This window comes from Ovis canadensis, chromosome 14, assembly GCF_042477335.2.
Source record: "Ovis canadensis isolate MfBH-ARS-UI-01 breed Bighorn chromosome 14, ARS-UI_OviCan_v2, whole genome shotgun sequence".
Classification (NCBI taxonomy): domain Eukaryota; kingdom Metazoa; phylum Chordata; class Mammalia; order Artiodactyla; family Bovidae; genus Ovis; species Ovis canadensis.
In genome coordinates, this window is record NC_091258.1 from 75,999,744 (window position 1) to 76,068,652 (window position 68,909).

At 46.4% G+C, this 68,909-nt stretch overlaps 2 protein-coding genes and 1 long non-coding RNA gene across 11 annotated transcripts; 2 read left to right on the plus strand and 1 right to left on the minus strand.

Annotated features, from left to right (window-relative positions):
* The first annotated feature begins 3,970 nt into the window (after positions 1-3,970).
* LOC138418275 (cationic amino acid transporter 3-like) lies at positions 3,971-26,051 on the plus strand. 7 transcript variants are annotated; one of them, XM_069549435.1, is made up of 12 exons: positions 3,982-4,225; positions 5,016-5,414; positions 5,991-6,149; positions 7,374-7,560; positions 7,966-8,078; positions 8,250-8,472; positions 8,643-8,782; positions 8,883-8,985; positions 9,318-9,373; positions 9,573-9,739; positions 10,009-10,117; positions 10,284-10,716. In XM_069549435.1, exons 1-12 carry the CDS (start codon positions 4,051-4,053, stop codon positions 10,313-10,315), a joined length of 1,863 nt encoding a protein of 620 aa, XP_069405536.1. In that variant the 5' UTR covers positions 3,982-4,050; the 3' UTR covers positions 10,316-10,716. The 7 variants fall into 7 exon arrangements, with proteins under 7 accessions (XP_069405532.1, XP_069405530.1, XP_069405531.1 ...); XM_069549432.1 differs by having other exon boundaries at positions 3,988-4,225; positions 9,174-9,373; XM_069549433.1 differs by having other exon boundaries at positions 3,988-4,225; positions 5,019-5,414; positions 9,174-9,373.
* Positions 26,052-26,502: 451 nt separating this feature from the next.
* Positions 26,503-30,720, plus strand: LOC138418532 (cationic amino acid transporter 3-like). The gene is made up of 6 exons (XM_069549929.1): positions 26,503-26,686; positions 27,502-27,679; positions 28,538-28,677; positions 28,783-28,885; positions 30,014-30,201; positions 30,397-30,720. The coding sequence occupies exons 1-6, from the start codon at positions 26,503-26,505 to the stop codon at positions 30,675-30,677; spliced, it is 1,074 nt and encodes a 357-aa protein (XP_069406030.1). The 3' UTR covers positions 30,678-30,720.
* Positions 30,721-45,502: 14,782 nt separating this feature from the next.
* LOC138418277 (uncharacterized) lies at positions 45,503-53,101 on the minus strand. Of its 3 annotated transcripts, none has more exons than XR_011248480.1 (3): positions 53,026-53,101; positions 47,652-47,806; positions 45,503-47,068 (listed from the first exon to the last, which is right to left on the minus strand). It is a non-coding gene; the product is annotated as an uncharacterized lncRNA (long non-coding RNA). The 3 variants fall into 3 exon arrangements; XR_011248481.1 differs by lacking the exon at positions 53,026-53,101 and adding an exon at positions 52,817-52,906 and having other exon boundaries at positions 46,016-47,068; XR_011248482.1 differs by lacking the exon at positions 53,026-53,101 and adding an exon at positions 47,958-48,274 and having other exon boundaries at positions 46,016-47,068.
* Positions 53,102-68,909: the final 15,808 nt, after the last annotated feature.

Consider the following 68,909-nt stretch of genomic DNA (forward strand, 5'->3'; position numbering starts at 1 on the left):
CCCAGAAAAATAAAGTCTGACACTGTTTCCACTGTTTCCCCATCTATCTGCCATGAAGTGACAGGACCAGATGCCATGATCTTCGTTTTCTGAAAGTTGAGCTTGAAGCCAACTTTTTCACTCTCCTCTTTCACTTTCATCAAGAGGCTCTTTAGTTCCTCTTCACTTTCTGCCATAAGGGTGGTGTCATCTGCATATCTGAGGTTATTGATATTTCTCCCGGCAATCTTGATTCCAGCTTGTGCTTCTTCCAGCCCAGCATTTCTCATGATGTACTCTGCATATAAGTTAAATAAGCAGGGTAACAATATACAGCTTTGACGTACTCCTTTTCCTATTTGGAACCAGTCTGTTGTTCCATGTCCAGTTCTAACTGTTGCTTCCTGACCTGCATACAGATTTCTCAAGAGGCAGGTCAGGTGGTCTGGTATTCCCATCTCTTTCAGAATCTTCCACAGTTTATTGTGATCCACACAAAGGCTTTGGCATAGTCAGTAAAGCAGAAGCAGATGTTTTTCTGGGACTCTCTTGCTTTTTCGATGATGCAGAGGATGTTGGCAATTTGATCTCTGTAGGGGGAAAATTAGCCAAAACGGTGTGATCAGGCTCTTTTATCACGCAGACTCTCACTCTTGCCCCATTTTTTATAAATAATGATTACGTAACAGCTAAGAATGCCAAAGAATGTTCAAACTACCACACAATTGCACTCAACTCACATACTAGCAAAGTAATGCTAAAAGTTCTCCAAGCTAGGCTTCAACAGTATGTGAATCAAGAACTTTCTGATGTTCAAACTGGATTTAGAAAAGGCAGAGGACCCAAAGGTCAAATTGCCAATATCCAACGGATCATAGAAAAAGCAAGAGAGTTCCAGAAAAACAACTTCTGCTTTATTGACTACACTAAAGCCTTTGACTGTGTGGATCACAACAAACTCTGGAAAATTCTTAAAGAACTGGGAATACCAGACCACCTAACCTGCCTCGTAAGAAATCTGTATGCAGGTCATGAAACAACAGTTAGAAATGGACATAGAAAAATAGACTGGTTCCAAATTGGGAAAGGAGTATGTCAAGGCTGCATATTGTCACCCTACTTAGTTAACTTATATGCAGAGTACATCATGTGAAATGCTGGCTGGATGAAGCACAAGCTGGAATCAAGATTGCTGGGAGAAATATCAATAACCTCAAATATGCAAATGACACCACTTTTATGACAGAAAGTGAAGAGGAACTAAAGAGCCTCTTGATGAAAGTGAAAGAAGAGAATGAAAAAGTTGGCTTCAAGCTCAACATTCAAAAAACTAAGATCATGGCATCCTGTCCCATCACTTCATGGCAAATAGATGGAGAAATAATGGAAACAGTGACAGACTTTATTTTCTTGGGCTTCAAAATCTTGGCAGATGGTGACTGCAGCCAAGAAATTAAAAGACACTTGCTCCTTGGAAGCTATGACCAACCTAGACAGCATATTAAAACGCAAAGACATTACTTTGCCAACAAAGGTCCGTGTAGTCAAAGCTATGGTTTTTCCAGTAGTCATGTATAGATGTGAGAGCTGGGCCACAAAGAAAGCTGAGCAGTGAAGAAGTGGTGTTTTTGAACTGTGGTGTTGGAGAAGACTCTTGAGAGTCCCTTGGACTGCCAGGAGATCCAGCCAGTCCATCCTAAAGGAGATCAGTCCTGAAAGTTCATTGGAAGGACTGATGCTGATGCTGAAGCTGAAGCTCCAATACTTTGGCCACCTGATGCAGAGAGCTGACTCATTGGAAAAGACTGATGCTGGGAAAGATTGAGGGCAGGAGAAGAGGACGACAGAGGGTGAGATGGTTGGATGGCATCACCAACTCTATGGACATGAGTTTGAGTAAACTCCAGGAGCTAGTGATGGACAGGGAAGCCTGGCGTGCTGCAGTCCACTGGGTCGCAAAGAGTCGGACACGACTGAGGGACCTGAACAGCTGAGATCACTTATAGCACTTATATGCATCATGACATACTCAGCTGATCATGGGTTACTGTGTGCAGGACACCTGTAAGAGCTTCACCCTGAAAGCCCAGCATTAGGGCCACATGGCAGCAACACCATGGCTTGTTATATGAGGTTATGTTACGGCTCCATGTTACCTACGCTATGGTTATGGCTGCTGCACCAGCCAGGAGAGAGGCTGTGTTATGGCGGCCGTGCCAGCCAGGAGAGAAGAAATGTGTCTGCAGCTTCTACGACTCCTCACATCTCCTTCCAGCTCCTTAGCTTGCGCCTCGTCTACCGTGGGTTCAGGGGACAGTGTGAACAGTGAGACAACTGGTGTCATGAATAGGATCAGCAGTACACCCTCCTCCAGGGGATCTTGCCGACCCAGGGAACAAACCCGAGTCTCGTGCATCTCCTGCATTGCAGGCAGCTTCTTTACCACTGAGCCACCAGGGAAGACCCACACACACACATGCTGGAGTGTTCTCAGGTCATGTGCAGACTGTGGGAAGCTGAGTGGTGTCAGAGAACTGGGAGGGAGCAGGGTTTGAGTGGCATCCCCTGATTTACAGCCCTTTCTGCCTAAGGTCTACGATGACCAAAAGAATTCAAGTATACGTGAAAATAAACAATCTCTAGTGGGAATAGGAATGTTTTATTGGAACCAAAACGAGTATTAGAGTCTGCGGGACAGACTCAGAAATAGCTCTAACTGCTCCATTAAAGCAGGGTTTTCAGCACATTCTTATCCTCATCCAAAGAACATACATCAATATGACAGGGTACATTCCTTCAAAGTTTCAAGAGACAGACTTAGTACGTAGGGAGACTATAGGACCCTGGCGTCTGGGCAGGGAATCTTATCTTCCAGGGGGTGCTAACATGAATGCCATAAGGAAATTATCATCCTTATCTTCAAAACAGATACTCTTTAGCTCAGTGGTTAAAGAAGATGTGCTGTGGGGGTCCGACAGGCTGTCTTAGTTCACACACAGTTCAGACTGAACCGTGTGTAAGACAAATTGAGTTCCCCATACCTCAATATGTGGACATTTTCTCTATCACAAGCAGGTAAAAATCCTAGAACTGTAAGATCCAGCAATTCTACTTCTGAGGCTACACCCAAGAGAACTGAAGACACACTCTGGAAGAGATATTTTTACACTCCTGTTCATAGCAGCATTTTTCACAATAAATAAAGCATGAAAGCAGCCGAAGTGCTCACTGATCAAAAAAAAAAAAAAGGGTAAGCCAATGTGGTACGTGCCCACAATAGAGAATTCTTAAGCATTAAAAACGAAGGGGAAAAAATAAAAATTTTTAAAAAATTAAATTAAATTAAAAAAAATAAAAACAAAGGGGATATGGCAAAACCAATACAGTATTGTAAAGTAAAATAAAGTAAAAATAAAAATTAAAAAAAAAAATGAAGGGGTTTCTAACACATGCTACAACATGAATGAACCTGGTGAACACTCTACCAAGTAAAATCAGCCTTCCAGGAAAGGACCAATATTGATCGATTCTACTGAAATGAAGTTCCTAGCGTGGCCGGATTCATAGAGACAGAAAGCAGAAGAGTAATTACAGGAACTGGGAAAGGAGAAAGAGGGGTTGTTGCTGAATGGGTAGAATTTCAGTTTTGCCAGAAGAAGAAGTCCTGGTTTGTTTGCACAAAAAAACTTGACTGAAAAGTGGAAGTCGCTCAGTCCTGTCTGACTCTTTGCTATCCCATGGACTATGTCCATGGAATTCTCCAGGCCAGAATACTGGAGTGGGTAACTCTTCCCTTCTCCAGAGAATCTTGCCAACCCAGGGACTGAACCCAGATCTGCGTTGAAGGCAGATTCTTTACCAGCTCAGCCATCAGGGAAGCCCTACGTGACTGATCCTCACACTTAAAATGATTAAACTAGTCAATTTTATGCTATATGTCTTTTAACAGACACGCATACACACACACACACACACACACACACACACACACACAGGCACCCACAAAAACCATCTTGGAACCACCCCCTGAGGGTTACCACAGAAGAGTCAGGGCTGATAGCAACATGGCAGATGGTCCCCGCCCACACAGCCCCATCTCCACCCCAACAACCCAGGGGTGAGGACTGTCTTCTGTGCTCAGGACTCCCCGCTTCGGTTCTTGAAGATGTCTCAGCTCCAGCCCCGCACGGCTTAACCTCAGCCTCCCTGACTGACCCAGTCCTCCAGGCTCTGCTCCAAGGATCCAGTAAGTCTCCAGTCAGCCTCTTCTGTAGGAGACTGGGCGCTGAGTTCACATCCTCCTAAAGAGACCTTTGCAACCCCAGAGTGTGGGGGGTCAGCCCGGCTCCAGCCTGAGGGTGGAGAGACCCATTTTCTAGATGAAAACAGGAGCTGGGACCTGTCTGTGTTTGTGTGAGAAGGTGGGATTTGGGGGGTTAGATCAAGTCTGCAGGCTGTGACTCTTTTTTGACTGGTGCTCAAACAATAGTGAAGATTCCCCTTATACAGGGTTTGTGATGTGAATACTGATGTCAGTCTCCTGTATACTGTTGACCCTCTGTATCTGTGGGTTCCTCCTCTATGGATACAGGGACGACATAAATGACTTGAGAATCCCCAGGTTTTGGTGACTGCAGAGATGACTGTATGGTGATTTATATTAAGTTACCATCAGGTTTGCTACAACCCTCTGTGAAGCTGGCTCTATTATTTACCATGGCAGCAATTTAGGAAAACAGACGTGAACGCCACAGAGCATAAAATTTGCCATCTTAAAATATTTTAAGTGCCAGTTCAGTACTGTGGCACATTTTGATGCAACATATTTTCTTCCCCTCAATCCTCTTACACTTCCAGTAACTTTGAAACATTAAAAATCTTTCCTGAGTTTAACAATCCAAAGCTCAGACACGGAAGACTTGCTCAACATGTCTTTTGACCAACTGCTCCTAAACACTCCATTGCTCTGTGGAATTGGACTCCCAGGGCCAATGGCAGATGGACCTTCTTGATGGCTTCGTGTCTTACTTTCTCAGCAGATTGGAACATGTCAGCTACGTCTCGGATGCTCCAGCAGTATGTTCACCAATTTAGTCAGAAGCTGGCTCACAGGCGGCCGCTGGAGGCCAGAGCGGAGTCTGAGAGTCCCGAAGCCCATCTCAGCACCCTCGATCTGGTGGCCTTGGGTGTGGGCAGAACCCTGGGAGCTGGCGTGTACATCCTGGTTGGTGCAGTGGCCAGAGTGAGAGCTGGACCAGCGACTGTCATCTGCTTCCTGGTGGTCGGCCTGTCCTGTGTGTTGTCTGGGCTCTGCTATGCAGAGTTTGGGGCCCGGGTCCCAGGCTCCAGTTCTGCGTATCTCTACAGCTACATTACCATGGGACAACTCTGCGCCTTCATCACTGGCTGGAACCTCATCCTGTCCTTGGTCATCGGTGAGAGGATGGATTGGAGGAGAGTATGGGGCTTAACATCAGGCTCTAGGAGATGGGGTTTAGGTCTTCACTCTTTCATGAGAATTTGATTATGCACCTTGTGGGGGAAGTGGGTAATAGTGGCAGGTAAACTCCACAACTTCACTGTTCTCAGCTCTCCCCTGCTTTCCTTAAATGATGGACCAAGAGCCCACAAGGAAAGGGGACTCTAGGCAGTGGCTAAGAGGGAGGCATGACCCACAGGCTCATCCCCTCACCATACTGAAGTCTCTGCTCAACTCTTTCTTTCATGGAATTTTCCTTTACATCCCGCTTTAAAATTTCAATGCATACCTTCCAGCCCTCCTGGTCCCAACTTCCTGTTATGTTTTCTTACATAACATTAATCTCCTCCTAGCATATTAAATAGTTGATCTATTTTGTGAATTGTCTGCGTATTCCCATGCCAACCCATGAAAAGAAACTCTTTGAGGTCAGGTATTTTGTTTGGGTTCCTCCAAAACAAAATATAGCCCATGGCCCGTACTAGGCATCAGTTTATGTTTGCCAGTGATGTTCCTTCTTCTGCCACTGCAGGCACCGCCTGTATAGCCCGGGGCTGGAGCTCTGCCTTGGACAGCCTGACTGGGAACTACATCTCTCAGGGGTTACAGGAAACTCTCTCTCTGCATGTGCCCTACTTCCTGCCCACCTATGCAGACTTTGTCGCCCTGGCCCTGGTGCTGCTGCTCACAGGTGAGAGGGGGTGATAGGATGGGAAGAGTGGGGTGCAGAGCAGAAGCTGGGGTGAGAAAGGCTTGGGGTGGGAAAATGATGGAGGACTGGAAAATATGGTCTGTGATATGAAAGACAAGAAGGCAAGACATTCCATTCTTGGTACCTCTGACTGTTGGGGCTTGATCATTCATAGGTGTGGGGGTGTGCAATTTGGGTTTTTTAGAAAAGCTCATCATTCATTGGATGTTGAGTAGCAACTCTGAACTTTACTCACGAGATACCAGTCACACACACCTCCTAAACTGTGAAAATCATGATGTCCCCAGACATTGTCAAATGTCACTTGGCGTACAAAGTCAACGCCAGCTGAAAATCATTTACTGAGATCTTATTGAGAGTTGAACTATAAAGAAGGCTGAGTGCCGAAGAATTGATGCTTTTGAACTGTGGTGTTGGAGAAGACTCTTGAGAGTCCCTTGGACTGCAAGGAGATCCAACCAGTCCATTCTGAAGGAGATCAGTCCTGGGTGTTCATTGAAAGACTAACGTTGAAGCCAAAACTCCAATACTTTGGCCACCTAATGCAAAGAGCTGACTCATTTGAAAAGACCCTGATGCTGAGAAAGATTGAATGTGGGAGGAGAAGGGGACAACAGAGGATGAGATGGTTGGATGGCATCCCCAACTCAATAGACATGAGTTTGGGTAAACTCTGGGAGTGGGTGGTGGACAGGGAGGCCTGGCATGCTGCAGTTCATGGGGTCGCAAAGAGTCGGACACGACTGAGTGACTGAACTGAACTGAACTGATTGAGACCTTACAAAGATGTATTATTAACTGAGAAGAAAATAACATAGCATAAACTTAAACATACTATTTTCCCCAGCTTTACTGAGCTATAAATGCAACACTGTACAAATTCAAGCTGATGTTTGGTAGATTTGGATTTAACATGACAGTTCGGTAGAGGTATATGTTGTGAGATGACTGTCACAGTAAGAAATTAATGACCTTAGAGTATACAGGTCAGTGGGACTTAGTACATTCACAATGTTAGGTAACAGTCACCCTCACCTGGTTCCAAATATATTTATCACCCCGAAAGGAAACGCCATATCCACTGAGCAGTCACTGTCCATTGTCCACCACCACTAACTCCATAACCCCTGACAACCACTAGTCTGCTTTCTGTGAGTGTGGGTTTAGCTGTTTTGGATGTCTCGTATTCCATCTTTCCCACAGGAGTGCTGGTCCTGGGAGCTCGCGAGTCGACCCTGGTTTACAAAGTGTTCACGGTCATCAACCTTTTGGTTCTCAGCTTTGTCATCCTCTCTGGCTTCGTTAAAGGAGACCTGCGCAATTGGGAGCTCACAGAACAGGACTACAAACTGCACACATCTGGATCCACTGACACCTATAGTTTGGAACGGTACTCTTGGCCGTAGCAACAGTTGGGGGAGGTGGTGCAGAGCCGGAAATATGAAGACGAAAAGACCGGGGCTTCCCTGGTGGCGCAGTGGTAAAGAATCTGCCTGCCAATGCCAGAGACCTGAGTTCGATCCCTGGGTTGGGAAGATCCCCTGGAGAAGGAAATGGCAACCCACTCTGGTATTCTTGCCTGGGATATCCTATGGACAGAGGAGCTTAGAGGGCTACAGTCCAGGGGGGTGCAAAAGAGTCGGACACGACTTAATGACAAAACAACAACAAAGAGACCCGGGCAGATGGATCCAAGTGATGAGGGTCCAGGATTCGTGATATTAAGGGCGGAGTCCAGTAGAGATGGCTCAACACATCTCACCCATGTCCTTCCTCATTCCTTCTCTCACCACAGCTTGGACCCTCTGGGTTCCGGAAGGTTCATGCCCTTTGGCGTTGAAGGGATTCTCCACGGGGCAGCTACATGTTTCTACGCATTTCTTGGTTTTGATTCCATTGCCGTGAGAGGTAACGTGATCACGGTGTGTCCCATCAGAGGGCTGGGCACAGTTTGGGCTTCTCTTGGGTGCAGGGGTTGGTAGTAGCTTAGCCTGTTTCTTGAAGATTCAAGAGGGAATTTGATTTTGTGCTTTCATCCCAGTATGTTTTCCTGACTCAGCATTTCCGCCCTTCTTGCAGGGGGAGAAGCCCTAAATCCTCAGCATTCCATCCCCTTCAGCATCATGACTTCTCTCTTCATCTGCTTTTTGGCATATTTTGGAGTCTCAGCGGCACTCACCCTTATGGTACCCTACTACCAGATTCAGCCCAAGAGGCCTTTGCTGCAGGCTTTTCTCCACGTAGGGTGGGGCCCTGCCAGATACTTTGTGGCTGTTGGCACCCTCTGTGCTCTTACATCCAGGTCAGTGTTGTGGTTTTCAACCCATCTACTGTCAGATGCTAGGGTATCCCAGCCCTTGGGATTGAGAGACAAGAGAGAAAGACATCTTACCCCATATAGACCAGGGAGAGGATGCCCTGGCCTCTCCTGCTTCTCCACATCCTCTCACATGTCCCCGTTTTCTCTCCCAGCGTCCTGGGTACCATGTTCACCATGCCTCGGCTGATCTGCGAAATGGCAAAGGATGGGCTCCTTTTCCGGGGACTTGCCTGGATTCATGATCGCACAGGCACCCCCGTCACGGCCATCGTGGCTTCTGGAAACATTGCAGGTGAATAAAAAGAACCTACTCCTTCTCTGAATCAGCTTCCCAAACGTGCAGTGGTTACTCACTCTCTCCCCTGCCCACCTTGTCTATGTCGTCACTCCAGCGGTCATGGCATTACTGTTCGAATTCACGGATCTTGTGGATCTCGTATCTGTTGGGACCCTGCTTGCCTATTCCCTGGTGGTTTTTTCTGTGCTTGTCCTCAGGTGAGACCCCACTACACCTTGACTGGGGGCTTTGGGCTCTTGGAGATTGATGGGGAGGTAATCATCCGCTGCTTTCTTGCTGCTTTCTAAACGTCCTGGTCCACTTAGCTGGGAATAGATAGATTAGATTGTCCAATGTTGGATGAGTAGGAGCTGCTCTTATTATTGCTGTAATACCTCTAATTCAGATACCAGCCAGATCAGATTTTAAGCAAAAAGGAGAAAACAGAAGACAAAATTGAGATGAAGTCTGAGGTTGAAGGAAGTTCTTTGAACTCTGAGCCTGAAGCAGGAACCACAAACATTCTAAAGACTCTGTGGTTCCCTCCCAGCACCATCCCCACCCGGAAATCTGGCCAGATTGTCCATGGATGTGCTTCCCTGCTTGGTGAGCAGCGGGATTTCTTTTTGATGGTATTCTCATATTGGCAGGGTAGGGTGGAAATGTACCTTTTTCATTGATAAGGACACTTGGAGATACGATGGCCCTTCCTGATGTGGGCAGCCTGGGGAGGGGTGTGACCCGAGGTTCTGACATCTTTGTCTTCTGGAGTCCAGCCTGTTCTCCTCCTCCTTGACCCTTGCAGTTCTCCTGCTGACCAACCTGAGCCTGGTCCTGACCCAGTGGCCCAGCCAGTTGTTCTCTGGAGACCCCGTGCTCACAACAGTGGCTGTGCTGCTGCTGCTGCTCATCACTGGGGTCACGGTCATCATCTGGAGGCAGCCCCAGGACCCCACTTATCTTTATTTTAAAGTAGGTGACCTTATGTGCCCAAAATGTCCACCTTTAGTTTATGAAGTCTGCATGCTTTGAGGTCTAAACATCCTTCGCTGGACCAGGGAAGAAGGGGAGTTACTGAAACCACTGAACTCTTCCCTGATCCACACTCAATGCTTTACAAATCCAGTCTAAGAGGCACTGAACACATCCCCAGTAATAATGGAATCCTCCATCCACATGGGGTCGGGTCTCCCTTTCAGACGTCTGGGGTGTGCTCAGGGAGGAGCTGACTCTGCCCACAGGTCCCTGCTCTGCCTGTCCTCCCGCTGGTCAGCATCTTCGTGAACGTTTCCCTGATGATGCAGATGACCTCTGGGACCTGGGCCCTGTTTGGCATCTGGGCAGCGATTGGTAAGAGGCTTCCTTGGAAAATAGGACCTCTTGAGTGACTGAACCTAATCCTTTTCCTACCACCACTCCCTAAACTGTGTCAGATGCTATGATAGGAGGCCTATTGGGCATTTATAAGGGGGGAGAGCACCTACTTTCCCTTCTCATTATCTCATTTGCCTACTAGGATCTGTCATATACTTTGGATATGGGATCTGACGCAGCCTGGAGGAGAACAATGAGCAACAGCCACCAGGCTCCACCTCCCAGACTTGACAAAAACATCCCTGGAGCTGGGTCATCTTAACCACAGGAAGTAGAGGCTGTATGGAATCCCTCCATGCACTGGAGGATCTGCTCTGAGCCTCTATGGAGTATGAATGTGGGATGCATTTACAGCCATGAATTTTTCGCCAACAGACAAAGCAACTTTAAATACTGCACATTTTTTTGGCTGCAAAGCATAGCTTATGGGAGCTTAGTTCCCCGACCAGAGAATGAACCCCAGGGCCACAGGACTGAAATCACCAAGTCCTAACCACTAGGCCTCTAGGGAATTCCTAAAGTCTTGCAATTTTTATGTAAGCTTTTTAAAATATCATGTGAAGTGAAGAAGTGAAGTCGCTCAGTCGTGTCCGACTCTTTGCAACCCCATGGCTGTAGCCTACCAGGCTCCTCTGTCCATGGGATTTTCCAGGCAATAGTCCTGGAGTGGATTGCCATTTCCTTCTCCAGGGGATCTTCCCAACCCAGGGATCGAAGCCAGGTCTCCTGCATTGTAGACAGACACTTTACCGTCTGAGCCACTAGGAATATCCTAAAATATCATATGTATACAGAAAAGTGCCAGCTTTGTAAGTGTGCAGCAAGATACATTTTCACCAGAAAATTATCACAATGTAATCAGCAACCAGAGGAAGAAATAAAAATACTAACCTGCACGTAGGAAACAACTACTCAGCCATTAAAAAAGACCTAAACTCTCCACCACAGCATAAGCCACTCCATTACATCTTGTGTGGCTGGCTTTTAAAAAAAAAAAATTTTTAAGTATTTTACATCAACTATTTCAATTTTTTATATAGGTTAATCTAACAGCCCACCACTACATCTAAGTTGCATCATGAAGGTGTATGCCCAGTGTTTTAGCATGTGGGTCACTCGATGCACGTCAGAATCTAGCCAGCCCTTCACCAGTACCCCCATCCCTGCTTCACCCCTCCACTTCCTGTTCAGGTTTTCTTTCATGAGGAGCAGAGCTCCTGACCTCCTAGATCAAGTGTCATTTCTCTGCCTCTGTGCTCAGCTCTCCCAGCAAACAGAGCTCCTTGAAGAAGGGGACCAAGTCACATCCCCTTTATCCCCTTCCATCCCTTCGTGCAAGGCTGGACGCAGGCACAATGCTCGTTAAATGCTTTTGTTGCTTGATTTCACATCAGAGATGGTAAGCTCCCCTTCTCCTGGTTGGGGTCTAGCTGGGGTTGGGGTCCCCCCACACTGGAGTGTCTCAGATCATGTGAAGACTGTGGGGAGTCAAGTAGTAAAAGAGAGACTGGGTGGGAGAAGGGTTTGAGTGGGTTCCCAAAGATTTATAGCCCTATCTTCCCAGGGTCCTTGATGATCATATGAATTCAAGTGTCTCTGAAAATAATCAATATAATGGGAATAAGCAAGAGTTTTATTTGAGCCAAAATGAGGACTATAGTCTGGGAGACAGACTCTCAGATAGCTCTGGGGAATTGCTCCACTGAAGCACAGTTTCCAGCATCATCTTATACTTCATCCAAACAAAGAACACACATCAACCTGACAGGGTGTATTCCATCAAGATTTCCAAAGAGACAGACTGAGTACATAGACAGTGAGGCAACGAACTGTATGCTGATGGCGGGAAAAGGAACCTTATCTTCCAGGAAGTGTTAACAAGGACGCCATGAGAAGGGAGTTGCTCATTCTTATCTTCAAAACAGATGTTCTTTACATCAGTGGTTAAAGAAGATGAGCTGTGAGGGTCTGACAGGCTGCTTGAATTCACACAAAGTTCCAGCTGAGCCAGGCATACGTCAAATTGACTTCCTCATATTTCAATATGTCAACATTTTCTCCACCACAAGCAGGTAAAAATCTTAGATCCACATGATCCAGCAATTCTACCTTTGAGGATGAACTCAGAAAAATTGGAACCACACTCTGGAAGAGGCATTTGTTCATAGCAGCATTTCTCACAATAAAACACAAAAGCTAACCAAGTGCCCATTGACCAAAGCATGGCTAAGTCCATGTGGTACGTGCCCACAGTAGAGTGTTATTCAGTGTTAAAAAGGAAGGGGATTCTAACACATGCTACAACATGGATCCTAGGGAACATTCTTCTACGTAAAAGAAGCCTGTCCAGAAAGGACATATACTGTCTCATTCCACTGAACTGAAGAACCTGGAGTTGTCAGAGTCATAGAGACAGAGAGTAGAAGGGTGACAGCCAGAAACTGGGAATGGAATTCCCAAGAGGGAATTCTGTTGAATTGGTACAGAGAGTTTCAGTTTTGCCAAATGGAAAAAGTCCTGGAGTTCGGTTGCACAAAAAGTGAATGTATTTAATGTGACTGAACTGCACACTTAAAATGATTAAACTAGTCAGTTTTATGTTATGTGTATTTTACCACACAAAAAAATTTTGGAACCTCCCCTGAGGGAAACCACAGAGGAGTCAAGCTGCAGATGCTCCCCGCCCACCCAGCCCCATCACCACCCCAGGGGTTCAGCACTGTCTTCTGTGCTCAGGACTCCCCACTTCGGTTCTTGGAGATGTCTCAGCTCCTGCCCTGCATGACTAAACTCAGCCTTCCTGATTGACCCAGTGCTCCAGGCTCTGCTCCAAGGATCCAGTAAGTCTTGGGTCATGCTCTCCTGTAGGAGACTGGGCGCTGAGTTCACATCCCCCCAAAAGAGACCTCTGCAATCCCAGAGTGCAGGGGGGGTCAGCCCAGCCCCTGACTGAGGGTGGAGAGGCCTGTTTTCCAGATGAAAGCAGGAGCTGGGAGCTGTGTAAGTTTGTGTTGAGGGGAAACAGGTTAGGTGTGGGAGACAGGGTCAGGTCTGGATGCTCTTTTTTTGTCTGGAGTTCAAACAATATCAAAGATTGCCCACATAGAGGATTTATTATATGTGGGCCACTTCATTTCAGTCTCCTGTATGCTGTCGCCATCCCATAATTAGGGGCTCCTCCTCCTTGAATATGGAGGAGACCATCAGGGACTTGAGAACCTGCGGGTTTTGGTACCCTTGGAGGAGGCCGTCATGGTGATTTATATTAAACCACCTTGCAATACACTATACCCAGCAACTCTGTGAAGCTCTCTCTATTATTTATCACTGGCAGCAATTTTGTTAAACGGCTGTTAAAATACACATGACATAAAATTTACTACCTTAACCGTTTCAGAGTGTTTAGTAAAGCGTATTTACATTGTTGAGCAACCAACCTCTAGAAACCTTTTCATCTTATAAAACTGAAACTGTGTCCCCATTTAGCAATTACTTCCCATTCTCCTCTTCACCAAAGCCCCAGACCAACTACCACCCTCCTTTCTGTCTCTATGAATCTGAAGTGATATCACATAATATTTGTGTGTGTGTGTGTGACTGTCTTATGTCACTTAGCTGACGTCCTCAAGACCCCTCAGTGTTGCAGCTTGAGTCAGAATTCCCTATCATTTCTTTTCAGGCTGCACAATATGCCCCTGTACACACAGACCACACTCCTTCGTGGATGAACACTTGGTTTGCTTCTGTCTTTCAGCTACGGGGAATAATGCTGCTATGAACATACGTGTACAAATATTGCACACTGTTTTGAGATACTATTTCCGTTTGTTTTGGGTATATATCCATAGAGGGAATGCTCGATCATTGCTATGTCCAGCACAGCGCGTGAGAAAGACCAAAATTATGAAAACACAGACACATGTAATTTGGCAAGCGGGGAGTCAGGGGCCCTGCTGCTCTCCATGGCAGGAAGACAAAATGACTCCTTTCAGCCCGCACTTTTATTGGCAGAAGTCACATGAGAGCACTTGGAAACAGGTATAACAGGGAGTTTGATCAGCGCACCATAAAGGTGGAGGCAAGTTAAGGCCCCGCTGTTGATCAGGAACATCTTGGTTTGTTTCCATGGAGACAGAGGCAGGGGCAGGCAGTGACGCGGAGCAGAGAGCATGTCCCTTCGGCTTGCTTACTAGGACAATCACAGGGTGCGTTACGCTGTACCCTCCAGTCATGGGGCAGGTTCTGGTCTCTGCTCCACCAGGCTGCAACATCGTCCCTTTTTGGTCTTGACTGCAGGGCCATCGTGATCAATAACAGATGAGTCTCAGGGGACTCTCTCATTGATCTGAGGCTGAATCTGCAGACTGTGAGAAGGAGTGAAACCCAAAGAGCATTAGTGCTCGGGTTCCCCATAGACTTCCTCCTCCGAAGCCTTTGATTATACTGAGAGGATTAAGTTTTTGGAAAGAATCTTCAATTTTAGTCAGAACTTCTGAGGCTGGGGTGGCCTGAAGGTGGGCTTGACTGGTAATAGTAACCTGTTCCTGGAGATGGGCGATGTCTAGTGACACGTTGCTCCAAACTCCTTGGAGGTGATTTCTTTTTCTTTTTCTTTTTTTTTTTTTTTTTTTTGCCAAATCTCAAGTATGTGTGGTCATTATATTTAAGAGGAGTAACACAGTAATGAGTAACATTCCAGTGGCAAACAAGTTGTTGCTGGGAAGTGTAGGCTCTGTATCTGTTCTCCCATCCCATCTCCCATAGCAGTGTGTTCTCAGCAGCAGCTAACTCAGATTCAAGTCAGGTGTCAATCCTTAACTGAGTATTCCACACATGGGGAGCATTTTGTTGTCATTGACAACGTGCTGTGTCTGCACGGTCTCTACCAGGGCAGTGGTTGCAACAGCAGTAGCAGTCACTAGAACGACAAGGATATAACTCCTGCAATCAGCATCCGCAAAAAGCATTTAAGTGCAACGCACCAGGGAATCAAGTGTCTGGATAATCAAATGCATGCCGGGTGTTGCCTCCCCAGGTTCAGTTAAGTTAACTGGAAGCCAGGCAGCGGGCATGCATGGAAGGACAAGCACAGAACTGCGCTGTATTACAGCATGATTTATGCAGTGATACAGTCTGCAGGATGTACATGTTACATTCCATATATTATTTTCATTTTTAATATAAGGACTCCCTACTAAGAACACTTGTGTGAAAGGCACACACAGTGACTCCTAAGGTCTGACTCTCGGTCACTGTAAGAGTGTAGCTATCCTTGTTTTTAGAGTAATTGCCAGCAGAAATATGGACTGGGTAGAAGGGGAGAGCTATCTTTCAAATATGCACATATAAAGGACCCGATTTTTTTTAGTATAGTATCAATATATTATATCTTAGGAGCAGCCTTCATGCCGAACAATGGGACCGGAACTTTGAACAAATGCTTGTGTCTTACCTTGCACAGGCAGACTGCCATTTCAGGGTTATACAGTTGCGTCCGAGGGCTCGACCGTGAGGTCCCCAATCATAAAATGTAACACGAATCTGATGAGGACAGACCACACTGTCCTCCCAATACAGCCCCTGTTCAGATGCATCCCATACTTTGTCTGCTAACGGGTGGATCCCGGGACAGAGGCGACAGGTCGTGTGGTCCTGCCTTTTATAACACTTCCATCCAATATCGTGTATATTGGAGCTGTTTGATTATCACATGTGGGCACAAGATTTATCCAAGTTTGAGTATGGACATGAAGGCAATTGGAGCCACTGCCTACACAAAGTGCCAAGGAGGAAGTCAATCCAGAATAATTATGCAAGGCTCCTTCTTGTACTAAATCTGGAGGTGCCATTAGGATCAGGGAACCAGTGGGAATCATTGGCCCAAACTGTGGGGGAAGGGTAAATCCAGGCTGAGGGTCAGGCTGATGGAGGGTTTGGAACACAAGTCCAAAACAAATCAGCATCTGTCCTAGTCACCACCCGAGAGACTGATGCCACCATAGCCAGCAGCACGGTCTCGGGGGTCTTCAGTGTCTGTGTAGGAGCATCTGCTCGCTCTTCTGACTGAGTCTCTTCAGTTGTCCCCAGGACACAGGAGGTGCCTGGTGAGCGCGTAGCCTCTGGACTTTCTGGGTCACCCATCGCCATGCTCACTGTGGGATCCCTCATCTCCAGTGGTGCAAATGGGGGCTTCATGGTGTGGCTTGATGCACGTGCTTGGCATCCAACAAGAGCCTTGATATGGTTGAGACACAACCATGTCCTCACCCCAGGTTGGTAGAGGGGGTTGGCCCTTCCCATGGAACACCTTCTGGCGCCTTCCACCAATCTGCGGGTGTTGCACTGAAGGGTATGTGAATGGTGTTTCTCACACGGGGTGGATTTTTGGTCATCTGTTGTGAAAAATTTTAAGGTTAGGAGAGCCAGATGCAGACGTTCAGGTGGAGATGTCCCTGCTAGTCCCCCTTTTTGTTTTAAAAGTTGATTTTTAAGAGCATAATGTGCTCGTTCAACAGTAGCCTGGCCAGTCGGGTTATATGGGATGTCTGTAGAGTGACTAATAGACTCGAGAGAGCAAAAGGTTTTAAAAGCTTTATTTATGTAAGCGGGCCTGTTGTCAGTTTTAAGTTTCTTTGGAATGCCCATATGAGCAAAAGCAGCTAATAAATGGCATTGGGCATGAATGGTGGTTTCACCAGGATGAGCAGAAGCCCAAAGCATGTGAGAATAAGTATCGCTAGAAATATGGAGGTAGCTAAGGCATCCAAACTCAGGAAAATGGGTTACACCCATCTGCCAAATTTTATTTGGAGTAAGCCCTCCGGGGTGAACTCCAGGCGGTGAAGGTTGATAAGCACTGACTTGCTGACAGGAAGGATAGACTTGACTAATTTGTGTTGCTTGGGATTTAGCAATGTTAAACTGATGTCTAAGGGACTGGGCAGACTGCTGAAGAAGTTGATGAGACTGGTAAACCTGCTTAAAAATGGGCATCGTTCAAAGATCAGCCTGAGAATTGCCAAGGGAGGGGAGAGTGAGCTCGACTACATGTAATAAAGAAAGAAAGGAAAGGAACGGGAACTAATGGCTTTTTGAAGTTGGAGAAATAGGAATAATTCCTCCGAGTTAACTTGTTTAATTTTTGTAGTCTCAAAAGATTTGGTCATTCCAACAACATTGCAGAGTCACTAACAATATTAAATAGGGGTCTTATCTTTAGATACTGCTGCTGCTGCTGCTGCTAAGTCGCTTCAGTCGTGTCCAACTCTGTGCGACCCCACAGACGGCAGCCCATGAGGTTCCACCGTCCCTGAGATTCTCCAGGCAAGAACACTGGAGAGGATTGCCATTTCCTTCTCCAATGCATGAAAGTGAAAAGTGAAAGTGAAGTTGCTCAGTCGTGTCTGACTCTTCGAGTCCCCATGGGCTGCAGCCTACCAGGCTCCTCCGTCCATGGGATTTTCCAGGCAAGAGTACTGGAGTAGGGTGCCATTGCCTTCTCCTCTTTAGATACAAGTATTGTAATTGCTGCTACTAGCTCCACCCACTGAGCCAAGGTATGCGAAGTAACTAGAGTTTCTCGTTCGTCAGGACCAGTAATGTCTCCTTTGCCATTGTTAGAGCCATCTGTAAAGTAAGTAGGAGCACCTGGGATAGGCGTGGCCTTGGTGACTCTGGGCCACACGAAGGAAGTTAGGGAAATAAATTGTAATTATTTATGTGCAGGAAGCTGATTGTCTAAAATGCCCACAGAATCAGCAAGGGCAACCTGCCATGATAAGCAAGTTTGCCAAAGTTGCTGCTGTTGGGTTTTGTCAAATGGAACATGGAGAGTTTGAGGATTAAAGCCAGTCAACTGGCAAGCACGTTTCCTTCCTTGCATAATTAAATTAGACCCGAGGGTAATGTATGTCAACAGGGTTCTGCCCTCCTGAGAATGTGGGAACAGCCATTCTATGATGTCAAATGTGGGCTGTTCTTGGAATAGAACTCCCATAGGGGCTTCTGGAGAAGCTACAGAAATGAAGAGAATGGGATAATCATAGTGAATACGATTAAGCTGAGCATTTTGAATGGCAATCTTTACTATATCAAGTTCTTTTTTAGTTTGTGGAGTCAGAGTTTTAGGGGAAGAAAGGGCTGAGTCTCCTTTAAGAGTCTCAGAGAAGTATTTAAGTGAGCTGGTAGGAATGTCCAAGGCAGGGAGCAACCAATTAATATCTCCTAAAAGCTTTTGAAAATCATTTAATGTTTTGTACTTTCTGGGGTATAATGGTGGCGTTCTGAAATCCGGTAACCTAAATAGCAAAAGGGAGCTTTTTTTTAATTTTTTCGGGGGCTACATGTAGTCCCCATCATATAAGGTCATGTTGAACTTGGTGAAAAAGTGGGTTTAGGAGAGACTCCTCTGGGGCAGCTAAGAGTATGTCATCCATATAGTGAATGATGTAGGCATGAGGATAGAGGGCTTGAGCTCACTCCAGAGCGCTAACCACGTATGGTTGGCAGAGCATAGGACTATTCATCATCCCAAGGCAACATTTTCCACTGGGAGCTTGTTGGTTAATATAGGGTACTGAAAATGCAAATTTCTCTCTGTATTGTGGAGCTAAGGGGATTGTATAAAAACAATCTTTAAGATCCAGAATTACAGTGGGAACCTCAGATATACAGATGACACCACCCTTATGGCAGAAAGTGAAAAAGAACTAAAGAGCTTCTTGATGAAAGTGAAAGAGGAAAGTGAAACAGATGGCTTCAAGCTCAACATTCAGAAAAATAAGATCATGGCATCTAGTCCCACCACTTCATGGCAAATAGGTGGGGAAACAGTGGAAACAGTGGCAGACTTTATTTTGGGGGGCTCCAAAATCACTGGAGATGGTGCCTGCAGGCATTAAATTAAAAGACGCTTACTCCTTGGAAGAAAAGTTATGACCAACCTAGATAGCTTATTAAAAAGCAGAGACATTACTTTGCCAACAAAGGTCTGTCAAGGCTATAGTTTTTCCAGTGGTCATATATGGAAGTGAGAGTTGGACTACAAAGAAAGCTGAGTGCCAAAGAACTGATGCTTTTGAACTGTGGTGTTGGAGAAGACTCCTGAGAGTGCCCTGGACTGTGAGGAGCTCCAACCAGTCCATCCTACAGAATATCAGTCCTGAAATTTCATTGGAAGGACTGATGCTGAAGCTGAAACTCCAATACTTTGGCTACCTGATGCGAAGAGCTGACTCATTTGAAAAGACCCTGATGCTGGGAAAGATTGAAGGTGGGAGGAGAAGGGGATGACAGACGATGAGATGGTTAGATGGCATCACCGACTCAATGGACATGAATTTGAGTAGACTCCAGGAGTTGGTGATGGACAGGGAAGGCTGGTGTGCTGCAGTCCATGGGGTCTCAAAGAGTCGGATACGACTGAGCAACTGAACTGAACTGAACTGATCCCGAGGTATGGCCGAAGGGGATGGGAATCCAAGCGGCAAGGCCCCCGTGGGTTGCATTTCTGCATTAATAGCTCGAAGGTCATGAAGCAGTCTCCATTTGCCTGATTTTTTAGGGACTGTGAATACTGGCGTATTCCAAGGACTCTCCTCTGTACGTCCTGACTGAAACTCTTCTTCTCCTAAGGCTTGTAAATGCATCAGTTCCTCCTTTGTTAGAGGCCATTAACCCACCCAAACAGGTTTAGATGTAAGCCACGTTAGAGGTATGGTGTGTGGTGGCAGAGAAACTTCAATGGCCCTCATTAAAAATTTTTCTATCCTAGCCCTTTCCTGTCCAATTTGGGCTGAATAGGTAAAGCAGAAGGGTCTCCCTGTAAATTCTTTCCCAGCCCTTTTCCTGCTTGGTACCCCATTCTCACTGTCATATGATTTGTCTTTCCCTTGTTGGAGAGAACTAGGTTCCATCGGGCAAGCAGATCTCTGCCCCATAAATTACAGGGAATGTCTGCAATAAAAGGTTGGAAATGGGCGAGCTGTTTATCCAGCCTAGGCAAGGAAGAACTGCTGCACTTTGAGCAAGTTGTTGAGGTTCTCCCAAGCCTGAGATTTTTCTCTGGGGTTCAGTCAAGGGCCAGTCATCTGGCCATTGATGAGAAGTAATGATGCAAATGTCAGCCCCCGGTATCTGCGAGGTTTCTCCTTGAATTTTAACCTTACCGGTGGGGCCCATCTGAGAGTATTTGTTGAGTAAAGCACACTACTTGATCGTCTGTGATCCCCAATCCTTGTTCTCCTCCGGTGACAGGATTAGAATTGTTACGAGCATGGCAAGGCAAGAGAAGGAAGTGATCAATTCCCTGAATTTCTCCTCAATAGTCTGGGTCAATATGACCAGGAAGGATCTGGAGGCCCTTAAGAGTAAGCCCACTTCTGCCCAGAATGAGTCCTGCAGTCCCCGGTGGAAGGGGGCCTCTGATCCCAGTAGGGACTGCTACAGGGGCCATCCGATTCATTAATCTGAAATTACTCGGACTGAGAGGTGCAACCCAGCACTTCCGCTGGCAGTGGCTGAGAGGCTGGAGACGGGCTGAAGGGTGCGCTGGAGGTCCTCACCGGGTACTGGGGTGGCCCGGCTGGCCGGTTCCGGCGGTAAAGGGGAACCGTTTCTACGGAATTTTGATCTCCATTGACTGGCCCAATGATTGCCTTTCTGGCACCGAGGACACAGTCTTGGGGTTCTATCGTCACCGGTAGGCGGAGGTATTGTAACACCTGTTTGGGGCCGGGAACTGCAATCGTTTTTCATATGTTCGGGCTTCCCACCTTGAAAGCATTTGGCAGGGGAAGAGCTAAAATTATTTTTAAAGGCAGCACAGATTGTGTGAGCTAGCATGGTTTGTTTGTGAGCCTGTGTACCCATATTTAACACGCTAGGACAAAATCAGCAAGGCTGCCATTTTGACGAACAGGGTGAAGGGCGGCCTTGCAGTCTTCACTGGCATTTTCGTAGGCTAATTGTTTTAACAATTCGCCCTCCGCTGTAAGACTAGGAATTTGACGGCGGAGAGCAGATGAGAGCCGGTCTACAAATTCAGGGACGTCTTCTCCGGGTCTCTGTAATATTTTAACAAATGAGCCGGCAGGCTCGCCGGGATCTGATCCTGTCCGCCACGCCCTTCGGCAGCATTTAGCAATCTGCTCATAAGCTCCCACCAGTGTACCATCATAAGTCAACTGGGCTAGTGGACTGCTATATTGCCCTGTGCCTGTGAGCATTTCAAAAGGAAGATTATGTCCACTGGCCAAATTAATACCGGCTTGCTCTTAGCACAACTCAGTATTAAGAGGCAAAAAACTATAAATATCGGGGACCGCTGAAAGCAGCTTTGGCTAACATTTTAACATCCTAAGGAGAGCATCTCCACGCAAACAAATTTCCAATAGTTCCTGTGTATGCGGGGAATTAGCCCCATTCAACCTAACACTAGATTTTAGTTCCTTTAAAACTTTAATGTCAAAAGTGTCATCGGTTGCAATAACCTGAGTGGGATTACTCGGGTCCGGCCTGTAACTGATAGGGAAGCCAAGATGGTCCTCAATGACCAAAGCACCCATAGGCAGGGCAGAGGCCGTGGCCTGCTGAAACCGAGTCAGCGGCTAATCCTCCTGAGACATTTTCTGGACCCAGTGGAGGCGGCGGTGGGGGAAAATCGCCCTCAAGCTTGGATGGTGAAGGGTGGGAAGGGTTAACGCAGCCGCCTGCGAGCACAGCGCCTTCTCACGTGGTTTCTCACTCTGGAAAGGGTATAGGGCCATTCGCACTAGCCCCAGGTCGCAAATACCGTCATGGGTATGCGGTCCCCTCTCCTGTGTGCTGGTTTTAAATTTTCTCCCACTCGATCCCAACTTTCAATGTCTAGAGTGCCTTTTTCCGGAAACCAAAAGTTATATTTAACCACCTCTCTTAGCAACTGTGTCAACGGCTCCTCTTTCACCTGCGCTCCAGCAGTCCGGAGGAGGTGCCTGAAAAGCTGGAGATAAGGGTTCTCAGCTTTCTCAAATCCTTCCCCATTGTCACCCTGACTTTGTAAGACAGCAAGGGACTTCCCACCCTTAGGAGGCTGAGGGCCTGGTCGCAATCCAGACGTCTCACTTACCGCTCGCTGTCTTCACGTTCAGCGTTTCCCTCGGGAGGAATCCTTCCCGACTTCAAGGCCCTGTTCCAGCGCCACCTGCCGCGTCCAGCACAGCGGGTGCGAAAGACCGGCCTAATTAAAGGACAGACACGTATAATTTGGCAAGCGGGGAGTCAGGGGGCCCTCCTGCTCTCCATGCAGGAAGACAAAATGACTCCTTTCAGCCCGCACTTAATAAAGCCAGTGATGGCAGAAGTCCCGTGAGAGCGTGAGGGAATCGCTGTACTGGGGAGTTGGATCCGCAGCACCATAAAGAGGGAGGCAAGTGAAGGCTCTGCTGTTGATCAGGAACATCTTGTTTTGTTTCCATGGAGACGGAGGCAGAGGCAGGCAGAGAAGCGGAAGCAGAGAGGTATCCTGCCCCCAAGAATGTCCCTTCAGCTTTCTTACTAGGACAATCAGGAGGGCGCAATTTGCCGCAACCTCCAGTCATGGGGGCAGGTTCACAATATGATGGCTCTCATTATCTTAGACCTAGTTTAATACAAACCTAACTGTTCTCTCTGCTTTTTCATCTTGTCATTTCTATTTTTTTAACTTATTTTATATTGGGGTATAGCCTGTCAACGATGTGGTGATAGTTTCAGGAGAGTGGCAAAGGGACTCAGCCACACATATACACACATATCTCTTCTCCCCCAAACTCCCCTTCACTGCCTGCCCCCACCTCCATCTCCATGGAAACAAACCAAGATGTTCCTGATCAACAGCAGGGCCTTAACTTGCCTCCCTCTTTATGGTGCGCTGATCAAGCTCCCCAGTATAGCTGCTTCCAGGTGCTCTCATGTGACTTCTGCCAAAAAATGTGCGGGCTGAAAGGAGTCCATCTATCCTCCTGCCATGGAGAGCAGCAGGGGCCCCTGACTCCCTCCCATCCAGGCTCCCACATAACATCAAGCACAGTTCCCTGTGCTATACAGTAGGACCTCGCTGGATATCCATTTTAAAATACAGCAGTGTGTACATGTCCAGCCCAAACTCCCCAGGCATCCCTTCTCCCCCTAAGTTCATTCTCTAAGTCTGGGAGTTTCTTTGTTTTGTAAGTTCATGAGCATCATTTCTTTTTAGATTTCACGTATGTGGGATATTATCAGAGAAGGCAATGGCACCCCACTCCAGTACTCTTGCTTGGAAAATCCCATGGATGGAGGAGCCTGGTGGGCTGCAGTCCATGGGGTCGCTAAGAGTCGGACACGACTGAGCGACTTCACTTTCACTTTTCACTTTCATGCACTGGAGAAGGAAATGACAACCCACTCCTGTGTTCTTGCCTGGAGAATCCCAGGGACGAGGGAGCCTGGTGGGCTGCCGTCTATGGAGTCGCACAGAGTCAGACACAACTGAAGTGACTTAGCAGCAGCAGAATATGGGATATTACACGGTATTTCTCCTTCTCTGTCTGACTTACTTCACTCAGTATGATCACCTCTAGGCCCATTTATGTTGCTGCAAATGACATTATTCCATTCTCGCTAATGGCTGAGTAGTCTTCCATCGTATACATGTACCACAGACTCTTTATCCGTTCCTCTGTCAATGGACATGTAGGTTGCTTCCAGGCATTGGCTATTGCAAACAGTGCTGAAACGAACACTGAGGTGTATGTATCCTTTCAGACCATTGTTTTCTCTGGATGTACTCCCAGGAGTGGGATTGCTGGGTCATATGGTAGCTCTGATTTCAGTTGTTTAAGGAATTTCCATGCTGTTCTCCATAGAGGCTGAACCTATTTACATTCCCAGCAGCAGTGTAGGAGGGTTCCCTTCCCTCCACACCCTCTCCAGCATTTATTATTTCTGGGGTAAATCTATTTTTAATTTTTGGAGGAACACACAATACTTTATCTGCAGCAGCTGTAACAGTTTACATTCCTGCTCACAATGCACAAAGCTTCCTCAGCAGTATTTGAGCAAGAAGGAAGCACAGATGCAGAGAAGTACATGACTTGTTCAAAGACACGGGGGTGTTTGAGGAGCCAAGATCCTAATCAGAGTTTCTTGGCCGTTTGCATGCTTGCTCTGAACCAAAATGCTAAACTTGGACTTTGGAGTATCAGGGGTGGAAGCCCCCTGATGGTGTCTTGTGGTCCCTGGGTCAGCCCAGCCCTGCAGAGCAGCGTAGTGAGGGGACACCTCAGGCCCCACAGCAGCAGGAAACAGCGTCCGGTCGTTTCTGAGTCAGAATGAAGGTGAGTCCCCCCTCCCCCCAGGCAGTTGGGAGGCCACTCTGGTTTGATGCTTCGACTGAGCTGGGCTTGAGTCTGTCCCTCCCTACAAATTCCATCTCCTTCTGCCCCAAAGCAGAGTCCCTATTCCATTTTCCTCTGCAAGCAATGAAACAGAAAGCTGGGAGATTTCAGGATCCTTGGTGAAGAAATACGTGTAGTCTGAGCTCTCTGATCAGCAAGCGCCTGAAAGAGTCACTTCACACATACCAAGGAAGGAAGGAAATCATGATGATAATAATTTCCCTCATTTTATACAGGAAAGAGGGACAGAGACTGCATGTAGTTTGTGCAAAACCAGACAAGCAGAACTGGATATGAACCAGCAGAGCTGGTCAATTTCTATTAAAAAATCAGCATTCTTCTCCACTCAAATCACCCTGTAATAAGCGTGTAATTACCAGCGTGCCAGGCACCATTAGAAGCTTTTCATTTGCTGGGGGCACAGAGCTTTTCCCTCTAGGCTCTTTGCCCAGTCTAACAAGTTGACATAAGTCAAATGAACGAGTTTAATTTGCTACGTATTCGAGTCTGATAAAAACTCTAAGGCCCAGAGACATTCAAGCAATTGAAGCTTATATCTAAGGAGAAGGGGGTCAGGGCCTGGGGGTTCAAAGGGGAGGAAGACAAGTCACAGGACAATGGGAAGAGCAAGTGCTTGGTGAACAAATATTTGCTGCTCCAGGTCTTTTTGAGATAAAAATTCTCTCTGGGAATAGCTCTCTTCCTGGCATAGGTCCCCTAATCTATACTTTCAGCAGCTGAGAGAGAGGCAAGGAGCTTCTCCTGAGTCTGCTGGGTCTAAATTGCCTTCAGCTCAAAGCAATCCCCATGTCAAAGTGGGACATTTTGGGGAGTCATGTTCCCCTTGCCCTCACTTCTCCTGAAACATATTAAAGGTCTTCTTTATGTTTGACGAAACCAGAGCCCAGAGGCAGAGAACTTGTCTGCTATGTCCGTTTACCACCAGCTCCCCATCACTCCATTGCTTCATAGAACTGAACTCCCAGGGCCAAGAGTGGACGGACATTCCTGATGGCCTCGTGTCTTGCTTCCTCAGCAGACCGGAGCCTCCTCAGCTGTGTCTAGGATGCTGCGTCGGTATTTTCACCAGTTCGGTCGGAAGCTGGGGCCACTGGAGCCCCAGGAGAAGTCTGAGAGCCGCAGAGCTCCTCTGAACACCCTCAACCTGGTGATCTTGGGTGTGGGCAAGATCCTGAGAGCTGCCATCTACATCCTGATCGGTAAAACGGTCAAGTACATAACTGGACCAGCGATCGTCATCTGCTTCTTGGTGGCCGCCTTGTTTTCTCTCCTGTCAGGGTTCTGCTATGCCGAGTTATGGGCCCGGGTACCACGCTCCGGTTCCGTGTATCTCTACAGCTATGTCACCATGGGTCAGCTGTATGCTTTTATCACTGGCTGGAACCTCATCCTGTCCTTAGTCCTTGGTGAGATCACTGGATAAGGATGGTGTGCGGCTTGAGATTAGGTAACTAGAAGTGAGGATTGGGGTGTTTGCTCATTCGTGAGCACTTTGTTATTGACCTTGCAGGGGGAGGTAACAGTGGCAAGAAAACCCCACAGGTTCATTCTACTCAGCTCTCTCCTTCTTTTCTTAAACAATTGGACCAAGAATCCAGAAAGAAAGGGACCTGTATGGAGTGGGGGAGGGGAGGCATGGCCCGCGGGCTCATCCCTTCGCCATATTGAAGTCTTTGCTCCTTTGTTGCCTTCACGGGATGTTCTCTTACACCTCAACTTAAAAACTCAGCCCTCATCTTCCAGCCCTCCATTTCCTATTGCCCTGTTTTCTTTTCTTACATAACATTGATTTCCTCTTCACATAGTAAATAGTTGACCTAAACTGTGAATCATCTGGGTCCTCTCTCCCCATCCCATGGGCAGGGGGGAGTGGAAAACATTTTCAGATTAGGTGTTTTGTCTGTTTCCCAAAAATTCATCTCATGGTGCATATTAGGAGTTCAGTTAATGCCTGTTCCTTCTGCCACTGCGGGCACCGCCATTTTGGCCAGGGCTTGGAGCTACATCTTTGACAGCCTCATTGGGAACCACATCTCTCAGGCATTGCAAGGAACTTTCTCTCTGCACATGCCCCACTTCCTGGCCAAGTACCCAGACTTTCTGGCCTTGGCCCTGGTGCTGCTGCTCATGGGTAAGACCGGGCCCAGTGACCAGAGGGGAAGATCGTGGGGTGGAGGGGTGGGAAAGGCAGGGAATTGGGGAGCAGAATGGAAGGGGATTAGAACTGAAAAGCAGTGTCTAGGATGCGAGTGACCGTAAGGCAAGTCATCGGCCAATGTTTCCCACCCTTGGCGACACTGACATTTTGGGCTGGATCATTCTTGGTGTGGGGAGGTGTCCTGTACATTTTAGGTTTTTTAAATATCATTGTCGGGTGTTGAGTAGCACCCCTGGCCTTTATTCACTAAATACAGGTGATTCCCACCCTCCAGACTGTCTCCAGACATTGCCAACAGTCCCCTGGGGAATTATTTCTTAGTGTGAATTATTATAAAGTCATCCCCTTGTGAGAATTATTTACTTAGACTGACATGTTTCTTCCCCTTTACTGAGACCAAAGACGTGTTTTTAATTGAAAGGAAGTTCATATAACATAAAGTTATCCATCTATGATTCTTTACCAACTTTACTGAAACACAGTTGACGTGCAACGTTGATTAAGATGTGTACAGCGTCAGGATTTGGTAGACCTGCGTATCGTGAGATAATGGCCACAGTTAGAGATGAACCACCTTAAAGTGTACAAGTCAGGGGCGATTCAGTTCAGTACATTTCCAGTGCTGTATAACAACCACCTCCATCTAGTTTCAAATATGTTCATCACAACAGAAAAGTCACTGTCCATCTCCCCCATCTCAGTCCCCAGCTAGCCTAGGAACCCCTGGTCTACGTTCCGTGTCTGTGGACTTAGTTACCTAGGATGTCTCATCTTTATCGTTTCCTCAGGACTACAGGTGCTGGGAGTTCGTGACTCAGCCCTGTTTAACAAAGTGTTCACAGGCATCAACACTTTGGTTCAGAGCTTCATCATCCTCTCGGGCTTCATTAAGGGTGACCTGCACAACTGGCAGCTCACGGAACAGGACTACGCATCGAACATGTCTGAATCCAGTGGCACCTCTAGGTTAGGAGGGTATCTTGGACCATTCTGATGCTCGGCGTGGGGGATGATTTATGCGGAGCTGGGACTCTGGTGGGGACTACCAGATCTGAATTGACAGACTCAATTAATGGCGTGTTGGAGCCCAGGACTCATGATATTAACCAAGGAGCTCAGAGCTGGCTGAACAACCTCCCCCATGTTCTTCCTCATTCCTTCTCTCACCATAGGTTGGGCCCTCTGGGTTCTGGAGGGTTTATTCCTTTTGGCTTTGATGGGGTTCTCCACGGAGCAATTCTATGTTTCTACGCATTTGTTGGCTTTGACACTGTTATCTCTAGAGGTAACCTGGGCCCTGTGTGACCCCATCTGGGGTTTGGCCACAGCCTGGGCTGCCCTTGGGCACAGGTACCACTTGGAGGTTACAGAGGAAAGGGGACTTTGTGCCTTCACCCCAGTGCGTATCCCTGACCCAATGCTTCCTCCCAACCTGCAGGTGAAGAAGCCCTAAACCCTCAGTAGTCCATCCCCTTGGGCATCACGTTCTCCATCTTCATCTGCTTTTTGGCCTATTTCAGTGTCTCAGCATGCCTCACCCTCATCCTGCCCTGCTCCCAGATTCAGCCTGACAGCCCCTTATCTCAGACATTTCTGCACAGGGGGTGGATTTCCGCCAGATATGTCCTGAGTGTCGGCATCATTTGGCTATTACATACAGGTCAGTATCTTGGCTTTCTGCCCGTCTCCTGTCAGATGCCAATCCCATCCCTTGGGATTGAGAAACCAAATAAAGGCACCTTACCCCATGCAGAGCAGGGAGCAGACACCCCGGTCTCTCCTGCTTCTGCACCATCTCACACACGCTCCCACTTTCTCTTCCAGACTCCACAGTGCCATGTTCCCCATGTCTCAGGTGATCTACGCGATGGCAGAGGACGGGCTTCTTTTCCGGGCACTTGCCCAGGTCCGTGCCCGCACAGACGCCCCCATCGTGACCATCATGTCTTCCGGAAACCTCGCAGGTGAATAAACAAAACCCACTCCTTCCTTGATCGACTTTTTTAACTTGGATATTTCCGGTGGCTTCTCGCTCCCTCCTTCCATCTTGATTGTGCCCTCCATTCCAGGGGTCATGGCTTTGCTCTTCAAGCTCAGTGATCTTGTGGACTTCTTGTCAGTTGTGACCCTGCTTGCTTACACTCTCGTGGCATTTTCCGTCCTTGTCCTCAGGTAAGACTCCACTACACCTTGACCGGGGGCCTTGGACTCATGGAAATGAATCACCTTCTGCCTTCATGCTGCTTCCTAAAGGCCTTCTAGATTTAAGCTAAGAAAGTGGTGGCATAGGCTATGTAATGTTGGCTGAGTCGGGGCTGCTGTTAATATTACCTTGTTGTTGTTCAGTCACTAAGTCTTCGCCAACTCTTTGCCACCCCATGGACTGCATCACGCCAGGCTTCTCTGTCCTTCACTATCTCCTGGAGCTTGCTCAGATTCATGTCCATCAAGTCAGTGATGCCATCCAATCGTCTCATCCTCTGTCACCCACTTCTCCTCCTGCCCTCAATCTTTCCCAGCATCATGGTCTTTTCCATTGAGTCAGCTCTTCACATCGGGTGGCCAAAGTATTAGAGCTTCAGCTTCAGCATCAGTCCTTCCAGTGAATATTCAGGGTTAATTTCCTTTAGGATTGACTGGTTGGATCTCCTTGCAGTCCAAGGGACTCTCAACAGTCTTCTCCAGCACCACAGTTCAGAAGCATCAGTTCTTCAGCGCTCAGCCTTCTTTATGGTCCACCTATCACATCCATATGCGACTACTGAAAAAACCGTAGCTTTGACTATAGGTACCCTTGTCGGCAAAGTGATGTCTCTGCTTTTTAATATACTGTCTAGGTTTGTCATAGCTATTTTTCCAAGGAGCAAATGTCTTTTAATTTCGTGGCTGCAGTCACTGGCCACATTGATTTTGGAGCCCAAGAAAATGAAATCTGACACTATTTCCACTGTTTCCCCATCTATTTGCCATGAAGTGATGGGACCAGATGCCAGAATCTTGGTTTTTTGAATGTTAAGCTCGAAGCCAACTTTTTCACTCTCCTCTTTCACTTTCATCAGGAAGCTCTTTATCTCCTCTTCACTTTCTGCCATTAAAATAGTACCGTCTGCATATCTGAGGTTGTCGATATTTCTCTGGGCAATCTTGATTCCAGCTTGTGATTCAGCGAGCCTGTCATTTCTCATGATGTACTCTGCATAGAAGTTAAATAAGCAGGGTGACAATATACAGCCTTGATGTACTCCTTTCCCAATTTTGAACCAGTCCCTTGTTAATATTGCCTTAATATCTCATATTCAGGTACAAGTCACACTTGAAGGAGAAAACAGGGAAGGAAATTGAGATGGAGCCTGAAGCTGAAGGCAGTCCTTTGGACTCTGTACCTGAAGTAGGAACCTCAAACATCCTGAAAAGTCTGTGGTTCCCTACCAGCAGCACCCCCACAGAGAAATCTGGCCGGATTGTCTATGGATGTGCCTTCCTGCTTGGTGAGCAGTGGCATTTCTCTTTGGTCACATTCTGATATTGACAGGATGAGTGGGAGTGTGTATTTCATCAGTTGAGGAGTCTTAGAGATATGATGGCCCTTCATGAGTTGGGCAGGCCTGGGAAGGGATGTGGCCCGAGGTCCTGACGTCTGTCTTCTGGGTCCAGCCTGTTCTCCTCCACCTTGACCCTTGCAGTTCTCCTGCTGGCCATCCTGAGCCCGGTCCTGGCCCAGTGGCCCAGCCAGGTGTTCTCTGGAGACCCCGTGCTCACAACCGTGGCTGTGCTGCTGCTGCTGCTCATCACTGGGGTCACGGCCATCATCTGGAGGCAGCCCCAGGACCCCTCTCCTCTGTATTTTAAGGTAGGTGATCTTGGGAGTTCCTTGGTGGTCCAGTGGTTAGGACTCTGTGCTTTCACTGCCCTGGGCCCAGGCTCAATCCCTGGTCAGGGAACTAAGGTCCCACAAGCCACATGACATGCCCCCCAAAAAAAAGTAGGTCATTATATGTCCCCAAACTGTCCACCTTGAGTGAATGAAGTCTGCAGGCTTTGAGGTCTGAACACTCTGTGCTGGACCAGGAAAGGGGGAGGGCTTGCTAAGGCAGTGGACTCTTCCCTGATCCATGCTCAGTGCTTTACAAACCCCCTCGCAGTAGACACTGAGCGCACAGCCTGGCTAGGACTGTCTTCCTCCCCACTGGGGTAGGGTGTCCCTTTCAGATGTCTGGGCTGTGCTCAGGGATGACCTGCCTCTGCCCACATGTCCCTGCTCTGCCTGTCCTCCCACTGGTCAGCATCTTTGTGAATATTTACTCTCTGATGAGGATGACCACTGGGACCTGGGCGCTATTTGGCATCTGGATGGTGGTTGGTAAGTGATTTTCTGAGCTAAAGAGGCTCCTTGAGGGGTTAAACCCAGTCCTCTCCCTACTGCCTCTGCCCTAAACTGTCAGACACCATAACAGGAGGCTTACTGGGCATTTTTAAGTGGGGTGAGCACTTTCTTTCCCTTCTCATCGTCTCATTTCCCTGCTAGGGTTTGTCATATACTTTAGGTATGGGACCCAACACAGCTTGGAGAACAACAAGCCACAGCCACCAGCCTCCACTTTTCAGACTTGAGAAAAACATCCCTGGTGCTGAGTCATCTTAGCCACAGGAAACAGATGCTGTTGGAATCCCTCCGTGCACTGGAGGGTCTGCTGGTTCAAGGGGCACCGTGAGCCTCAGTGGAGCATGAGGGTGAAATGCATTTGGAGCCACGTATTCACTGCCAGCGGACAAAATGACTTTTTTGTTGTTTAAGTTTTAAGTAGACCTTTAAAACCATAACATACAACAGAAAAGTGCATGCTTCATAAGTGTGCTGCAAGATGGATTTTCACAAAGTACAACAGTGTAACCAGCAACCAGAGGAAGAAATAAAATATTAACCTGGCACATGAGAAACAACTCCTCGTACCCATTTCCAGCAAGAACACAGAGGTGGGCACAAGAGAAGGAAACACAGGTAACTGTGTGTTGTGTCAAGAGTTGCCCTTTAAATATTAGGTCACCAATAAGTTGGAAAGGGCTGCTCTGGTGGCTCAGATGGTAAAGAATCTGCCTGCAATGCAGGAGATCCAGCTTCGATCCCTGGTTCAGGAACATCCCCTGAAGAAGGGCATGGCAACCCACTCCAGTGTTCTTGGCTGGAGAATTCCATGGACAGAGGAGCCTGGCAGGCTATGGTCCATGGGCTTGCAAAGAGTCAGACACTAATGAGCTATTAACACTAATTAACTAACTAATAAGTTGAAAGTAAAAGGAAGGGAACAGATGCATTGTACAGAGTAAAGCAAGAAAGCTACGGTAGCTATATTAATATCAAAGTAGATTTTGAGAAAAAGAATAACGAGATAAAGTGGAACATTTAATCAGGATTAAAGAAAATGATCATTTTATCTTTTCCCCAGGTTTACTGAGATTTAGTTTAACATGGTTTAAATGATCATTTTTCTTTACTTTTCTGTGATCACAGACCCTTACGGTCACACAATAGAGTTGATGACAAAAAGTCCTTAATTGGAAAAAAAGAAAAAGAAAACTCCTGCATTGCCAGAGGTGGGGGAAGGGAGGAGGAAGTAATGGTTTATAGATAAATGGTTACAGTTTGGTAGAACTAAAAGATATAAAGGGACTTTATATATAGATATATAGGACTTCCCTGTGGTGTTGGAGAAGACTCTTGAGACTCCCTTGGACTGCATGGAGATCCAACCAGTCCATACAGGAGATCAGTCCCGGGTGTTCATTGGAAGGACTGATGCTGAAGCTGAAACTCCAATACTTTGGCCACCTCATGCAAAGAGCTGACTCATTGGAAAAGACCCTGATGCTGGGAGGGATTGGGGGCAGGAGGAGAAGGGGACAACAGAGGATGAGATGGCTGGATGGCATTACCAACTCGATGGACATGAGTTTGGGTGAACTCTGGGAGTTGGTGATGGACAGGGAGGCCTGGCGTGCTGCGATTCACGGGGTCGCAAAGAGTCGCGCACAACTGAGCGACTGAACTGACTGAGGGCTTCCCTGGTGGCTCAGACGGTAAAGCATCTGCCTGTAATGCAGGAGACCTGGGTTCAATCCCTGTGTCGGGAAGATCCCCTGGAGAAGGAAAGGGCAACCCACTCCAGTATTCTTGCCTGGAAAATCCCATGGACAGAGGAGCCTGCTAGGCTACAGTTGTAGCCTGTTTGGCTCACAAAGAGTTGGACACGACTGGGCGACTTTACTTAGGGGCTTCCCTGGAGATCCAGGGGTTAAAACTCTGTGTTTCCACTGCTGGGGGCACAGGTTTGATCCCTGGTTGGGGAACTAAGATCCCACATGCTACACAATGTGGCCAAAATAAAGTTAAACCAGAAAGATAAAAAGTTGTTGCTGCGGAACAGAATGCGCGAAATCAGCCTTATAGACACTGAAGATGTTGGTAATAACGAAATATTGTTTCTGAGAATGCACAGCAGCACTAGAGTGAAGGGGGTATGGCAGGCAAGAAACAAGACAGCAAAGCTATCAGATGAATTAAAAAGTAGATAGAGGAGGATTAGCAGAATTCGTTGCAAGTTCTACTGAAATTACAGGGTTCAGTTCAGTTGCTCAGTCATGTCCAACTCTGCAACCATGGACCCCAAGGCTTCCCTGTCCATCAACAACTCCTGGAACTTGCTCAAACTCAAGTCCATCGAGTCAGTGATGCCATCCAGCCGTCTCCTCCTCTGTCGTCCCCTTCTTCTCCTGCCTTCAATCTTTCCCAGCATCAGAGTCTTTTCCAATGAGTCAGTTCTTCACATCAGGTGGCCAAAGTATTGGAGCTTCAGCTTCAGCATCCCCAGTGGCTCAGATAGGAAAGAATCTGCCAGGAATGTAGCAGACCCAGGCTCCCTGAGTTGGGAAGATCCCCCGGAGGAGGAAATGGCAACCCACTCCAGTATTCTTACCTGGAGAATTCTGTGGACAGTCCAGAGGAGCCTGGTGGGCTACAGTTCATAGACTTGCAAAGAGTTGGACGAAATTATAGGGTTAGGACATGATGAATGGAGACTGGAACTGTTAGGTGAAACTTAGGAGGAACAGGTTGACATCACCTGATTATCATTCCTCCCTTACTGATGTGAGACAACCAGATATGCTGGGCCGTTAAAACCCAGTGTGCTGTGATAGGCAAGGCAGAACACTGCCCATGAAAGAGACTTGATAAAGGCTGAACCAGAATGTACTCAAGTTTCTAGATCAACGATAGCTCATGGCAGACGTGAGGGATAGATTCAGATTTCAACTGAGAACGCAGTCAGCCAAAACCAGAGTGTGGGGAAAACGGTGCACTCTTGATAACAATTAAATAATATGACCCAAAGTGAAGAGTTAATACAGGCGTACCCTGGAGATATCACTGGTTTGATTCCAGACCACTGCAATAAATAGAATATGGCAATAAAGGGAGTCACATACAAATTTTTTTGGTTTCACAGTGCACATAAAATTACAAAGTACATAAAAGGCACTGCAGTCTATTCAGTGTACTGGGACATTGTTTTAAAAAACAATATACATCCCTTCATTTAAAAGGACTTGATTGCTGGGAAGTCCCTGGCAGTCCACTGGTTAGGATTCAGTGCTGTCACAGCCAGGGCCAGGTTCGATCCCCAGTCAGGGAACTAAGATCCCACAAGCTGAACAGCCAAAAACATACTTTATTGCTAAAAATGTTAACCATCATCTGACAACCCAGTGTTGCTGCGAAACTTCAAGTTGCAAAAAACTGCTGCGTGTGCAAAGCAGAAATAAATGGCATACGCCCGTAAGAGTGTATTGTGTATACATATTAAAATATATGTGTAATTAATACACATAAAATCTGTACACCTATAAAATATTATGTATAAAAATATATTTTTAAAGTTCATCGTTAATCTGCAATTTGCTATATGTAGGTGTCTTTTCTTTTTCTTGGACAACGGCTTGAATTTTATTCTTGTCCCTATTTCAGCCCCAGCCAGCCAGATAGCTTTCCTGAAAACAACAGAAATTTCAGGGGCTTCCCTGGTGGTCCAGTGGTTAAGACTCCACACTCCCAGTGCAGGGGGCCCATGTTTGATCCCTGGTCAGAGAACCAGATCCCACCCGCTGCAAGGAAGATTGCAACTACAGAGCCCATGTGCTGCAACTCAGACCCAGTGCAGCCTATTAAGTTTAAAAATTTAAATTTAAAAAAAATTACAGAAAATTTAGGTTTTTATATATAACCTGGATAAACAACAATGTCCTATTCTATAGCGCAGAGGACTGTATTCAATATCCTATGACAGGACTTCCCTGGTGGCGCAGTGATAAAGAATCTGCTTGCAATGCAGGAGACATGCGTTCAATCCCTGGTGCAGGAAGATCCCACATGCTGCAGGGCAGCTATGCCCCTTGGCCACAACTACTGAGCCTGTGCTCTAGAGCCCGGGAGCTGCAACTACACAGCCCACGCGCTGCAACTGCTGAAGCCATGTGCCCTAGGGCCGTGCTCCACAACAAGAGAAGCCACCGCAGGGAAAAGCCCAGGCGCCGCCACGAAGAGTAGCCCCCGCTCGCTGCAACTAGAGAGAGCTTGGGCAGCAACAAAGACTCAGCGCTATCAAAAATAAATACGTACATTTTTAAAATATATATCCTATGACAAACCGTACAGGGAAAGAACATTAAGAGAATGTTTTGCTATAGCAGAAATTAACACATTGTAAATCAATTGTACTTTCATTTAAAAAAAAAAGAAAAGAAAAATTACAAAATATAATAAAGTTATTCTTTCATGGCTCTGAAGGCCAGAAGTCCAAAGCCAGTGTCGCCAGGCTGAAACCAAGGTGTTGGCAGGACCACACATCCCCCTGGAGCTTCTGGGAGAAAAACTGGTCCTTGGTTTTTCCAGATGCTGGAAGCTGCTGGCTAGAGGCCGCTTCCTCCATCCTCGAGGCCAGCAGCGCAGCATCTTCCGGTCTGTCTTGGTCCCATTTTCTCAGGTGCCTTGTATTTGCATTTCCTCCCTCTCGCACCCCTTGGTGTCTGTATGTACTGTCTGCATTCCAGCCTCCTCTTCTTATGAGGACCTATTCATCATGGGTTAGTACCACCGTGAAAATCACAAAATCTTGTAGGTGGGTGTCTCAAGGTAAGTTACGAAGGATTTTTCAAAATGATTATTATTGGTTTGGATTGACTAGGGGGATAAAAGAGTTGCAAAAGCAGGAGACGGAGCAAATCATGAACCTGTTATTCCACCGGAATTCCTAAAATGGGTGGTTGCCACAGGTAGCCAGGGGTCAGTGGATGTCGGTGAGCAGGGCGACAAGGTGAAGTAGGCGTCTGGGGAGGTGATTAAGCATCTGCTGTCTTCCCAGGGACAATGATGCAAATGGAAAGGAATTGATTTCTTACCTCTGTTTTCTTCCCCAGTACCTCCAGAGGGTTCCCCGTGGCTCACGCCTCAGGGACCCAGAAAACTTTGAAAACTTCTAATTATCCCTAAGGGACTGATTAACTCAATTTCCTTCAAACTCTACTCAAGGGAATGCATGTAGGGGTTAAAGTTGTGGGGAGAGTTGCCTTTTTCCCACCCTTGTCGCTTTTCCCCCCAAGAATGGAATATGGGGACTTCCCTGGTGGTCGAGAGGGTAAGACTCTGTGCATCCCAGTGCAGGAGGCCCGGGTTCAACCCCTGATCAGGGAACTAGATCCTACATGCCACAGCGAAAGTTCTCCCATGCCGTACCTAGGACCTGGCAAAAAGAATGGAATATGACCAGTCTCCATAATTTAATTTTCTATTCTCCCACTTGTTTTTCAGTAGAATGATGAGTCCAAAATAAACAAATAAACAAACAAAATCACTGGACTTAGGGAATTGGTGTTTGTTTATTCCTCTTGCATGTCCGAATTTTAGCTCTGTAATAATCACCAGAGTGATAGTCTGTGGATAGCATTAAAATCCCCTAGAGTGGGTGTGCGTAAATTTTCAGCCACCAAGCTACATCTCTTTTTTTCTAAAAATATCTCAATCAAGGGAATGCGTATAGCGGCTAAAGGACTTACTTGGTGAAAACAAAAATTTAAGTGATTAGTCAGTGGTAGAACTGCCCTGGCATCCAGTGGTTAGGGCTTCACACTTAATGCAGAGGGCTCGGGTTCAACACTTGGTCAGGGAACTAAGATCCCACATGCCGTAAGGCATGGCCAAACAACTGAAAACGTCTTTTAAAAAGGACTTCCTTGGTGATCCAGTAGTTAAGACCCTGGTCAGGGAAATTCCACTTGCCATGCCATACACCGAAATATGTATACATGTGTGAAAGTATGTAAGTCATTCAGTCGTGTCCGACTCTGTGCGACCCCATGAACTGCAGCCCACCAGGCTCCTCTATCCATGGAATTCTCCAGGTGAGAATACTGGAGTGGGTTGCCATTCTCTTCTCCAGATCTTTCCCACCGAGGGATCGAACCTGGGTCTCCTGCACTGCAGGCAAATTCTTTACTGTCTGAGTCACCAGGGAAGCCCTATACATATACATATAAAATCTCAATCAATCATCATTTGGGGGAGTTGATTCTTACCAATATATTACAGAGACTGAGGGCGGTCCTCTATCTACTTGCTTCCTGAAAATGTTCTATCTTAGGTGGGTACGTGGCTATTTAGAATAAAGACTACATTTCCCAGCACCCTTTGCAGGTGGGTAGGGCCACTGGAACAGGTTCTAGCCAATCAGGTATGGGCTGCAGTGTCTTGCCTACTTCAAGTTCATCCCTTAAAAAGAAAGCTTCTTCCCTTATTCCTATGTCTTCCACTTTCCTGATTGGAATATGGTCGTATTTGGTGAGCCATCCTGAATCACACTGCCCACATTCTCTTCTTCACCTCCCGTTTAGAACTCACTCTACGGTGTCTGGTAAGAAATCAAAAGTGTAAGCCTAAGGGAAAATATTCAGGAGTTTGAAATGGACTGAAAATATGACTTGAGTGTCTTCAGTGAAAACAAGCACATCCATTTGGCTTATTTGATCCTTTGGGGTGTCTGGGACTTTCTAAATCTTTGAGCTATTTCCACCCTTTCTTTGTATTTATTTATTTACTGTTGATTGTGTTGTTGGGTCAGGTCTTACTTGCCCAGTGGCCCGTGGGATCTTAGTTCCCTGACCAGGGATCAGACCTGCTCCCCCTGCGTTGGAAGGCTTGTTCTTCACCACTGGACTACCAGGGAAGCCCCACACTTTATCTATCCATCTACAAAGGACATTTCAGTTGCTTCCATGTCTTTATGGCCACTCATACTTGAACCCCATATTTACATGCGTTGAGTAACAACATGCATCCCAATTTTAGAAATGCTGAAGTTGAAAAAAATTATGCCTGCAGAAAAATTTTCCATCCAGTTAGTGTTAGGAAAAATTTAGCGATTCAAAGTGAGTACTTAAGACTCAGGATCAGTGCTAGCCCTCCTGATAACTCTGTAATGTCTCACACTTGAAGGTACACAAGAGATTTGATGAAACACGAAGGAAGTTAGGAGTCAGCTTTTATATAAGAGCAGATAGAGGCTTTAGTTACCTAGCGAATATTACCTGCAAATCAGAAAGAATTTTACCTAATTGCCTAACAGTCGATTAGGGAAAGAGAAATTTATTTAATTTTTAGATTTCTAGGATGGGGGTAATCAAATTTTGAATTATTTTCCACGGGGACTATGAAGACTGCCCGTTTTAATTTTATACAGGGACCTCTGACCTCTGTCAGGGCACCGAGCCAGGACAGGCCCGAGACTGCAGAGGAGTTCTGTCACCACGAGAGGGCGCTCCGACACAACAGGTGTGGACACAGCCAGGCTTGCATCATGAGGAAGGGAAATTAACCAGGTGTTTCCTGTAATTTTTTTTAACTGAAATATAGTTGATTTATAAGGCGTCCCTGGTGGCCTTTTTTTTTTGAGTTTTATAGAGGGACCTGTGGCCGCTGTCTCAGGACGCCGAGCCAGGCGACTGCAGAGAACTCCTGTCGCCACCAGAGGGCGCGCCAACACGAGAGATGTCAGCAAAGCCAGCTTTAGGCCAAGAGGAGGGGAAATTAACGCCTGTTGCCAATATACTTCCTTTTTAAACTGAAATATAGTTGAGGCCCCAATACTGAGGCCTGGCGTGCTGCGATTCATGGGGTCGCAGAGTCGGACACGACTGAGCGACTGAACTGAACTGAACTGGATACTGTGGTATTTCAGGTGACAGCGGGTTAATTCACATTTACGTGTTTACATATATGTGTTCTTTCATATTTTCTTTTTAATTAGAGGATTATTAAAAGACATTAAATACAGGCCACTGTGCTATACAGGAAACTCTTCACCTCTATGTTATGTACAGTAGTGTGATTCTGCTAATCCCAGATTCCTAATTTGTCCCTCCCTCCGTTTCCACCTTGGGTAACCATATGTTGTTTTCTGTTTGTGACTCTGTTTTGTACAGAGATTATCTGCATTATTTTCTAGATCACACATATACGTGATACCAATATAACATTTGTCTTTCCATTTCTGCCTTACTTCACTTACTATGAAAATTTCTAGGTCCATCCACGTTGCTGCAAATGGCAATGTTTTGTTCTTTTTAGTGGCTGAGGACTATCCCACTGGACATATATACCACGCTTATCTGTTCATCCGTGAAGGACATCTCAGTTGCTTCCATGTCTTTATGGCCACGTCTTGAACCCCAGTAGTAAGATGCCTTCTGTGACAACATGCAAGCCAATTTTGGAAACGCTAAAGTTGAGAAAGAACGCTCATGTAGAGAAACTGCCCATCCAGCTAGTTTTAGGAGAAATTCTACTGTTCAAAGTGAGTACTTAAGAGCCTTGGGACCCGTGCTAGCCCTCCTGATACTTCTCTAACGCCCCACACCTGAAAGTACTCAAAAGAGTTGATGAAACACGAGGGAATCTAAGCTTCAGCTTTTGCATATGAGCAGTGGAGGGTTAAGTTACCTAGTTAAAAGTACCTGCAAGTCCGAAAGAATTGTATCATCATTGCCCAGCAGCTGATTGAGACAAGAGAAATTTTTTTCAATTTGGATCTTCCATGGATGGTGGTAATCGTATTTTGCATGATCTTCCAAGGGGACTATGAAGAGAGCCTCTGTAAAATTGTAATTTTATAGGGGGACCTCAGTCTCCGGGCGCCAAGCCAGGACTCATGGCAAACGGCAGAGGATTGTTAGACCACCAGAGGGCGCTCCGGCACCGCAGGAGCGGGGAAAGCCAGTCTTGCCGCCGAAGTGAAACCGATCAAGTGTTGCCTGTAATCAGACCGGTAAAGCGTCTGCCTGCAACGCGGGAGACCCGGGTTCAGTCCTGGGTTGGGAAGCTCTCCTGGAGAAGGAAATGGCAACCCATTCCAGTACTCTTGCCTGGAAAATCCCATGGACGAAGGAACCTGGGAGGCTACAGTCCACGGGGTCGCAAAGAGTCGGACACGACTGAGCGACTTCACTTTTCACTTTTTGAGTCAAGCTGAGTGAAAGCAAATAGAAACAATCTGAACGGACAGTGGCTTTTCCCCGCCAGGCAGCAGAGTAGAAAAGTTCGGATATCTTAGTAACACATTGAGAAATACAAGTGTAACGATTGCATTATTCTCTTCGCAGAAGGGAGGAAAAAAAAAAAAACCCTCTGAATTGCGAAAACCCAGCCATAACCAGTTAGAGGGTAAAGCAAGTTCACAGGGTCGGGTGTCAGTTTGGAAATTAAGATGGTCACGTGTCTAAGATCCTCCGCGGGAATTCTATACATATTAGCCAGGTTTTTCTGTAGCGTTTTCAATGCTGATGAATACAATGTGTAAATTAAAGGCAAGGCAAGCAAATAGCGTCTTAGTTTGGAAGGAGGGAGGGGGAAACAGACACACCAGCTAAAAAGAGTCCATTCTTCTTTTACGAAACCATACTCACAGAAAACTAGTCAATCTAATCACACTAGGACCACTGCCTTGTCTAACTCAATGAAACTGAACCATGCCCGCGGGGCAACCCAAGACGGGCGGGTCATGGTGGAGAGGTCTGACAGAATGTGGTCCACTGGAGAAGGGAATGGCAAACCGCTTCAGTATTCTTGCCTTGAGAACCCCATGAACAGCAGGAAAAGGCAAAATGATAGGATACTGAAAGAGGGACTCCCAGGTCAGTAGGTGCCCAATATGCTACTGGAGATCAGTGGAGAAATAACTCCAGAAAGAATGAAGGGATGGAGCCGAAGCAAAAACAATACCCAGCTGTGGATGTGACTGGTGATAGAAGCAAGGTCCGATGCTGTAAAGAGCAATATTGCATAGGAACCTGGAACGTTAGGTGCATGAATCAAGGCAAATCGGAAGTGGTCAAACAGGAGATGGCAAGGGTGAACGTCCACATTCTAGGAATCAGCGAACTAGAATGGACTGGAATGGGTGAATTTAACTCAGATGACCATTGTATCTACTACTGTGTGCAGGAATCCCTCAGAAGAAATGGAGTAATCATCATGGTCACCAAAAGAGTCTGAAATGCAGTACTTGGATGCAATCTCAAAAACGACAGAATGATCTCTGTTCGTCTCCAAGGCAAACCATTCAATATCACAGTGATCCAAGTCTATGCCCCAACCAGCAACACTGAAGAAGCTGAAGTTGAACGGTTCTATGAAGACCTACAAGACCTTTTAGAACTAACACCCAAAAAAGATGTCCTTTTCATTATAGGGGACTGGAATGCAAAAGTAGGAAGTCAAGAAACACCTGGAGTAACAGGCAAATTTGGCCTTGGAATGCAGAAAGAAGCAGGGCAAAGACTAATAGAGTTTTGCCAAGAAAATGCACTGGTCATAGCAAACATCCTCTTCCAACAACACAAGAGAAGACTCTACACATGGACATCACCAGATGGTCAACACCGAAATCAGACTGATTACATTCTTTCCAGCCAAAGATGGAGAAGCTCTATACAGTCAACAAAAACAAGACCAGGAGGTGACTGTGGCTCAGATCATGAACTTATTGCCAAATTCAGACTCAAATTGAAGAAAGCAGGGAAAACTGCTAGACCATTCAGGTATGACCTAAATCAAATCCCTTATGATTATACAGTGGAAGTGAGAAATAGATTTAAGGGCCTAGATCTGATAGATAGAGTGCCTGATGAACTATGGAATGAGGTTCGTGACATTGTACAGGAGACAGGGATCAAGACCATCCCCATGGAAAAGAAATGCAAAAAAGCAAAATGGCTGTCTGGGGAGGCCTTACAAATAGCTGTGAAAAGAAGAGAAGTGAAAAGCAAAGGAGAAAAGGAAAGATAAAAGCATCTGAATGCAGAGTTCCAAAGAATAGCAAGAAGAGATAAGAAAGCCTTCTTCAGTGATGCAAAGAAATAGAGGAAAACAACAGAATGGGAAAGACTAGAGATCTCTCCAAGAAAATTAGAGATACCAAGGGAACATTTCATGCAAAGATGGGTTCAATAAAGAACAGAAATGGTATGGACCTAACAGAAGCAGAAGATATTATGAAGAGATGGCAAGAATACACAGAAGAACTGTACAAAAATAGATCTTCATGACCCAAATAATCACGATGGTGTGGTCACTCATCTAGAGCCAGACATCCTGAAATGTGAAGTCAAGTGGGCCTTAGAAAGCATCACTACAAACAAAGCTAGTGGAGGTGATGGAATTCCAGTTGAGCTGTTTCAAATCCTGAAAGATGATGCTGTGAAAGTGCTGCACTCAATATGCCAGCAAATTTGGAAAACTCAGCAGTGGACACAGGACTGGAAAAGGTCAGTTTTCATTCCAATTCCAAAAAAAGGCAATGCCAAAGAATGCTCAAACTACCGCACAATTGCACCCATCTCACATGCTAGTAAAGTAATGCTCAAAATTCTCCAAGCCAGGCTTCAGCAATTACGTGAACCGTGAACTTCCTGATGTTCAAGCTGGTTTTAGAAAAGGCAGAGGAACCAGAGATCAAATTGCCAACATCCGCTGGATCATGGAAAAAGCAAGAGAATTCCAGAAAAACATCTATTTCTGCTTTATTGACTATGCCAAAGCCTTTGACTGTGTGGATCACAATAAACTGTGGAAAATTCTGAGAGAGATGGGACTACCAGACCACCTGACCTGCCTCTTGAGAAATCTATATGCAGGCCAGGAAGCAACAGTTAGAACCAAACATGGAACAACAGACTGGTTCCAAATAGGAAAAGGAGGACGTCAAGGTTGTATATTGTCACCCTGCTTATTTAACTTATATGCAGAGTACATCATGAGAAATGCTGGACTGGAAGAAACACAAGCTGGAATCAAGATTGCCAGGAAAAATATCAATAACCTCAGATATGCAGATGACACAACCCTTATGGCAGAAAGTGAAGAGGAACTAAGAAGCCTCTTGATGAAAGTGAAAGAGGAGAGTGAAAAAGTTGGCTTAAAGCTCAACATTCAGAAAACAAAGATCATGGCATCCGGTCCCATCACTTCATGGGAAATAGATGGGGAAACAGTGTCAGACTTTATTTTTTGGGGCTCCAAAATCACTGCAGATGGTGACTGCAGCCGTGAAATTAAAAGACGCTTACTCTTTGAAAGAAAAGTTATGACCAACCTAGATAGCATATTCCAAAGCAGAGACATTACTTTGCTGACTAAGGTCCGTGGTGGTCATGTATGGATGTGAGAGTTGGACTGTGAAGAAGGCTGAGCACTGAAGAATTGATGCTTTTGAAGTGTGGTGTTGGAGAAGACTCTTGAGAGTCCCTTGGACTGCAAGGAGATCCAACCAGTCCATTCTGAAGGAGATCAGCCCTAGGATTTCTTTGGAAGGAATGATGCTAAAGCTGAAACTCCAGTACTTTGGCCACCTCATGAGAAGAGTTGACTCATTGGAAAAGACTCTGATGCTGGGAGGGATTGGGGGCAGGAGGAGAAGGGGACGACCGAGGATGAGATGGCTGGATGGCATCACGGGCTTGATGGATGTGGGTCTGAGTGAACTCCAGGAGTTGGTGATGGACAGGGAGGCCTGGCGTACTGCGATTCATGGGGTCGCAAAGAGTCGGACACGACTGAGCGACTGAACTGAACTGAACTGCACTTCTTTTCCGAGCTCACGGCCGGATCAAACAGCTCACTGTGCTACCTGGAGATCACCACCCCGGTGTGTGAGCCGGGGGCGCGGTTTCCTCAGACAATCCCGATGGGAGTCAGTTAGGAAGAAGAGTCAGAGCTTTGCATCCCGCTAGGAGACAAAACGGATTGTGGCAGTGTTGCCACCAACCTGACCACAGCATCCTCTTCTATTCCAGCTCACCGTGTTAGCGCCTGTGCCTGCAAGAATGCCTTAAAAACCGTGGCTAGGCTTAGGACCTTTGCAAATGCGGGTGCTGAGTCACTTAAAACTGAATTTTTTTCACCTGTCGGCTCTACGGTGTGTTGTTGTCCAGTCGCTCAGTCTTGTCCGACTCTCTGCGACCACACGGACTGCAGCACGTCAGGCCTCCCTGTCCATCACCAGCTCCCAGAGCTTGCTCAAACTCATTTCCATCGAGTTGGTGATGCCATCCAACCATCTCATCCTCTGTCGTCCCCTTCTCCTCCCACCTTCAATCTTTCCCAGCATCAGAGTCTTTTCCAATGACTCACCTCTTCGCATCAGGGGGCCAAAGTATTAGAACTCCATGGTACTTGGAACAATCTCAAGGCAGGTGAGCGAGATCTCATTAGATTTTCACAAAATGGAAAATGTGTTTTTGTGCGGTATATAGCAATGAAGATAGCAGGCATTCTTGTCTCGTCCTTGATTTAAATTTAGACTCTAGTGTTGTTTGTATTACAGCCTCTGATATTTGCTCGTTGGGATCCTGTATTGGGGGTTATCTATCAGTATTTTAAAGAACTATCACTTCCTATTTGGTTATGTGTTAAAATGAATAAATACTAAATTGTGTCAAGCGTATCCGGGAATGATCATGTGATTTTTTTTTTTTCTTAGCTCTGTTCAGATGATAAGTTTCATTCATGATTTCCTCATTTTGGCCATCTTTGCATTCCTAGGATAAACCCCAATTGGTCAAGATCTTTTCTTTTTTTAACTTTTGGCTGCTCCACATGACATGTGAGATCTTAGTTCCTCAGCCAAGGATCAAACCCACAGATTTTTGGCCACTCCATGAGGCGTATGAAGATTTTTTAATACACTGATAAATATCATACAATTTTTAAGCACTCCCTCCTGAAACACAGTACTTTGGTAAAAAAAAAAAATGCGATGCTAATCTGATTTCCTTTCCCTTCTAAATTAACTCAATCTGTTGCTCGGATGTGCAAATAATTATTTTCCCCTACAAACACAAATGAGTAGTTTTCCTAGACTGTGTATTACTGATGAGTCTTCTTGGCCAATTTCCTCCTTACGTACTTGGCTCTTCAATTTCAAATTCTTTCTTTCAGGAAAGCTGGTTAGATTACGCTTTGTATTCCTTGCTCTGTTCCATTGTCTGGGTTTTCCTCTTCAGCTATTTCTATTGTGGTATTTGGGGTCTTCTCTGTGTCTCACTCATCCCTATAACTTTCCATCTCCATTCAAACCAGATTTTTTTCTTCTTTCCATCATCAGTTTCACTTGCTCTGTTTTCTGTGAGTCTGTTCATTCTTACAGCTTAGCTGGCATTTTGTAAATGCCTTTTTTTTTAAGTTTCTAATCCTTTCTTGACCCTTGTCAGCTCTTTACATGTCATCTTTTCCCTCATTCATCTCTTTTCTGAGATTTCCTAACTTTAGATGTTGGTTTGTTTGTTTGTCTGTCTTTTTATTTTTGGCTGTATGCAGCCTATGGGATCTTAGTTCCCCAACCAGGGATCAAACCTGCGCTCGTCCCCGCCCCCTCCCCCCCCTTCCCCCCCCCCCCCCCCCCCCCCCCCGCATCGCAATAGCAGAGTCCTAGCGCCTGGACCACCAGAGAAGTCCCTGTTTGTTGTTTGTTCATAACAGCGTTTGTTTTATTACTGATTTCAAATAAGAAATATGTGTTCGGTTGAGCCCATCTGGTTGTATTCTAGGGTTCCCTGGGATTCACGTAGTTTTACCAAGAGTATTGTCTGTAGGTATTTTTCATTGCTGTATTTGCTGGGTGGACTCTCTTGTGGGGAGAGTGAGGGTGTTTCGTTTGTGTTTGGTTTTAAATAAAGGAATTAAGGAAATTCTAAAAGAAGTCATCCTTACTTTTAAATTTTTTTAATTCTTTTAAATTATCGAAATATGGTTCATTTATAATATTGTATTAACTTTTGCTATACAGCAAAGTGATTGAGTTATACATTCTTTTTCATATTATTGTCCATTATAGTTTATCACAGGATATTGAATGTGGTCCCCTGTGCTGTACAGTAAGACCTTATTGTTCATCCATTCTGTACATAATAGCGGACATTTCCTCATCCCAAACTCCCAATCCGTCCCACCCCTTGGCAACCACCAAGTCTGTCCTCTGTGTCTGTGAGTGTGTTTACCTTTCATAGATAAGTTCATTCGTGTCTTATTTTAGATTCCACGTATACGTGATATCATATTTGTCTTTTGTGTGACTTACTTCATTGACTCTTATCTCTAAGGGGACTTCCCTGGTAAGAGACTCTCGCTCTCAATGCAGGGGGGACCAGGTTCAAATCCCTGGTCAGGGAACTAGATCTGACACGCCACAGCTAAGACCCGGAGCAGCCATGACAATATTTAAAAAAATGAATATTTTTAAAATTATAAAAAATAAAAAAGAACCTCTAGGTCCATCCATGTTGCTGCAAGTGTCATTTAAAGTCACTCCTAGCTCTGTCTAAATGTATTCATTATTCCTCAGAAATGTATTCATGATTTCCATTCATCCGTTCAGCTGTTTATCAAATGTCCATGCACCTACCACACGCACAGACATTCGTATAGACACATACGATTCGATCGACAGGCATTCGTGTAGACACGTGTGATCTGATCGACAAGTCTGTATCAGATGCTCACAAGACCGAGCAAGGAGCTTGGAACATACAGCAAACGCTGCCTATACATTGCCGAGCAAAACAGTTCCTCATGTTTTCTCATCAAATCAAAGGCCCGGGAAGAGGAGTATAAACAGTTGGCACGTGGTTCCGCTCTTTCTAGAGCTTTTCTCACAGTGCATTTTGAACATCTGGGTGTTGAGTCAGCCAGTTATATCAGATTATATGGCTCCCTCCGAAGTCCATCGCATTTTTATCCACCCCCGTCTTCCGTTGCAAGGTCTGGAACAAGAAAAACTACTGAACCAGGAAGCTGTTTAATTAATCCACTGTTAACTGGGGGAAATAAGGCTTTGCATTTTGCTCTGAACCAGGGTTTCTCGGCTTCCCAGGTGGCTCAGTGGTGAAGAATCCGCCTGCCAATGCAGGAGACGTGGGTTCGATCCCTGGATCGGAAAGATCCCCTGGAGGAGGAAATGGCAACCCACTCCAGTATTCGGCCCTGGAGAGTCCCATGGACGGAGAACCCTGGTGGGCTACAGTCCATGGGGTCCAAAGAGTCGGACACAACTTAGAGCCTAAACAACAAAATCCCCTCAGGCTGCCTCCCCTGCTCCCTCCCACGGAAACCACAGTGAGGACTCTCCCCCTCATCTTGTCCTCACTCCTCCCTGCCTCCTGGCTGAGCTGGTGCTGCCCTGGGGCGTGGTGGGCTCCCTCCTCTTGGGATCTGAGAAAGTAACCCTGCTGTTTTTCCTGCTGGCATTTCTGACACCAAACATGTGTTGTTTTTTTCCCACACCAACAGCCAGTTCTCCGATCCTCCAGACCCCTAATGAGTGCCCCCAGCCACCCATCATCTTACCATCATTAACATACAGAAAGGCATTCTCAGGACTCTGGAGATGCCAGGCCTTTCTGAACTGTCTTGGATGAAGGCCAAATACTGAAACAAATGATGCTCTTCTCACTTCCGTCACTCAGGAGATGACAAGGGTTTCAGAAACTCTGTGTCAGGAACTGGGGACAAAGATCAAATACATATTTCTTACTGTATAATAAACGTACTATAATAATAAACTATGTTTTCAATGGCGGCGGTCCCCTGGTGGCTTCACCATACCTGGATAATAGCAAAGCCTGTATTTTAAAACAAGGAGCAAGGACTTGCCTGGTGGAGCAGTGGATAGGAAGCCATCTGCCAATGCAGGGGACACAGGTTCGATTCCTGGTCCGGGAAGATCCCACATGCCGCAGAGGAGCTAAACCCGAGCAGCACAGCGACTTAGCCCACACATCTAGAGCCCGTGCTCCGCAGCAAGGGAAGCGCCAGTGAGAAGCCCACTAATTGCAAGGAAGATGCTCCGCAGCAAGAGAAGCACCAGTGAGAAGCCTGCAAATCGCAAGGAAGAGTAGCCCCACTTGCTGCAACTAGAGAAAGCCCAGGCAAAGCAGCAAAGACGCAGCACAGCCAGAAATAAATTAACTGAAGGAAGTTGCTAAGAGAGCAGGTATTTAAAAGAAAGGGGGGGGGGGGGACAAAATTATCCTCGGTTGAAAAACCATTGTTCTAAATGTGCCTGTCAAAGTCATTTACTTATTTTAAACACAGAATAACTTTGCAAGGAAGAACAACATTATATATGTTCCAAATTCTAAAATAATCTATGCAATCTTCCATCCTGATACCTGTTAGAGTCATTTATTTATTTTATGCACAAGGTAACTTATCAGGGAGGTGTGACTTTATATTTGTTCCAAATTCTAAGATAATCTATGCAGTCTTCTATACCAGTTAAGATACTTATAACTACATCAGCAGGGTTACATAACAATCAGTGGTTCATCATCACAAGCTTGTTTAGCAAACTTTTCTCCGTTTCAAAAACGTGGTTCGCAGCTTTCCATCAGCAGAATTTTTCACCACAAACATACTCACATAGTTGCCTGTTACTAACAGTCATCATTTCAAGTTTATAAACCTCAAAACTATTTAAAATAATTTAAAGATGTTGTAAAAGTGTTATCGTTTTGATGGCGGTTTATGGAGGAAATGTGTTTGGACTCTAATTTTAAGACACTGAGTGTGTAAATATTTGCTGACTTTTTTCCTTTGCTATCTATGCAAATGACTATCCCAGTGCTCATGTGGGTCAGCCATTTCTGTACTTGGAAATTGTCTGCCAAATGGGGAAAGAATCTGGAAAACAATGGATGTATTACTCTGGGTATGGCCATGAAGGTGTTTCTGGGGGAGATGAACATTTGAACCCGTAGCCTGAGAAAAGCAGATTGCCCTCTGTAGGGTGGGCCTCGTCCAATCAAGTGAGGGCCTGACTAGACCAAGGCTAAGTAAGGAAGAATTCCTTCTGCCTGACTGCCTTTGAGCCAGGACATTGGTGTTTTTTCCCTGCCTCTGGACTCCGATTAAAACATTGGCTGTTCCTTGGTCTTGAGCCTGCCAGCCTCTGAACAGCCTCTGGGGGCTTCCCTGTGGCTCAGATGATAAAGAATCTGCCTGCAGCGCCAGAGACCCAGGTTCAATCCCTGGGTTGGGAAGATCCCCTGGAGAAGGGAGCAGCTACTCACTCCAGTATTCTTGCCTGGGAAGTCCCATGGACAGAGGAGCCTGGCGGGATACTGTCCATGGGGTCGCAGAAGAGTCTGACGCGACTGAGTGACTAACTCTTTGACATCAGAGCATCAGCCCTCGAAGGTCTCCAGCTTGCTGAAGGCAGATCTGGGGACTCACCAGTCTCCATAACTGCGTGAGTCAATTCCTTACAATGAACTCACTCTCGACTCAGATATAGATATACACACAAACAACCATGCTTACGGGGCTTCCCTGGTGGCTCAGTGGTAAAGAACCTGCCTGCAGTGCAGGAGAGGTGGGTTTGATCCCTGGTTTGGGAAGATCCACCAGAGAAGAAAATGGCGACCCACTCCGATATTCTCGCCTGGGAAATCCCAAGGACAGAGGAGCCTGGAGGGCTACAGACTATGGGATCACAACAGACTGGACACAACTGAGCCACTGGCTAAACAACAACAACAAGCCATGTTATCGTCATCCTAAGAGCTGTGCCCGCTGGATGAGCAGCCTTTCAAGCACAACAGCACAAACTCCCAAATGGGTTCGTATGCTTCCCAGAACACCTCTAGCCCAGATACCCTGGCTGTGTGCACTGGCTCTCCAGAAGATCCACAGATGAGCCCGTGCCGGGAGCCACCACGGGAGACCCCACCCATGACAAGGTCGTGTGGAAGAGACCTGTCAAGCAAGGCTTCAGAACTCAACGGGCTCCCTAGGCTTTCTCGAGCATCTACCCCCAAACCAAAATCTGTCTGTTTTACTATTTCATGACTTTCACCAACTCCTCTGACATTAACAGGGGGCTAACCCTGACCACCTTTCTCTAGAGAAAACCAACTTAGGGCTGTAGCTAATAAGTCTCCTGGACATGAGAGGAATATTTCAAATCAAACCCCCTCTGCTAGCATTCTAGCTTGCTTGGCAGGTCTATCCAGACTCTTGCAGCTACGCATGTGATTATTCGCCACCTCCCAACTGTGAGAGGCATGGGAAGTCTAAAACATAGAGCCTTTTAAAGAGTTAATAGTTATTAGAGTAGGATTTCATCATTTGGCCAATGCTTGTTGGTAAGTTCCCGTATCTCTTATCCACTGTGCACCTGGGAATGCATTAGTTAACATAGTTGGAAAGTAAGAAAAACAAGTGTAGCCTTGAAATTAACCACATCAGACTTTTGAGCTAATTGGTTCTTTCTTGTAACTCACTGCACCTCTGCTCCTTGAGAAATGTAACTTGTTTAATACTTTCTGAGGCTGACATAGATTAGAAATATAAAGAAAATACATTTCAAGAAAAAAATAAGTTTTCTGGTTGAACAGCCTTTATCAAAAGAGGGTCATAAAATGTTCACAGGCTTCCAAGGCAAGAAGATAATGTACACAATATTGTTTATGGGAAAGGTTTGCAGAAAAAATCCTGGTTTCGATAAAGACAAAACAGATGTAATGTTTGGGCTGACTCTGTATGACTTTGCATCTTTCATTTCCCTCTATGTATAAGACAAGGTATAAAAGTACCTTTTAAAAATAAAGCTATTGGGCCTCGCTCGAATAAGCTTGGTCACCCCGTGTTTTTCTTTTTTTCTCTTTTTTTCTCTCTTACTTTCTTTTTCAGGCTGATCCCTTGGAACACAGAGGCTCTCTGCGTTCACTTTCCTGCCTGGGCTTCTAAGACTTTACTAGCTTTCTATGTAAACCAGGGAATATCAGCCTCTTTCTATTTTCTTATCTACAACATTCTTTCCTTATCTCTCTCTAAATCATCCACTGACGCTGTTTTTCCTTTAGGTTCCCCTGGATCCTGCGGGGGCTGGACCCCGGCAAGCCCGTCTTCCTTTAAAGTATATATCTGCATGCCTCCATAACAACAGTTTAATAACCCTGAGAAGAACAGTGCCTTTCTTCTAACCTTTTTCTTATGTTCCAGGCATTCTTCCAAACCTTTCAGAGGCTGAGTTCTGACCTCTGAACGGGAACTATGACCCTATCACTCCCAGTCTGGAATGTAGAGTGTCTGAGTCCACGCCCACCGGGAAAACCTCTCTGAGATTGTATCGATCCATTTCTCAAGGGCATATTGACCCGGCCCAGGATTTTACAATAGTATAAATGAGTAAGTCAACCTGTTCCTGTTTCAAGGATGCTGATGAGAGATAAGAGACTCCGGGGTCAGAGACAAACAGACCTATCGCTCACACCACAGCAGGCAGCAGGCATACTGTGTTCACGTCCATTCTTCTTGTCCCCAAATCCCACCTGGGCGACACAGAGGGGCCCACCGGGATTCCACACACGCAGCCGTTTGTGTCACAGCTGAAGGACACTGAGCTCAGGGAACTCCACCTCTGTTCAAGCACCCTGCTCTTTGACTGAGCTCAGGGAACTCCACCTCTGTTCAAGCACCCTGCTCTTTGAGCTCAGGGAACTCCACCTCTGTTCAAGCACCCTGCTCTTTGTTTGAGAAGGAGAAGTTCCCTCATCCTCTGAGGTTGCTTGAGGCAAATTCCAGCCGAAGAAACGGCCAGGTAATGGGAGGCAAGTCCTTGGATTCCTGACATACCCAAAGGCAAAGTGTGGGGATGCTCAGGTTCACAACGGATTGCTCTTGGGAGAGCAGTGGGAAAACACTGTCTTCCGTGTCTGTGTGTGTGTGTGTGTGTCTGTGTCTGTGTGTGTGTGTATCTGTGTGTGTGTCTGTGTGTGTGTCTGTGTGCCTGTGTCTGTGTGTCTGTGTGTGTCTGTGTGTGTGTCTGTGTGTGTGTGTCTGTGTGCCTGTGTGTGTGTGTGTGTCTGTGTGCCTGTGTGTGTGTGTGTCTGTGTCTGTGTGTCTGTGTGTGTGTGTGTAGAGTTGGAGAACTCAGGTTTCTTACACGTCAGGCCCGGAGGAATTAACACTCCAAGCTCTGAGCCCCGAACAAAGGGATTACAGAGTTTTTATAGACAAGACTGTAGTGGGCAACACTAGCTGTTAATAGGCTGGTTTAAACTAAGGGGTTTCATGCGAGGAAACAGCAGTCAAGATAGGGAGGGGGATGTCTGACCTGGACAGGCCTGATTAGGCAGGTTTTCAGGGGCTGGGTGATTGCAAAGAGCAGGACAAGGGTGAGTAAGATAAACTCCAGTTCCTACACTTTTTGAGACTACGTAACCTACATGACCTAGACTTTGCAAAGGGCAAGCCGAGTCACACAGGCAGAAGGAGAAGGAGGTCACGTAAAATTTTACCTTTTCGATGCCTGACTCTCTGCATTCCCATGGACTCTGGCCCACCCGGCTCCTCTGTCCATGGGATTCTCCAGGCAAGAATACTGGAGTGGGCTGTCACTTCCCTCCCGGGGGATCTCCCCAACCCAGGGGTTGAGCCCTTGTCTCCTGTGTCTCCTGCATTGGCAGGCGGGTTCTCCATGAGTGTGCCACCTGAGAAGATTGTTTTACCTTTCCTCATCACCATGTCTTTGCTGATTGTCCCAGGCTCTCGTTTCCTTTGTGGTTTTATGTGCAGAGCCCATCACAGGACACAACAGACTAAAAATATGGGGGGAGTAAAAGAATCTCCTGTCAGCTCTCCGTCCCCTGCAACCATCCAACAATATCTTTCCCCAAGACCCCAAAGCCTTTCCCCCATGTCTGCTCTGACTCCTTACCTGGCTTCCAAGCTTCAGAATCACTGTCTTTTCTCCACCCAGAAAGACTCTCAGAGCACAGAAATCCGATGATTTCATTTCCAGTTTTGAAAGCATCTAATCACTTCCCCTTCCTCTTAGAACAAAAGCCAGAGTCTTCCTCACGTTCTGAAAAGGGCTCGGGTCATCTGGCTCCTGCCAGCCCGGGATGCTTCATTTCCTGCATCCTGGTCCATTGTCCCTCCAAATCCTTGACCCTAGCCTTGGGGCTGTTTTCCATATACTTAGGTCCCCTGCCTTTTAATTTCGGTTGTGGTTGTGTTTAGTCACTCAGTCAGGTCCGGCTCTTTGCAACCCCATGGACCATAGCCCACCAGGCTCCTCTGTCCATGGGATTCCCCAGGCAAGAGTACTGGAGTGGGCTGCCATGTCCTCCCCCGGGATCTTCCCAACCCAGGGCCTGAACCCGCATCTCCTCCGTCTCCTGCGTCTCCTGCATTGGCGGGCGGGTTCTTTACCACTGAACCACCCTCTTATGTAGGGTCCTCATGCTGATTCTCCCCTGGGTTTTGAATGTCCAGACGCGCTTAGGATCCATAGCGGGGCTGGCTCCTCCTCTTCCTTCGGTTCTCAGCTCAGATTCACTGTCTCAGACGGGGTTGGTGCCTAACCTGGTCAGTCTAAAGAGGGGCTTCCCCCAGCTCCCCAGACCCCCATTTATTGAACTTCTCATACTTGAAAGCATTTTATTCATGTCTTTGCTTATGTATTGTCTGTCTGTCTCCTTGGAATGCAGCCCTTGATGGACTGTGTCTTTTTTTTTTTTTTTTTTGTCCTTCTAGTTCTATTGAGATATAATTAACACACAGCACTGTGTAAGTTCAAGGCGAACAGTATGATGGTTTGACTTCCATACGCCGTGAAGTGATTATCGCAATAAGCTTAGTGAACATTCCACCATCTCTCATAAATGCAAAATTAAAGAAATAGAAAATAATTTTCCCCTTTTAGTGAGAATCCTTAAGATTTACTCTCTTAACAACTTTCTTTTTTATTTATTTATTTACTTTTGGGGGGCTGTGATGGGTCTTAGACATTGCCATTTATAGAAGGAAATGGCAACCCACACCAGTATTCTTGCCTGGACAGTCCCATGGACGGAGGAGCTTGGTGGGCTACAGTCCACGGGTCACAAAGAGTCGGACACGACTGAGCGACTTCACTTCACTTCTTCACTTCTTTATTTGAAAATGAAAGTCGCTCAGTTGTGTTCCGCGGACTATACAGTCAGTCCATGGAATTCTCCAGGCCAGAATACTGGAATCGGTAGTGATTCCCTTCTCCAGGGGATCTTCCCAACCCAGGGATGGAACCCAGGTCTCCCACGTTGCAGGCAGATTCTTTACCAGCTGAGCCACCAGGGAAGCTCAAGTTAATATCCACCATCTCCTATAAATATAAAATGAAAGAAACAGAAAATATTATCTTTTCCCTTTAGTGAGGACCCTAGGGGTTGACTCTTGACAATTTTTCTTTTATTTATTTACTTTTCTTTGGCTGTGATGGGTCTTAATTTTGGCACTCGACGTCTCCATTGTGTCAGGTGGGATCTCTCCTTGCGACACACAGACTCTCTAGTTGGGGCTCACGGGCCCAGTAATTGCAGTGCCGGGGCCCAGCTGCTCCATGGCATGTGGGGTCTTAGTCCTCCGACCAGGGATCGAACCCGAGTCCCTTGCATTGGACTGTACAGTCGTAACCACTGGACCACCAGGGAAATGCCTCCTAACAACTGACACACATAATATAGAGCAGGGTTGATCATACCCACCATGTTGTACGTGACATCCTACTACTTGCTTAGGAATGGAAATTTGTGCCTTTTGAGGCTCCTCGCCCCACCCCCACCCCTGGTGACCACACGCCTGATCGCTTATCCTCTGAGTTTGTGTTTTGAAGTATAACTGACCTACAACACTATGTGAGTTCCTGTTACTCAACATAGTGATTCAATATTTCTATATACTTCAGAATGATCACAGTCTAGTCACAATATGTTACCGTACAAAGATATCACATAGTTACAAACTGTATTCCCCACACCATACATTCCATAGTCATGATTCATTTCTTTCTGGCCAAGCCAGGCAGCATATGAGATCTCAGTTCCCCAAGCACGGATCAAACCCTTGCCCCCTGGAGTGGAAGCTCAGAGTCTTAGCCACTGGACCACCGTGTAATTCAAAGAAGATTGCTGTTGTTCAGTTGCTAAGTCGTGTCCAACTTTTGTGACTCCGTGGACTACAGAACACCAGAATTCCCTGTCCTTCAGGATCTCCCTGAGTTTGCTCAAACTCATGTCCATTGACTTGCTGATGCCATTCAACCTTCTCATCCTCTGTCGCCCCCTTCTCCTGCCTTCAGTCTTTCCCAGCATCAGGGTCTTTTCCAGTGAGTCAGTTCTTTGCATCAGGTGGCCAAAGCATTAGAGTTTCAGCTTCAGCATCAGTCCTTCCAGTGAACATTCAGGGTTGATTTCCTTTAGGATGGACTGGTTGGATCTCCTTGCAGTCCAAGGGCCTCTCAAGAGTCTTCTCCAGCACCACAGTTTGAAAGCATCAGTTATTCAGTGCTCAGGCTTTTTATGGTCCAACTCTCACATCCACACATGACTACTGGAAAAACCATAGCTTTGACTAGATGAACCTTCCATCAGCAAAGTGATATCTCTGCTCTTTAATGTGCTGTCTAGGTTGGTCATAGCTTTTCTTCCAAGGGGCAAACGTCTTTTAATTTCATAGTTGCCGTCACTGCCTGCAGTGATTTTGGAGCCCAAGGAAATAACATCTGCAGGTTTCCACTTTCCCGCATCTATTTCCACTTTTTCTGCATCTCTTCACGCCTCTTCATCGCCCCCATCTGCTTCTTTCCACCGTAGCCCTTTTCCTCTGGCGACCCCTTGGTGGTTCTCCGTATCTATAACTCCGTTTCTGTGTTTGTATTTGTTCATTTGTTCTGTCTTTCTTTTCAGATTCCACGCATATGTGAAATTATACAGCATTTATCTTTCTCTGTCTGACTTATTTCACTTAGTGCAATACTCCTGAGGTCCACCCATGTTGTCACAAATGGCAGTATTTCATTCTTTTTTATGGCCGAGTGATATTCCGTGATGTATGGGACCGTGTCTGTCCGATCCCCTGCCGTCTCCCCCGTACCTATGACCCTTATGCACAGTCAATAAATCGCTGCTGGAGGAAAGAATTGTTATCATCTTTATCAGCGCTTGGTTACCTCAGTCATGTCTGACTCTCTGCGACCCCACGGACTGTAGCCCGCCAGGCTCCTCTGTCCATGGGATTCTTCAGGCAAGAAGACTGGAGTGGGTTGCCATTTCTGCCTCCAGGGGATCTTCACGACCCGGGGATCGAACCCACATGCTCTTAGACCTCCTGCAGGGCAGGTGGGTTCTTTACTACTAAATGCATTTTTCCATCACTAGAGGGCGATCTCGGCATGCGAGAGCCCGCACAGGTCTCGGATTTGCATAGAAAACTTGGCAAGACCCTGTAAGTTTCTGTCCTGAAACTGCCTGCCCCAGACTCCCACCCAGGAATAGACTGAGAGCGACCCCAGGGTGAGAGCCCCCGCGGCCAGCACAGACTCTCACTCTCCAGTTCATCTGGGAAATGACACTTCATTCTGGAAACCGCCAAGGATCCTCATTCCAGGAGAGGAACTGGGCCTGGCGGCAGCCGTGCAACAGCTCCTGACCCGCCAGCGCGGACGCAGCCTGATTTAGACGCCAGACCCCAGCGAGAGATGCCAGAGGACCCAAGTCTGGAAATAAGGACCCTTGGCGTCAAGCTCTGGCCTTCCTTCCTGCTGCCTGTTTGACAGGTCAGCAATCACCGACTGATTGTTATCGCTAACTCTATCTTTGCAGCGAGGCTCCTGTTTCCTCCCCAGGGACAAGCTCGCTAAGTCTCCTTGCAGACTCCAGGTTGCGGTGCATCTGCCTTCATTTCCAGTCGTGAGGCTCGCTGCTGCGTGGTGTGCTCGGGCGCTCAGTTGTGTCCGATTCTCCATGACCCCATGGACCCCAGGCTCCTCTGTCCATGGGATGCTCCAGGCAAGAATACTGGAGTGGGTTGTCATTTCCTCCTCCAGGACATCTTCCCCACCCAGGGATTGAGCCTGCATCTCCTTCATCTCCTGCATTGCAGGTGGATTCTTTACCACTGAGCCACCGGGCAAGCCCAAGGCTCCCTGCTAGCCAGATGAAATTATATACCCAGCTTCTGACTCGGTAATAATTTACATGGTAGCCTGCAAAGGAAAAAGGACAAAATGGTGGCCATATCAGGAAAAAAGGTTGTAAACTGGTACCAGCTTCTAGTTATAAAATAAGTCAGTCCTATAAAATATTGCATCTGTGTAAGGAGGTATGGGGCTTCCCTGGTGGCTCAGTGGCAAAGAACCCGCCTGCCAGTGCAGGAGATTGCTGGTTTGAGCCCTGGGTGGAAAAAGATCCCTGGAAAAGGAAACGGCATCCCACTCCAGTACTCTTGCCCAGGAAATCCCATGACAGAGGAGCCTGGTGGGCTATACTCCATGGGGTAGCAAAGAGTCGGACACGACTGAGCGACTTACCTAACTAACAGAGTAAATCTTAAAAGTTCTCATCACAAGAAAGAAAGAACAAACCTGTAACGAGTTCACTGATAGTCCGACGATTAGGACTTGGCGCTTTCACAGCTGTGGCCTGGGTTCAGTCCTAGCTGCGGAGCTAAGATTCCCCCAAGGCACCCAGTGCCGCCAAAAATAAATAATTTTTTTAATAAGTTTTTAAAAAATTGTAATGATATGGTGATGAATGTCGACTAGACTTATTATAGTGACCATTTTGCAAAATATACAACTATGAAATCATTACATCACACACCTGAAACTAACATAATGTAATATGTCAATTATACCTGAATGTAAAAAAAAAAAAAAAAAAACCGAGAGAGGGAATTCCCCGGTGGTCCAGTGGTTAGGCTTCCATGTTTTCACTCCCAAGGACCCAGGTTCCATCCCTGTTCGGGGAACTAAGATCCCGCAAGTCCCTCAGGGTGCCCCACCGCCTCGCCAGGAAAAGAAAAGAAAAAAGATTTCAACAACAGGGGTAGCCCCTGAGGGCATTATGCTAAGTGCGGTGAATCAGATGCAGAACTACTGTCAACCATCACTCCTGTGTGGAATCTCAGAAGCTGGAAGTCATGAAAACCAAGCAGAGGAGGGTGGCTCCCAGGGCAGAGGGCTGGGGAACACCACCACCACCACCACAAGAAACACCCCAAGAATATGAGAAGGAACACCTTTTCAAAGGTCTCGTCTCTGCCGCTACACCTAAATACTTGGTCTCTCTTTCCTCCTTAGACGCCACCACTGGATGGCTTCTTAGGCACGCTTCCAGTGTTTATGCAAAAACCCAGACAACAGGAACGTCCATTCCCCTGTGCCAACCTTTCCTCAGACGAAGGATGGCGCAGCTCCTGAGCCACTCTGCATCTCGTGGTTTCATTGAACGATAGATCCGGGATGTTTTCCTAGGCTCTGGTCACACCTCTGTAAACAGACTCTCCTCCAGTTACCCACTGGAGCTGGCTGTCTCCTGACTAGAAGGGAGACTAGTGGGCCCCCCTGGTGGCTCAGTGGGAAGGGATCTGCCCATCAGCACAGGAGACTCGGGTGCAATCCCCGGTCCAGGAAGGTCCCACACGCCTCGAGGCAATAAGCCCGTGCGCCACCACTACTGAGCCTGTGCTTTAGAGCCCAGGAGCCAAAACCACTGAGTCCACGGGCTGCGGTTACAGAAACCCTGGCTGCCCTAGGGCCTGTGCTCCGCAACGAGAGCAGCCGTCGCAGTGAGAAGTCCAGGCATCATAGCTAGAGAGTGGCCCCCGCTAACTGCATCAGGAGAGAGCCAGGGCGCAGCAACAAAGACCCAGCCCAGCCAAAAATAAGTACATTTTAAAGGAATTATTTTAATGGCTGATTGGTACGTTGGGACATCTGGAAGCCACACAACCTGGGTGGCCTACACACACCCTGGAAGCCAGGGGCTTGGTGTTTTCTCGGGGATGATAAGGCCAAGAGGCTGTGCAGAGGGTCTGGACGTGAGAGGTCATTTTTAACTCACAGTTGCCACACCCACATTCCTGTCAGCACTAGTCTCAATCCCTACACTCCCCTGAGGTTCTCCAGACGTGCCCAGGGTCCCCCTAACAGAGGCTCCACATTTTCTTTAGGGAGAGACTCAATTTCCAGCACCCACTTCACTGTCATGGAAACCTGGGGGTAAATTGCAATTCATGATCTGGTTCCAGAGAGAAAGTGGGTTCTACTTGTATCATTTCCCACTCTCCTTCAGAGACCCCTTTGTGCCACAGTTCAGTTCAGTCACTCAGGCATGTCTGATTCTTTGTGACCCCATGGATTGCAGCACACCAGGCTTCCCTGTCCAGCACCAACTCCCGGAGTTTATGCAAACTCATGTCCATTGAGTGGGTGATGCCATCCAACCATCTCAACCTCTGTCATCCCCTTCTCCTCCTGCCTTCAGTTTTTCCCGGTGAAAGGCTGTTGCTCAGCTGTGAAAGATACCAGGATTCTTGGCCTCTGGAGGAGAGGAATTCAACCCGGGGCCAGTGACAAGGCTCGATCACTCAGAGCTTTGGGGTGATAAAGATTGATTAAAGTATAAAAGAGACAGAGAAAGCTTCTGACAGAGACATCGGAAGGGGGCAGAAAGAGTGCCCCCCTGCTAGTCTTTAGCCAGGTGATCCCTGTCTGTTAGAAAGCTATTAATCAGATAAAAGAGACACCTCAAGGCTGAGGGAGTTTCACCAGCCCCCACCCCCCCCACACACAATATGCATTTTTGAGATAGGATGGAACGAGGTGTGTCATCCCCCAGCCATACAACAAGTGATCCGAATACTGGTTTGCTGAGCTGTTATCAGCCCAAGGTTTGAGAAAAGGAAAAAAAGTTAGTCTTCGGTGGAACCATTTTGAAGAAAGGCAAATTCCAAAGCAAATACATAGTTTCATTAACATAGCTTAAGAAAAGCATTTCCATAAGAGAAGCGCATTGGTGAGCTCAAGGCTTAAGAAAAGTGAAATTCAGGTGGAACCAGGTGTCATCATGACCACACAGAATCTTAAGAGGAACCTCCTTTTAACTTTGTATAGAGAAGGAAAAAAAATCTGACACTTGTAATTTGTTTCCTCCTGCCACTTAGGGGAGAGATAAAAATGTCTGACCCTTGTAGCCTATTTCCTCTGTTTGGAGATCCCTGGCCTTCCTGCCTGTTATCCTCTCAGCAGGATCAGGGTCTTTTCAAATGAGCCAGTTCTTTGTATCAGGTGCCAAAGTATTGGAGCTTCAGCTTCAGCGTCAGTCCTTCCAGTGAATATTCAGGACTGATTTCCTTTCAGATGGACTGGTTGGATCTCCTTGCAGTCCAAGGGACTCTCAAGAGTCTTCTCCCAACACCACGGTTCAAAAGCATTTGAACTGTGACTTTGCGCCACAGTGATCATCAAACGTGACATCACTCAGCCAGAAGAAGGAATGAAATCGGGTCATTTGTAGACATGTAGATGGGCCTAGAGACTGTGAAACAGAGCGAAGTAAATCAGAAAAAGGAAAAGAAATATTGCGTATTAACACATATATGTGGAATCTAGAAAAAATGGTAAAGAGGATCTTATTTGTAAAACAGAAATAGACACACAGACGTAGAGAGCAAATATATGGACACCAAGGGAGGAAGGAGGTAGCGGGGGATGAACTGGGAGCTTGGGACTGATACAGATGTCGGGGAGTTTGTAACGGCCTCGGTTCTATCTCGTCACAACGAAACTTTGAAGCGACGGATGGACCAGCACTACAGCCCTGGGACAGACCAGCGTTACAGCTCCGTGTTACAGCTGTTTTATTTAGAAAGTGAAGGAAAATAACATCCTTGAGGCATGAAGCAATGCCGTGAAGAGAAGAGGCCCCCAGCCCAATTTTGGTTCCTCTTTTCATATGCTTTTTCTCCTCCCCCTGGGCCTGCCCTATGTAAATAGGGCTAGCCAGGAGCGCTGTTTGTTTTACCTGAGGTCACCACTACGGATCTCAGGCCTTCATTTGTTCTATTTTCGAGGGCTTTTCACTTCCTTGTCTTTTATTTTATTTATTTTTTTAAACTTAAGAACTATTGAGGAGATTTTTTAATTTTTTTTAATTTTTTTTTTAGTTTTTTATTTTTTTAATTTTAAAATCTTTAATTCTTACATGCGTTCCCAAACATGAACCCCCCTCCCACCTACTTCCTTGTCTTTTAGCCACTGACATTCTGGATTCCTTTCCCCTATTCTAACTACCTAACATATATATATATACATATATATACACTATTGATATTGATATTATGTGTGAAATGGATGACTGGTGAGAGCCTACTGTATAGTTCAGGAAACTCTCTCTACTTAGAGCTCTGTTGTGACCTAACTGGGAAGGAAATCCAAAAAAAGAGAGGGACTGGCTATATGTATATAGAGAGCTGGTTCACTTTGCTGTACAGCAGAAAGTAACACAATATTGTAAAGCAATTATATGCCAACAAAAATCAACTAAAAAAAAAAAAAACAACAAGAAAGTGACTTGGGGTGAACAGATGTCTTATTTCATTTGCGCTACTGCAATCGAATACCACCGAGCGGGTAACTTACAAACAAGACATTTATTTCTCATGGTTCTAGAGGAGGGAAGACCAAGATCGAGGCAGCAGCAGTTTGGTGACTGGCGAGGGTTTGCTCACTGGCTCACAGATGACTCCTTTCCCGCTGTGCTCTCACATGGCATAGGGTCTGGAGGATGCGCTGATGAGTCTCTCTTTTTTTTTTTAATTGGAGTATAGTTGATACACAATGTTGTGTTCGTTTCAGGTGTACAGCCCAGTGAATTAGTTATACATAAACATACAGCAGTAGTGTAGTGAAAGTCACTCAGTCGTGTCCAACTCTTCTCAACCCCATGGACTGTAGCCTGCCAGACTCCTCTATCCAGGAAATTCTCCAGGCAAGAATACAGGAGTGTGTTGCCATTCCCTTCTCCAGAGGATCTTCCTGACCCAGGGATCAAATCTAGGTCTCCTGCATTATGAAGGGATCCTTCATTATGACATCCACCCCATTTACAAGGGCTCCACTTTTATGACCTAGTGACCTCCCAAAAGCCCCCACTTCCAAATACTTAGGTTAGGAGTCAGGATTTCAAAACATGAATTTCAAAGGCCATAGACATTCAACCTATAGCGACAGTTCAGTTTTCCACTTTTCATTTGTACACGATGATTCTGTGTCCTGTTTAAGAAGCTGTTGCCAATTTCAGTACGCAAAGAGGTCTTCTTCTTGAGCATGCTCTGTTTATCTTCCTCAATTAGACCTAAGAAGCATCTGGAAATTTATTTGGGGATATGGTAAGAGGGGGCTTCCCAGGTGGCATCGGTGGCAAAGAACCCATCTGCCAACGCAGCAGACACAAGAGATGGGAATTCGATCCCTAGGTCAGGAAGATCCCCTGGAGAAGGAAATGACAACCCACTCCAGTATTCTGGCCTGGAGAATCCCAGGGACAAAGGACCCTGGTAGGCTACAGTCCACAGGGTGGCAAAGAATCTGACAGGGCTGAGTGGGGTAGGGTCATTGGCTGAGGAGTTCAAAACAACAAACCAACAAGTTCATCCTTCCTCCGCTGCGGTGCTGTGTGCGTTTCTCCACGTATCGGTAGCTTTCAATGTGTGCGCGTGTGTCCGAAATCTGTGTTCTGTTTCCTCGGCCCGTATACCTTGTCTTTGTGACAATACCATGTTACCTGCCCCATTCCCTTCTGCAGCCCCGGGTTCATCCACGTGGGCTTTCTGCTGTTTCAAAAACACGTCGACGGGGGTGCGGGTGAGGACAGTCCCCTGATGGGAGGGGGCCAAGGGGTTCCCTCTCCCTCGAGGCACTTGCTCTTTCCCGCGCCCAGAATGTCCAGCTTTCCGTGGCCTCTGGCTCTTCTTCGTCCTTCAGCTCTGAGCTCAACCGTCACACCCTCCAAAGGCCCTTTCGCTCAGCCTAAAAGAGACTTGTGCGGATCCTCCATACCTTTTGATTTCCTGCTCAAAAAGGACAACCAGTCGAGGGGTTTGGTTCCTCCCCGCCTCTCCTCCAACATGCAGGGCGGAGCAGCGAGCTTCTTGGCGGTGGGTCTTGCGCACTCGCCCCTGACACCCAGCCCTGAAAGGAAGACCGACGCCCTTGTTCCATTTCCAGGCTGAACGTGCTTTACCCTCTCCGTCCGCTAGAGGGCGACCCACACGGATGCGCCCTCCCCGCCCCCCGCCCCCACTGCAGGGCCCAGACCGTCTTGAGTTGTTTTCGTGTGTTTGGGCCTGGCTCCATGCCTTTTCGCTACAGATTTAGACAGAAAGACCGCAAGTGGTGAAAACTTGGGTTCAGCCCCAAGATGACCTGAAACGAGGTCTTTCTATGGAAGCTGCCTCTGTTCTGAGGTCCCAGAGGGTATGAAGAGGTTACCTGGCCCAGGTAGCTCGTCCGGGAGGTGACCCGTCTCCAGGCCACAGACACCACCCCCCCAACACACACCTGAAATCCCCAATAGGTATGCGATAAATCCCATGCCTGTGGATCGTGGTTTCATCAGTCTTGGCCTTCAAGCCTTCGCAATTTTTTATGTTAGATTCCCCACTATTTTTTTTTTTTTTGATCCCCACTTATTTTTATCTGTGAAGGCGAACTGCGACATTCCTCTAGTCTCCTCGTAGAAGCTCAGGAGAAAAAGTCATCTGTATTCATTTGTCATCGTAAGGCTCCTTGCCTGGCAGATTATAAATAGCTCGTTAAAATGCATGCATCCTTCTGTGGTTGGTCTTGGTAATGCATTTACCAGGAGAGAGGACTCAGAAAATGCACCAAAAAGGGTAGATAAAGTTCCAATTGCCCAATCCTCCTTTCCCTTTGGTCTGAGCCCATTTCTTGTGTAGCTTTCCAGAACTTTCTATGGCATATTTTATATCATATTAATATGCACTATGCATCGTATAATAATTAGCATAGACTGACGTGGAGTCATTGTCCTAAGTATTTTCTGTGCCTTGAGTCATATAATCTATATATAGATATGATTTTAAGTAAGTAATGTGTTCATGTGTTTAGAATTTGAAATTTATACACATACAGGAAGAAGTTTCAGTCCCACATCTCAGTTTTCTGTTGTTGGTTTGTGTTTTTTCTGCTTTGGGTTTGTTTTTTGTTTTGGTTTTGTTATTTTGCTACACAGCAGGAGGCATGTGGGATCTTAGTTGCCGACCCAGGGATGGACCCTGAGCCCCCTGCAGAGGAAGTGTGGGGTCTAACCACTGGACCATCAGGGAAGCCCCTACCTGTTCTGTGGGGGCTTTTGCCCGCTCTTGGGGAGGTCTGCACTTTCTCGAGTCTCTTCTGGACCGTTGCAGTGTTTATACAAACAAACACAATAAAATAGGAATGCATCTTCTTATTTTTCTATTTTCTCACCAGAAGGTTAAATCCTTGTAACAGGGTCCCACATCTTGCCTTTTTCGCTTAAGACTGTTATCCTGGGAAATCTTCCATTTAGGTAACTAGAGCTTCCTAATTCTTTTTTTTTTTTTTTTTTAAGATATACATCTTGCCGCATTATCTGGAGATGCCAGAGCTTATTTATCCAGTCCTTTATAAGCAGAGACTTGATTTATTTCCATCTGATAAGTACGTTTAGGAGGGGAGTTTTACAAACCAAAAAAGATTTCCTTCCTTCCTTCCCCACCCCCCGGCCCCTCCACCATAGGCAGCCTACGTCTTTCAAACAGAAGACTTCAGTCTATTTTGCTGAAGAGATTACGATGAAAATCACCATCTGTTAATCCAATCTGCATCTCGAGGAGAAAGAAAATCATCTCATGGGGGTGAAACCTCCTCTCAGAAATGTGGGGGGAGGTTTCCTGGGGGTCTCCAGCAATGGTGAGAGTTGCTACCTATCCGGGTTCTGATCTGCAAATGAAAGGCGTTGCTTCTGCCTGTGGGAAGCAAAGGAGGGGCTTAAGGGCAGGACACAGAACGGAGCAAATGGCCGAGCTCAGGGGATGGCTAGAGAACGTAAATTGGCCGGAAGCCAAGAATACACAGCGGAGAGAATGCTCTTAAGTCACGTGCACCCAGCCACCCAGGCCAAGAAGCTGCCTGGCCACCACCCCGCCCCCGCCCCCGCCCCCCATCACTCCCTCCAGTCAGCACTCAGCACCTCATACCTCCGCCCTTGAAGCTGTGCTCTTAATTTCCAATGTCCTTGCTTCTTTCCCGCCCAATTCAAAGCCCCGGAAGGAAGCGATCAGCTAAGAGAGGGAGAAGAAGGCGGGTCTTGGCCCCTTTAGTCTTCCTAATAAATCGGACAATAGTGGGACTTCCTGGTGGTCCGGTGATTAAGCCTCTGCCTCCCAATGCAAGGGGCATGGGTTCAATCCCTGGTGGGGGAACTAGAGCCCACGAGTCGCCTAGCCAAAAAGAAAAGGTCAGACGATAGCTCCCACCTGTGTGCTTACAAGAGGTGTGAAAGTGAAAGTGAAGTTGCTCAGTCGTGTCGGACTCTTTGCGACCTGATGGACTGTAGCCTACCAGGCTTCTCCGTCCATGGGATTCTCCAGGAAAAAATACTGGAGTGGGTTACCATTTCCTTCTCCAGGGGATATTCCCGACCCAGGGATCAAACCCAGGTCTCCCACATTGGAGGCAGACGCTTTAACCTCTGAGCCACAAGAGGTTTAACTAACCCCAATAGAGGGTCCCGTGCTGGGAAGTTCCTGGCCTGTAGTATTTATACACGCTGAAGCCTGGAGAGGAAATTCTAGATAGCTTTCCACAGCCACCCTGACACCAAAGACCAGAGAAATTTCTTCACAGAGCAGGAGCCCTGGAGAGCCACAGATGTCTAACAGCTTTAGGAACCCTGACTTCCTGTTTATTCAATTTTTTAAATTGCGTTTTGTCAGATATTTTTTTAGTGCATATGGGATAGTCACGTGGTTTTTTTCTACTTGGCTCTGTTTATGGGATAAATCTCATCAACGGTTTCTGAATATTAGCCATCCTTCCATTTCTAGGATAAAACCCACTTAGTCACAAAGTTTTGTTTTGTTTTGTTTTGTTTTAAATACTGCTGGGATCTGTATCTAGCACAGGCTGAAAGCGAACGTGTTAGTGGCTCGGTTGTGTCCAACTCTCTTGCGACCCCATGGACTATGGCCCACCAGGCTCCTCTGTCCATGGGATTCTCCAGGCAAGGATTGAACCCCAGTCTCCTGCATTGCCGGCAGAGTCTTACTGTCTGAGCCACCAGGGGAGCCCAGTACAGGCTTCCACACTCCAAAAAACTGAGAGTTTCAGATTTCTGAGTTTAAGAAACAAACACACTTCAATCCAATATGATGACCCCGCTGTGTGCTTGAAATGTGGCCAGTGGAACTACAGAACTGAATTTTACATTTTATTTATGTATTTTTACATAATTTTTTCTATTTCTTTCTTTTTTTCTTTTCTTGACTGAGCCTTTAGGCATGTGGGGATCTTAGTTTCCTGACCAGGAATCGACCCTGCACCCCACCCCACCCCCCAACATCCACACTCACCGCTCTGGAGGTGCAGAGTCTTAACCACTGGACTGCCTGGGAAGTCCCGTCTTCTTTCTTTTAACTTTTGTGGTAAAACACACATAACACAAAATTTACCTAAAATTTTCCATTTTTGAGCATACAGTTCGGTGGCCTTCATTCACTGGTGGTACAACCATCAGCACTCTACACATCCCAGAACTTTTTTTCCCATCATCCCAAACTAAAACTTTGGGCCCCTGAAATATGAACTCCCATTCCCCCTGCCCCCAGCCTTGGGTAACTACTATTCTACTTTCTGTCTCTAAGGATTTGGCTACTTTAAGTAGTGGAATCCTGTAGTGTTGGGATTACTACAGTATTTGTGGTAGTGGGATCCTATAGTGTTTGTTACTTGGTGTCTGGCTTATTTTACTAAATGTAATGTCTTCAAGCTTCATCCATGCTGTGGAATTTCATTCCTTTGGGGAAATGTATTACCCAGCGACCTCTGACTAATACAGAGATGTATAGAAGTTGATGGATTTGAAAGAGAATATAGGGGACTTTCCTGGTGGTCCAGCAGTTAAGACTCTGTGCTTCCACTGCAGGGGGCATGGGTTAAGATGCCTGAATTAAGATTCCTGAAGGGGCTGCAAAAAAAAAAAAAATTTTTTTTTTTTTCAAAGTGATAGGTTAGTTTCCATGGGGCTGCCATAACAAAGTGCCACAGGCTGTATGGCTTAGACAGAAATTCATATTCTCACAATTCTGGAAGTTAGAAATCCTAGATCGAGTTGGAGGTTGGTGTCTTCTGAGTTCTCTCTCCCTGGCTTGGTGACAACCATCTTTTCTTTGTATCTTCATGTGGTCACTCCATGAACGTTCTTAGCACCACTGAACAGCACATGTCCAAAAAAGGCAAGTTTAGAAGGTAAGTTTTCTGTTATGTGTGTTTGACCACAATTGAAAACAACGATTAGTTCTCAAAAAGTCAGTGAAAGGTTCTGTGAGCAGGAGAGACTGAGTAATAGCAGCAGAGTATCCCTTGTTAAGAGCGATAGTAAGTTGATGAGAAGAAGAATGTATTTAAGGGTCAAAAAGACAAGTAGAAATTTTTTAAGTCAAAAAACTAAAAACAGAACTACCATATGATCCAGCAGTTTCACTCCTGGGTCTGTATCCAAAAGCAACAAAAACATGAATCTGAAAAGATACATGCACCCCAGTGTTCACGGTGTCATTACTATAACTGTCAAGATATGGGAGCAATCTAAGCGCCCATCGACGCGAATGAGTAAAGATCCGCACACACACACAATGGAATACTAGTCAGCCACAAAAAGAAAGGCCATTTTGCCATTTGCAACAACATGAAAACTTTGGAGGGTATTATGCTAAGTGAAATAAGTCAGACAGAGAAAGACAAATACTGTATTTTATCACTTGTATGTGGAATCTAAAAAAGAAAAAAGAAGAAAATAGTTAATATAACAACAATAAAATAAAAAGAAAACAGACTCGCAGATGTAGAGGACAAACCAGTGGTTACCAGTGAGCAGAGGGAAGAGGGGAGGGGAAGTATAGGGGTAAGGGATTAAGAGGTACAAACCATTATGTATATAATAAGCTACAAGGATATATGGTACAACGCAGAGAATATAGCCAATGTTCTAGAATAACTGTAAACGGAGTATAAACTTTAAGAAGTGTGAATCACCATATTGTACACCTGTAAACGTATATAATATTTTACATCAAATCTACTACAATTTAAAAGACAAGAAATGCAAAAAAAAAAAAAGACAGGATTAGCGTGAGATAGGAAGAACTTCACTATAGTTCAAGAACAGTTCTGGAAATATTGTCACATTCTGGTTTCAGTTTGGGGAAGTTGAGGAACTGACCAGCCAACGACTTCTGTTCTCTTTCTAAATAAAGAAGGTAGGTCATAGACTGAGAATGCAGGCTGAGGGCAGAGATCAAAGAGCCTAAAAATAGTGTGCTTGTCACCATGACAGTGAGAAAGAGCCGACCAGAGGATTGCCACAGGGCTGTAGGCAACACCGTACGAGCCCAGTACTGAGTTTGGTTGCCACGTCTTTGTGGCTTTCCTGGTGGCTCAGATGGTAAAGAATCATCTGCAGTACAGGAGACCTGGCTTCGATTCCTGGGTCGGGAAGATCCCCCGGAGAAAGGAAC

What these genes read in the sequence shown, in the direction of transcription:
- LOC138418275 (XM_069549429.1), top strand. Translation starts at nt 4,051, where the DNA reads ATGGTCCCCGCCCACACAGCCCCATCTCCACCCCAACAACCCAGGGGT. An exon ending in GACACCTATAGTTTGGAACG is followed by an intron (nt 7,561 to 7,965) that starts GTACTCTTGGCC and finishes CTCTCACCACAG; the next exon opens with CTTGGACCCTCTGGGTTCCG. An exon ending in CCACTTATCTTTATTTTAAA is followed by an intron (nt 9,740 to 25,570) that starts GTAGGTGACCTT and finishes TTGCTTCCTCAG; the next exon opens with CAGACCGGAGCCTCCTCAGC.
- LOC138418532 (XM_069549929.1), top strand. Translation starts at nt 26,503, where the DNA reads ATGCCTGTTCCTTCTGCCACTGCGGGCACCGCCATTTTGGCCAGGGCT. An exon ending in CCTGGTGCTGCTGCTCATGG is followed by an intron (nt 26,687 to 27,501) that starts GTAAGACCGGGC and finishes TCGTTTCCTCAG; the next exon opens with GACTACAGGTGCTGGGAGTT. An exon ending in GAATCCAGTGGCACCTCTAG is followed by an intron (nt 27,680 to 28,537) that starts GTTAGGAGGGTA and finishes TTTCTCTTCCAG; the next exon opens with ACTCCACAGTGCCATGTTCC.